Here is a 72089-nt window from a genome sequence, read left to right on the forward strand (position 1 = left end):
CATATGACCGTAGGAGAGAGAGGGGCCTTGGGGGTCTTGGAATGAAAGACAACGACAAACAATCTGAAACAACCTGGCTGACTGACAAGATGGAAAATAGGTCATTCTAGAATGGAAGTTGGCAGATATGATGTCATAGGGCAGAGCCATAGTGGGCAGTGGCTCCTAACTTTTATGAGTTTACAAGTTACTCTTTCGTCTTTTTATGTGAATAGGGTGTTGTGGGCTGCTGACATCCAGAGAGAGTAACCGGACATGTTGGTGTGAGGAGCTGAGGTGTGGACAGCGGGGGCCATGGCAGAAGTACTGAGCATTTTGTGTGGGGTCTCATGTGTCTTTTAGAACCAATGGACAAGGTGGAAAATGATACGGGAAAGGGAGGTTGGAGGCAGACAAAGGAAGGCCCTGCATGCCACACCAGCTTTGCAATGGTTCCCACGTTGTGGTGACACTTGTGTCAGGATCCCAGCAAGTTCATGTTAGGATTAACTGATGAGAGTTCAATAACCCGTTTGGGGTTAGTGCCATCCCCTTGGCTTAGTAAGAGAGGGCTTGGATGTCACCTGCGGGCCTGACAGAGAGAGGAGGGTGTGGTCGCCTTACCTAGAGATGGGTAGGGCTGCATGGTGACAGCACCTTTCAGAAGTGAAATAAAGGCTCTTTCTCATATGATTTCCTACCACTGCTGCCTGTGTTATTCAAGGCTCTCAGAGAAAAACAACAGGATGTATATATACGTGCATGCATATGCGCACACACATACACACACACACACACACACACACACACACTGCTTGAGAGCAGGAAAGTTTTTAAGGTATTGGTTGTCATGATTGTAGAGGTGTTGACAAGTCTAAGGTCTGTAGGGTAGGCCAGCAGGCTGGAGTCCCAGGGAAGAGTTGCAGTTTAAGTACAAAGGAAGTCTGCTGGCAGGATTCCTTCTCGCTTGGGGGATGTGAGTCTTTGTTCCATACAGGCCTTCAACTAATTGGATGAGGCCCACCCACGTTATTATTATTAGAGTAAACTACTTTACTCAGAGTCCGCCTATTTCAATGTTAGTCTCCTCCAAAAACGCCTTCACAGAACCATCTAGAATATTATTTGACCAAACATCTGGTACCATGGCCAGCCAAGTTGACAATAAAACTAGCCACCACACTGCTCACTGGTTGATCTCAATCAGAAGCCAGAGGGAGAGGGAGCCTCTCGATGCTCTGTGGGTGGGGTGGGCTCCTAGGCACAGAGTTTGGAGGAGGCTGGACGGAGGTGTGGGGCAGACCTTTTTTCCCCAGTGTGATATGGAAGATAATAAGGTCAGTATTTTGCTTTTATACCCTCACTACTCTGTCTAGAAGCTTAGATTGAGGTTGTAGGTCTTTCTGAACTTTAAGTGTTTCCAGAGACCCTGTATAATATAATACGTCCTCCTACCCCCCAGCAAATGGATACAAGCATCAAGTTGAAATAAAATCTCTTAAAATGTTGCTGGTTTTCCTTTATGCTTTTCTTTCTTTCTTTTTCTTTTTTTTTCTCTCTTAAACTGTAAGAATAGCAGTATAAGCCATGTGTGCTTTCAAAAAGCAAGCACCTGGGTAGTCTGGAGATTCAGAGAACTTTAATATTGAGATCTGTGTACCTATTTCACTATAGTACACCCCCCACCCCGCTTCCCCCCACACACCAGCTGTCTGCATTTCCAGAGGATGGCACAGAAGGGCTTAAGCTATCTCAAGAGAGATTTAAGTTAGCTCCAGTAAGGGGCTTCATTACTAAGTTTGTGAAATACCAGGAGGGGTTTCTCTGTTGGGTTTTGAATTTTGGACTTTATTGAAAAGTAAATACACCAGGGTCAAATTTACATCAAAGCAACACATGTAAAATGGAGACAATGAATTATTTAGCTATTCAAGTCAGAAATGGATTTTTAAAACCCAACCATTGCCTCAATTTTTCATTTTATACAATGCAATACATCTGTTGAGTTCTGAAATGGCATTGTGCAGGAAGTGACCAGGATTTGAAAACTGTTATCACAAACAAACAGAAGACAAAGTGCTGTACTGGAGATGCCATTAGGTCTCAGTTCAGGTGACCTAAGGGATGGCATCTAGCAGCAGAAAAGCTATAACCAACCACAGGTGCTGCCTGGGCAGGGTGATGCAGACAAGAGCAGTTCTGGTTGGGCGAGGAGTAACTGGCTGCTTTACCTGGGTGAGTCTCCTTCTCTTTCTGGAGTCTTTCTAAAAATGAGAGATCAGCCACGTTTCAGCACTGCAGTGGCAACTATGAGCACACACCACTTCCACCAGATATCATAGCACAGACCACTTCTTTCCTGCATCTCATATATGGCTCAAGCCATGGATCCTAGGGAAGCCAACTTTTATTCTGGCTATAGTAGATCAGACAGGCAGGCGTGCTGAGCCACAGGCAGCCATGTCTGGATGGGACACAAGGGATTGTGGGAGGACTCTGAGGTACCTGGTGAGGAGTCCGTTTAGTCAAGGTTTTCAGTTGACTGGTGGAAATCTGACCGAAACAAGTTGTCTTCTCTTCAAAGTGAATGCTAGGAAACCTGACACATCACTTGAGCTTGGTATCACCCAAAGATGTTGGTGACAGATCCGAGTCTCTATGATATTGCTGTATGTCTCAGACCTCAGATGCAAAGTTGATGTGGCAACTTCCTGTGATACCCCATTTTCCCATGTAGCCTTTCAATAAATCCCCATCGCACTAAGTGATCTGAGTGCCTCCTCCTTGTCTGATTAACTAGTTTGACTTACCTAACTGGTACAATCCCATATAGCTCTAACGGTGTCAGATTCTGCTTCTACCATGATGCCATATGTGTTGCCGGGGAGGCAGACTAAGCAAACAGGCTCTGGGCTCAGATGCCTGGATTCAGTTCAGGCTCTGCCACTGTTCGGTAGGGTATGGCTTCAGTTCTTGTAACACAGACGCAAAACAAGAGAGCCTTCAACAAGCAAGGTGGAAGTTGATTTCCCAGTCCCATCATAGTGTGGGTGGAAACGGTTCATGACTGGGGAGGCAACCCTGTAATTTCAGGGATCCAGACTCTTCTTATCGTGTTGCCCCCAGCCAATAGTAAGCAATACAGCTCTGACCTCTATGCTATGACTATGACTAGAGACGAATGAGAAAAAGATGTTGGGGTTAACTAGTGATCTCTTCCACAGGAACTTACTAACCATGCTATCTTGGTAAGTGATTTAATTTCTTGGTGCTTCAGCTTTTCCTGTAAAACAGGGGTAATGATAATACCTCACTCCTAGGGTGGTTGTGAGGCTTAAATTAGATGGCATGTAGGACAGTGCCCAGCACATATTAAAATGCTCGTTAATGGTTAGAAATTCTTTTTCTTATTATTAATACTCATTATTATTCAAAAACAGGGATGAAACACAGAAATAAAACATGGGAACAACTCAAGAGCTGTCGAAAATGTAGCCATATCTTTAATGACTAATGAGTACAAAAAGGGCTCGTTGCAGTCTTTTCAGTTTTGACCTGTTTCAGTAAATTGCTGGGATGAAGAGAAACCTGCAGAATATCCCCAGCAGCAGCTCAAGCTAACCCTGAAAAACGAATGGCATCATGGGGTACAGATGCCCCTAAGTAACATCACCTCCCACTGGGAGGAGCTGTGATGGCAAAACCTTGGAATCTGACATATGTTTTGCCAGGGGAACCGGAGTTGCATGATTTCTGTGAACTTGAAAGTTCATTGTGGCCAATATGGATATGAAGTATGTGCTTGCATATGTGTGTGGTGGCCCAGTGTATGAAATTGGCCATATATTGATGAAACTTTCCTCTCTGCTGAAGGGATGGGATGATTTTGAGAGCCACTGGAGGAAACAAAACAATAAACTTATCGTGTTGCTTGATTCAATGAGCTCTGGGATTTAGAAACTAACTCTGAGCCATTAGTGTGTGGCTTTACTTTTTTAAAAGGAAAATGTTCCACATGAGTCGAACAATGTTCGTGGTAGGGTGGTTTAACACTTTCATATGCTTCTGAGGTACCTAACATGGAGTGTTCTTTGAGCAACACACAATACAAACAATTATTTCAGACATTTCAAAAATGAACTGCTACCAGCTTCATTGTGTTCCTCTGCTCTGGCGAGTAATGAAAGACATATTCTTAATGTGAAACAAAAGAGGATTGTGAATATTAAAAAAGCAGCCCAGCCAGTTAGAGTTAAACCGTGGGGATAAGACATTAACTTAAACCACATGTGAAGTGCAGCTGTTTCTGTTGAAGCTTTCATCAGGCTCAAGTGGAAAGATTGGTGGGTTTTAATATGTGGTTTCCAGCCAGGCCAATAGGAATCTGGGGAAAATGTGTGTGAAATCAGGGCTCTGCCAGGGGGGTCCTGGGCTCTGGGTTGGCTTTTCTTTCTTTTAACGTAAACAGGGGTAACCCAACACTGAGGGCAGGCCTGCTCCATCCAAACGCTCGGCCTAAAGGCTCTGGGGTGACCAGACATCTGTGCAGTTTGGGGATTCTTCATACTCCCTTTCAAGAGCAATGTATAGGTTCCGTGATGTCAGGAGTAGGGATGAAGGAGTCACCTTCTGGTATCTGTCTACTGCTACTTCCTCTCAGAAACGTCTAGAATTCATTCAGTTCCTAATAACTTAGAGCACCGAGAGGTGTGACCTCTATGCAGACTTCCCAATATGCCCATTGGGTTCAACCTCTGACGTTCAAAGCTTGCCAAGGAAAGTGGTGATACATACGATGAGGGGCGTATTGGTTACACGAATGTGAAGACATTAGAAATTAATTAAAGAAGATCAAGTGTGTGAGATGAGTGCAAAAATGAGGATTAATTGCACAATTTTTCTTTACAGGACTGAATGAATTAACTGGCTTCAAGGTCGGTTGGGGTGCTGCTTGATTTTGTGCAGCCTGTTCTCGAGGTCTTAGATTATCGCAGAGATCTTAGATGATTGCTGCTGACTACTGGGTGACGTCGGCCTTCCACCATGTGCCTCGAATATCACAATATCGCTTTCAGTTTTAGAGGCCTGTAGCAGAAATAATCTTTATGGGCCCACAAATTCAGGAGCTGAGGGACAAACATGAAAATATCTAAATTGTACTCAGCGATCTTATTGGAAATACTACCGTTTATATGCATTGATTCATGTGTTCAACAAACATTTATTAGACAGCTACGAGATTCGAAATACTTTGCAAGATGCTCTGGGGGAAACAAAAGGAAAGAAATTGACATTTATTGAGCACATACTATGTGCCAGGCTTCATGTAGGCCCTTTAAGTACATTTTCTCATTTAATTCTCAAAACTTCGAAAGGGAGAAATTATAAGACATGATCTTTGCTCTCAAGAGTCTTCAAGTCTGGAGTTAAGTAGTAAATAAAATATATATCCAAATGCCCATGAAATAAGGTAATTATAATCATATGCTAAAAGAGAGGTTTCAATGAGAGCTAAGAGACTGGAGTAATTACTTAGGGAATGGAAGAAAGTTTGTTGGAGACCACATTTAAATTGAAAATTGAAGGTTGGGTAGGATTTCGATTCACAGAGAGGTGGGACAAGGGATGATCCAGGTAAAGATGAGGATGAGCAGGGGAAGGAAGAGGGGAAGCAAAACCTGCGTCACACACTGCTCAGGGGTTAAGCGAAAATCACTTAGGATCAAATTACGCTTATTATTCCCTCTGGGGTCCAGCATGAGGTGTGGAAGGCGGCTGGACTTTACGGCCATGTTTCATGGAGAACGCACATCTTTAGACACTAGATGCACATCCATTGTGGTGAGATGCTTGACTGTCAGAGGCCTGAGCAAATAGGGTCTGATGAGAAAAGTGCAGGTTCTTTCTAACCGCATGCCCGTGCGGAGTGGGATGGCTGGGAAGTGGCCAGCACTTCTAGCTTGTGGTCTTCTCTCTGCCTAGTTATGCTGGGGCTATGCCATTGAATTTCAGAGGTTAACTCCACATAGCATTTGAATCTAAAAACTGAGAGGGACCACAACAGAATCAAGTCCAATTTGATTATACTGTAGGAGACTGAGTACGTGCATGCGTGCATACATGCGTGTGTGTGCGTGCATGTGTGTGTGTGGTGGTGGAAGGTAAAGGTAGGGTTACATTAGCCTGGCAGGGACAGAGGGACAAGGGCAGAAGTTTGGACTGTGTTTGATGTAGGTTAGGTGACAGCAGGGTCTAAGGAAATGATTCGGGTAAGCATGTTTCACTAAGTTGGAGCTATTGAATTGCAAGGTTGTATTCTCTGAAAAATAGTCACCCAAATTCTACTTTGTCACCTTGCTAGCACTTATTGAATTGAGTAAAAAGCAAGTGCCCTTTCTAAAGCAGCCTGTTCTGATGGAGTGTTGAAAGTTGCCATACTTGAAGTCACTTCGGTCAAGCCTCAAGGCCCAAGGGCTGGAGAGACCATAAAGATGTTTGGGAGACACTTCCCATCCTTAGGCAGTTCACAGGCCAATGATGTCAGGAAAAGGTGACCAATAGTCTGTGGCAGGGGCCCAACCCCTGCACCACTGACCGGTACTGGTCCGTGGCCTGATAGGAAGGGGGCTGTTCCTATCACAGCAGGAGGTGAGTGGCGGGTGAGCGAGCGAAGCTTCATCTGCACTTGCAGCCGCTCCCCAGCACTGGCATCACCGCCTCAGCTCCACCTCAGATCATCAGGCATTGGATTCTCATAGGAGCACCGGACTCTGATACCTAAAAGGTTGGGGACCGCTGGTCTATGGTGAGCCAGGTTGGTACAAGCCCAATTATTAGCCCAAGATGTTGTATTACTTTCTTAAGGCTGATAACAAAGTACCACAGCTGAGTGGCTTAAAACAACAAAAATTAGTTTTTTCACAGTTCTGGAGGTTAGAAGTCCAAAATCAAGGTGTCAGCAGGGTCATGTTCCCACTGAAGACTCTAGGAAAGAATCCTTCCTTGCCCCTTCTGGCTTCCGGTGGTTCCTGGCCGTCCTTGTCATCCCTTGGTTTGTGTCAGCATAACTCCAGCCTCTGCCTCTGTGCTCACGTGGCCTTCCTCCATGTATCTCTTTGTCTTCAAATTCCTCTCCACATAAGGACACTTGTCATTGAATTTAGGGCCCACTCCAATCCAGTATAACCTCATCTTAACTTGCTTATACCTGCAGAGACCTTATTCCCCAATAAGGTCACATTCATAGACACTGGGTGTTAGGACTTTGGCATATCTTTCTGGGAGACACAATTCAACCCACAACAGATATCAATGTATGGGCTGGCAGGGGAAGGAGAGAAAGACTGTGGATTGGGACAGTCAGAGATGACATCTTGGCAGTGATGGGACTTGAGCTCCTTCTCAGGATATGTGGTATTTGGGTGGAGAAGTGGAGGGCTGGGCTTCAAGGCGGGTGGAGGGGAAATGGGGAAGAAGGATGTGGTTGGAGTCCCAGAGGTTGGCATGAGTGAGGCATATAAGAAGGTGATGAGGAGACCAGCCTGACAGGGTCGGAGGAGTCCCTGGGGGAGCGGTGGAGCTGGAAACTGGAGACGGAAACTGGGATCAGTTTGTGGAACGATCTATACATCACAGCAGAACTGCTGGCTGGGTTTGGCCATTTTCCCTTATTCTGAAAAACTGACCAACAGCTCCAGATACCTTGAAAAGAAAGAGATCATCCAACGGGAGGGATTTTATATCCCAATCTTCTTCTGAAGTGTATCTCATCTCAGAAAAGCTCATGGTCCACCCAGGAAGTGGGTGCTGTGGGTTTAGACTGAAGACGAACTTCCTACTCTGGCAAGGTCATGATGAACTTAGCCAGTAAGCTGTCAACAAGGCAGAGCAGCGAGCAGAAAGCCTTATTCTCTTTGGGTTGCAGTTTTCCCCTCTGTAAAGCAATGGCTTTCGCTGTGACACTCTGTAGCTCCTTGAGTCTATATGATACAGTGGTGTAACTTACATCTATAAATATTGCTTCATTTGATATAACATCTCCATTAGTTAGATACAGAAGAGGTATTTTTTACTCCATTTTGATAAATGAGGAAGTAGATGCAGAGAAAGTTCATTGATTTGGAGCAACACTCAGCTGGTCAGTATCAGAGCCAGACCTTGAACTAAGGTCTAGATCCCTAGTTCAGTGTTTTCTATTCCTCCTCAACGACTCCTGTGTAATCAGAATCTCTCTGTCTGTCTGTCCGTCCTTCTATCCATCCATTTCTCCTTCCAACAAGCAAGTATGTATTGAGGGACCACTATGTGTCAGGTACCCTGCAAGGCCCTGGAGATATGTGGATAATTTAGGCAGGGACCTTGACCTCAAGAAGTTCATGATCTGCTGGTAAAACTTGAGAATTTTTCATAATGGTGGGGCAGAGACTAGAATATAAGCTGAGTGTTCTCTTTCTACCAAGCCAAGCTCACCATGAGACCAAGGGTCTACCAGGTAATGCCCTTGGGCCGTTTTTTTTTTTTTTCACTTTATAAACATAAAGCTATTACTGAAGGCATGTCGGACTTTTTGTTTAGTCGGCATCTATTATCAGCAACACAGTATTAAATAAGGATAGTCAAAGGGAAGCTCTGATATTGAGTTAGCTATAGTACTGAAATAGTGGCTATTAAAAACAATAACGACAACAACAACAACAACAAAACAACCCAACCGCCAAATAAACAAAAAGCCCTCTCAGGCCATGACCCCTTGGATTGCATTGCACTGTATTACATTTCTCAGCTGATAAAACCCTTTATGTGATTGGCACTTTGCCAGGTGTCACAATCTGAGAAAGCACCTACTTTAGGTAAACCTTTGATCTTCATGTGAGTGACCTTCACTGTTGCTCAGCACAGCCGAACCACTGTTTCCTCATTTTCAAAATAAGGAACGGTGACGATGGCAGCAATCGATTAGGGTTTCTGTGTAAGAAGCTATGTATGAGGTGCCTGGAGCTCAGCAGGGCTTCAGGAAATGTGAACTCTTTCCCACACATCTCACTGAAGTAGCCTGGCGCCCTTGGCTGGCAGGCTTTACTTTGCGTGTGTTTTTGACTCAGTGCTGGTCTAAGAGAGAAGAAGACATGGATTTCCTGACTCTCATCTCTTCTAAGATTTTCACATCGTCTTCCATGTAGTAAGCATCAGGTGGACAAATTAGTGCAGTGTAACTTGGGAGACCTCTGATGGATTCTACTATTTTTAGTTGCTTTTAATTTGGTCAAATTAGTGTCTGAATGCTTAAAAGGATATGCCCGGGGTCATAGTCACTGATCTCGTGACTTCAAATCCAGGGGTCTTCCTATTAAGCTGCCGTTCCAAGATAAAGGCCCCAGAGGTGGGGACATCCTTAATTCATCTGAAAAAGTAGATCGTTGGGTACCCAGACTCAAAGATCAGTCTGGGAGCATGGAATGAAACACAGGGCTTTGTTTTACTGCCAATATTTTCACTTAATTTATTCTGTTTGGCTTGTCTGGATTTCGGGTTGCTGATCAATGAGGACTATTGATCACAGGTCACAGAATAAGGACCATCTACCAGTGATAAAAGTGACCCCAAAATATGTGGAAACCCTGGAAGCATTTAAATTCATTAAAATACGATTGACCATCAAATTGCATCACTAGGGTTGGAGTGCCATGAGCACAAAAATAAAATTTAGGGCGATGAACAGTTAAAGCCTAAGAAATTATAAGCAACAGAAGCAGAAATAATTTATCCTTACCACTCCTGGCACTGTGTCCAGTGTTTGCATGGCATCTTCTACATCTCTTCAGAAAAGAAACAGCTAGAATTTGCCACTGGGACACAGGCATTCTTGCCTGCACTGGAGCCAATGGAGCTGTTGGAAACAGTCTATAAATCTCGACTCTTATACGATGACCTTCGGCTCTTTGGGGACAGCATTCACTTTATGTTCATCCTGCAAAATGCTGTAGATGAAACTTGCAGCAAGACCCAAAGGCTCTGTATCCGGCATCCTTGCCAGGTGAACAAAGGGAATGGAGCTGCCCAGGGCCGAGCTGTTCTTAAGAATTGGGCTCGGTTTTCCCAGCCAGAAGTGAAGCTCCCATTCCAGCTACCAGAGAACAGCAAAGCTCTAACTGAGGTCACTGTGTTCAGAAGCGGGGAACAATTAAGTGCCTTTCTCTAGCAATTATTACTCTTGGTACTTTACAAGGACGTCTGTAGCATCCCTTTTGTCGGCCCTGTTTAGAAGCTTTGTCCATGACACAATAAAATTGGGTACAGAAAGAGGCTGAATCTGGAAGAGGGAGCCTCACGTTTTATTGGCTATAAGGTAAATACCTTTTGATTTTATTTTCAATTTAATACAAGGCGCGCCTTGAGAAATGCTTACGTTAACTTAAAACAGGAGGAAAACAGTGCCAGGCCCTTGTGTGGCAAGGCCCAGTGTGTCTGATTACCGCAGGCACCTGGTCTATAAACCTATGTCAGGCCTCAGACCTGACACCGGCTTCCAGGGCGATGCTGGGAGTAGTTTGGGTTCATGGGACCCGCCTCCCTTGCTCCCCCACCAGGCAGTCCCTGAAATGCTGGGACAGAAGATATGGAGGGGTACGTTGCAGAGAGATTTGTAGCAAAACAAGAGTTGTCAGCAGAAGAGGAACAGTGTTGAAAGAGCTCAGAGGGGGTTCTGTTTCAAATTTCAAATTGCATTGCGTAATTCTGGGTGCAGCTCAGTCCCCACCTTGTTCATGCTGTCTTCCCAGGGGCCACTGTGGGCTGCTTCTTGTCTCAGCAACTTTGACATGTTCAGAGTCACTCGTTTCGTCACTGGACCATCTTTAGCTATTGCCTGTTAGTTTTATTGTTTCCTCAGTGAGACTCCAGATTCCTTGTGGGTCCCTTGGAAGGTTCCTGCCCATCTCTGACTTTAAGCAGATCCAGACAGGACAGTTAGGTGGGTCCCCCACCCCTCTCCTCCGCAGCTGTTTATCCTGGCTCTGTGCTAATGTCTCCATGTTCTCAAGGTTAAGAGGACACCATCAAAGCGTGGTCCGAGGCACAGAGGGGGAAGCACATTCTTTCTGCACATTATGCCCTGTGGCAGGAGAGCGGAATGTCTGAAACAGAGCAGATTTGTGCCTCTGACTTCACAAGGGCCTGGCTGGGCTCCTTGGAGAGAGTAAGTCAGCAGTGGCTGCCCACGTCTCAATGGGTGTCTTTACATGGCCGCCAGCTCTACCCTTGCCTGCTGGGGGCCGCCTTCCTTCTACAGTGCACCTTTTTCAGGGGAGACCCAGGATGTAGTGCTAACCATGGCCAACCCACTCTCTGATCTTGAGCTTGACTCAGTGGCTTATCTCTCCAAATCAAGCGACAGCTCCTATCTTCCAAGCCTCTCATGGCTGATGAGAGAGTAGTGAGATAGGAAGACATGTGGGACAGATGGTGCATGGCACACCTGGGGGGTTGTATAGCATAATGGTTAGCATACCACACGTACAGGGTCAGGCCACCTAGTTGGGAATCCTGGATCTACCATTATTGACTGCGAACCCTCAGCAAATGAGTAGAATCTCTGAGTCTTGGTTTTCTCATCTGTCAAACCAGCCTAATACTGGTACTGTCCTCATAGGATTGTGGTGGAAATAAAGTGATGCATAGCCAGGAGTGCTTGATGTACTGTGAGCACACGGATGGCATGTCCTTCTTTGGGAAGGTGCTAGAGTCCTGGGACGGATCTTTGCTCCCTTTCCTAGGATTGCTGTGTAGCACATCTCACATTTTATCAAGGCCACCTGCCAAGTTCGCTCTTTCCTTTGCTAAGCCATGACTCCTTCTGGGGAAGAAACTGTGTTTTTTTCATCTTTGTGTCCCTCAGAGTCCTGAGAATGGTGCCTGGCATACAGAAGATGCTCAGTGTGAAAATGTTAGTGGGGAGGATGGATATCTGTGATGAGACTGATGTGGATGAAGCCTGGCAGGATGGCAGCCATATTTGTATCCTAGTTAGCAAGAACTCAGGCTCTGGAGCCAGACCGCCCGGCTCTGTTCTAGTCTTTGAGTCAGCTACTTAGCTTTCTTTCTCCTCAATCTCCTTATCTGTAAAAATGGGGGAAATAATGGAATCTAAGGCATGGAGCTGTTGTAAGGATTAAGTAAAGACGATACATGTAAAGAACTCAGTGTTGTAGCCTGGCTTGTCATAAGCTCTCAATAAATGTCAGCGATTCTTATTGCTGCTATGACGGTTCTGTCCTAAACACAATGTATTTTAACTCATCTAATTCTCATGACAGCCTCAGCGGTAGATATTGTTACCCCATTTCACAGATGAAGAAATTGATGGGGAAGTGGAATAAAGCTGTGCATCTAGTATGTGGCTGAGTCAAGATCCAGTGCCAGATTTTCTGGTTCTAAGGCCAAATTCTCTTGCTGCCCTGAGCGAGGAGGGGCTGAGAGTGCAGCTTTTAGCATCTGCTTCTCCTGGGGGCACAGAATAAGGATGGCAGGTGATACTCCTGAAACCAACTACAGACCCGCTCACTGGCTTATCCAGGCTGTCTTTGTCCTAGCTCACTGGTGAGCAGCATGACAGAAGCCAACACGAATGAGGACAGATGGACAGACCTTAGGGCTCACTTCTCCTTAGCTCCAGCAGCCAGGACCTGACCCAGCCTTTGAAGAGCCTCAGTTTGTTTCCGTAAGCCTTCACTGGGGACCATACTATTCTATTATGTGCTTTTGGGTATCTGCAGTGTTTGAGTGAAGGTTTGCCCAGCATTTTCCTAGGCATAGCAAGCAGGCTCACTTTCCTGCAATCTGTAGGGTTTGTGTGTGTGTTTGCACACGCACGCACACAAAAATTAAAAACAAACTCAGGCCCCATGCTGGCTGTTTCTCAGCTTTGCTTTTTTTTTATCACCACTGTCTTGATTCTTGAGAGCCAGTGGCTTTCAGTATTCTGGAAGCTTCTGAAACATCATAGAGCATAGAGTCCAATTTTAGCAGACATGGTATATCTGTCTAAGTTCTACTCCAGCTTGATTTCTCTCTTCTCTTATTCCTGCTGGCTGTTCTGATTTCTAATTTAATGATTTTGGGGTAGATTGAGGGGGGTCCAGGGACCAGTGAGTTTGTATGAAAACAATATTAAAATACTTGTCTCTGGGGTCATCTGATACTTACTTTCTCTCAGCATTCAATAAAAGAGCAACATTTTTGGGGGGTTAGTTTCCTGTGTCTGATGTGTTTGGTGAGAGAATGGTGGAAGGGATGGATTTTGGAGTCAGTCAGTGAGATTTAGGTTTGAATTTCTCCTCTGCTAGTTATGGGCAAGTTCTTCATGGTCTAAGCCTGCCTTTGTCATCTTAAGATGGGGGTGGCAGTGCCATTCTCTTGTGGTTATAGTAAGGATCAGAGGCCCTTTGGAGACATGCAGTTAATGTGAGTTCCTCTTCCTTTAAGATTTTAGCAAGTAAAGTAAGAATTTCCCTCTTAGCTCTTCTAAATTTATCAACATATCGCTTTTATCTTTCCGAATGTAACCTTCGCTTTCTGTGGATTTCTTAATAACTAGAGATTCTATAAGAGAGAAGAGGAACTCTTCATGACGAAGGGGCCTGTAGGACATTGTCAGCAGCCCTTAGGCCCGTTGAGTTCTCATTGTACTAAGGAGAATAGATTTATCATATATTGTTATTATTATTTTTCTAGCAATTCAGACAGAATAGTAATAAAACACCATTTAATACTTAATAGGTGCTTCAAACCATCTATTCATTGCTTTGATCTTCACAGACTGTGAAGGAGGTACTATTAGCTCCATTTTATAGACAAAGAAATTAAGGCTCAGAGAAGTTAAGTAAGTTGCTCAAGGTAACCCAGCCCATAATAATAGTTAAGCCAGGATTTGAATCCTGGTGGATTTACTTCTTATTTTAGGAGCCTTGCCTTTGAGCTCTTCTATTGTTTTAACTCTTCTCATATTAAGTTCTGCTTTTACCTGTGGAAAGGAAAATATTAACAAAAGAAGATTGAGTTAGAAAAAAAAATTAAATAAAACCAACGAAGTAGAAACCCACCATTCCCCGCTGTCCCTCAAGGAAAACAGCACACCATGGGTGCTTGTGGATTGGGTCTCGGCGGTGGCAGGAGAGGAATGGAGGACAAAGTTGGAGGGATCAGAGATTGTCCTCTGTGGCCACCTGTCAGGTTTCATCCAGGGCATTACAAGAAATTAAGGGACTCTTCTCAGTCTTAGGGCTTTGGCTTTGTGAGCTCTGCTTTGGGCCTGCTGGAGGTGAATTTGAGTTCTCCGTCTCTGTCATTCATCATGGAGACCAACTCAGACTTGGTGGAGCTCTTTCAGCTACTGGTCCAGAAAGACAGAACCAAAGTTGGCTCCCTGTTCAGTGGTTCGATAATAAGCACCTGAAGGGCTCGTTCCCAAATCATGGTGACAGTACCGTGTGAATGTTGATGGGGAATTTGTGTATGAAGCCTCTTTGTAAGCTCTTAATGAATAAGCAAATATAAAGGCTTATTATTTCAACTGGAGTGGGTGCCGGTGGTTGGAGTGTTTGGAGATTTAAAATGAAAGGGAACTGCTTATGTTCTCCGTTAGAAAGAAATATTGGGGAAATGGATAGAAAGCATTGCAAGTAAGCAGTGTTTAGAGGCATTGCTCCAAATTCGAAATCGTGCACCTATGAGGCCAACTCCGGGTGGATGTGATGCTGGGGAAAGACATAAAGGCCTGAATTATTGGAGGAATTTAGGAAAAGGAGGGGAGAAAAGCACCTGAACATTGTGTTAGAATAGAAATACAGTAAGAAAGCATGGGGCGCGATCAAGGAGAAGAGAGTTCTTGGCAGAGATTGCTTCTGTAATTTATCCCAGACCCTTTAATTCCTGACCACGACCCTGGGGAGGAGATTATCACCTTCCCTAGCCAGCACAATTGGCTGGTACAGGAGGCTGTTAACTTGGGAAAATCACCAAAGATAGTATTGGGCAACTTCAAAAGTCCACCGTCTTTTTCAATGAACTTGTTGTGAAAAGGCTTAAACAGAATACTAATAACGGCTAAAGATCTAGCTGCAGGTGGCTGTCTAATTCCAATCAAAATAATTCTCCCCCAGTCTTAGTGGATAAAGGAGGGCAGAATTAAAAAGAGAACTGAGAGTGATTTTTGGCACAGGCACCACGTCTGTCGTGGAGGAAGACTATTGGTGTTGGCAGTGTGCAGTCAGGTTTTTCCCCAGCAACGAATTTCCCTCTCTCCTTGATGGCTAGAAGGTCTGTACACAGATGCCTTTGTGTTAGTTGTACACAGCTGTCCTTGCCATGTGGTATTTGCTTTAGATAACGGTCTGGTGGAGGGAGGGTTGGCTGTTGATTTTTGAAAAATCAGAATTCTTATAAACAAATATGCCGCCCCCTTTCCTTGAAGCTTCCGTGCTGACTTGAAAACATTCTATTCAAAGATCAGACTTGAGGTCATCAGGACTTCTTTGTGGAAGTTTTTGTTCGATCAGTGTTCTATCAGAGTTTCTAAGAATGAGCTCCTTGATAATGAATGTTGCTTGCTTAGAATCAAATGCGAGGTTAAAGAAAATTTAACAGTATCTTGATTGCAGAACTTTCCAGAACCTTTTACATGTAAGTTTGTTTTGAATTACCTAGAAAGGGATGGACTTTTACTGACCCTTTGTTTCACAGATGCATCGTGGGAAATATGCCTTTTCTAAAAGGCCAGGGGTGGCCACTATTAGAAGCAGGTTGCGCAGGCATTTCTCTAGCTGTCCCTGGATAGGAGGATTGAGTCAGGTGTCATACACAGCAAACGGCAGCACATGGCATTTTGTGTGTGTGTGTGTATCTGTCTGTCTGTGTAGTGTTTGGAATGGGGACAGTAGAAAAAAAGATAGTAGAGAAGAGAGGGGAATCTTCCCTTTCTCTCTTGGAACGCGTAGGCTTATGAGTTTCCTCAAGAACTCTTTCTTCCTAAGTGCCAGAGTCTTGGGTGGAATTACAAAAGCTGTTCCCAGGGGCTCAGTATTTATAGCTTGCTATGAACGGAAGCAGATTTCTACGGCTGAAAATAGTGACATCCAGTCATTTGTGCAAATTTGTAAATTTTCCTCAGGGATTTGTGTTCAGGGAAGTAATTTTATGGCAAGGACAAAGTTGGTAGACATAGTTGTTTTCCTGAGAAGTTCTGTCCTCTTATATACCTTTAAAAAGGAGACGGGCCCTTTCAGATGGCTCCAGTCCAGGCACTTCTAATGCAGTGGGTGAATAATCCATTCTGGCTCGTGAATTCTGATGGGGTCCACCATTTTGTTAGTCCTCTTTTTTTGTGGTCTAAAATAGTTTGAACCCTGGAGGGTCTGGGGTCTGCGAAAACTTCCACATTTTCCATCTCCATCATTTTTGTCTCACTGGACTGCAGGGGAAAAACCACACCAAAAGGCCTCTCTATTCCTCTCAGATGGTACAGAGAATGTCAAGAATGGCAGAGCCAGAGAAGCAGTACAGATACACATTTTGAAAAACAATCTGGAAAAAGGGCTTAAAAAGTTTTTTCCAAGCTCTGATCATCCCAAGCGGATCCTTTTTTAGTCATTTAGAAATTAAAGAAGGCAACCTACTGCCAAAGAACTGAAGTCAGCAGCTCTATCAAGTCAAGGGACCTTGGGAAGACAACAGGCGTGTTTATTAATCTTCTAATATCTCTTTCCCGATAAAACCCTGATGGTCCGCGTTGTGCATGTTATCATTACCTTCAAACCAGGTCTGTTGGTTATTTATTTATTTAAGATGTTTGGCTTGTTTGGAAATTGAACACTTACTTGGATTTCATTTCCTTGGGCCAATGGCAGACCTGCTGGGGGTGATCCTAAGACGGTATATTGATAAAAGCCTTAATAGGGTAGCGCAACAGGAAAAAGCCAGAATGAATTAGCTCGCTGTGACATGGCTAACATCACCGCGTTTATATATGTTTCATTAAGCAGGGGCTTGACAGCTTTATGAGGAAACAGTGGGGTTTGCAATGGAGGAAGGCCCTGTAACCCTGCCAAAGCTGATCGCGGCCTGTGCCATGCATGCTCTTTAATAGAATAATATTTGTGCAGTGAAAATGTCATTTTAAATGACTGGTTTGATAATCCCTTAAGCTTTTAAATGATCTGCAAAATCTGGAAACTCTACCCCAGTGTTTAAAATTGACGGGAACATTAATGAATGCAAACAGTAAAGGATGGTCCCCAGATTTGTTTCCTGAGTCAGACGTAGTTTACTGGGGTTTCTTTCCTTTTGTCTCTCACGCTCCTTCAGCAACGTGAGTGTGTTCACCGAGCAGCTGCAGCAGGCCTTCGCTGCGGAATGTTTTTTGGGGAGGAGTCGTTCAGCCTGTAGTGGGAACTGGAGTTACCAGGGTTGGTGCTAACAGAAGTTCCTTCATGCAGAGAAGAAAAGGCACCCCCTCTGAGAGGGAGCTTGTAGAAAGGGCCCCTCTGGGCAGAGCAATTAGCAAAGGGCTTGCTTCTCGCCAGCTGGTGCATCTGAGCCTGGCTCTTAGTGTGGTAAGCAGAGAGTAGGAGGGATTTAGGCCCCTGGAGCCTGCTCAGGCCACGTCCTATACAACCATATGCAGCATCCCTGGTGAAGTTTAGGTGGTTCTGTTCAAATCCCCTTTGGACCAGGATTAAGTTCCTTCTCTCAGACAAATATCTATATGCTATATAACATTCTAGGAGGGGGCTTTCCTGGGACAAGAAAGCCCCACTCACTCCTTCCTCCCTTCAGTGAGTGACTTGGGAATAGCATGGGAAGGCCAATGGAGAGATTGCCTTCTCATGGACTGCAGAATGGGATGCAAAGCTCGGAAAAGTACAGCCCGGGGTGCCAAATCTGGCCTGTAGCCTGTTTTTATAAATAAAGTTTTCTTAGAACACAGTCATGCCCTTTCATGTATTATCTATGGGTGCTTTCCTGATACAATGGTAGCATTATATAGTGGTGATGGAGACTGTATTGTTCACAAAGCTTAAAAATATTTGCTACCTGGCCCTTTACAAAAAAAGTCTATGGACCCCTGCTCCAGAGCACTGGGCCAAATGAGGTAACATCCCTGCCTTGGATCCTGGCTCTGCCAAGTCCTGTGTGTCCTTGGGCAAGTTACTCCGTATCCCTGTTCCTCAGTTTCCACATAAATAAAATGAGGGTGATAGTTTTGGTCTGCCCTCTTCATGTAGCTCTTGTGAAGATTAAACGATTGAGCATAAGGAGAAATGTAGTCTATGTGTGAGATGTTATCCATCTGAGGTCTCCCAGGGACTAGCTGTGGTACCTTGAGGAAGCCTCCTTGATCTCTTTCTGTTTTCTTATCTGTAAAACGAGAGGGGAGCTCTAGATCAGCACTTTTCAAATTTTAATGTGCATAAGGTCACCTGGGGGAGTCTGGTAAAATGCAGGTTCTGATTCCATAGGTCTGGGATGGGGCCTGGGAGCCCGCATTTCTAACTCGCTGCCAGGTGCTGCTGCTGCTCCTGCCCTGGAGAACACACACTGAGTAGCAAGGGCCTTGCTAGTTTTGCTGACTTTCCCTGGTGGTGCGATCGATGAGCTGTCTTGCAAATGCTGTTGTAACCATACCAAGGAGTCACTTTCCAGACACCTCCCTCCCCCACCCCACCCCACTCCCCCTACCATATGCCTTGGCGGAGGTGTCCTTCACTGGCTTCACTTTGTGGCCTAACTCTGCATCTGTTGCTGGGCACTGATGAGATGAGATGGGTATTCTTCCACTTCTTGAGGGCTCTGGCCAAACCCTTCTCCTGGCAGCCAGGTGGCTTGACAGAAGCAGCCTGTGGCAGGTCAGTCACTCCTGGCTGGCCTCAGGTCGGCCTGAGTGCAGCGGAACCCTGGAAGGGCAGAGTGGCTGGAGGGTGCCCCGCCTCCCTGCTTTCTGCCCCAGACGACAAAACTATAGTCGTCCCCCATCATCTGTGATTTTGTTTATTGTAGTCTCAGTTACTCGTGGTCAGCCATGGTCTGAAAATATTAAATGGAAAATTCTAGATGTAAACAATTCATAAGTTTTAAATTTGAGCCGTTCTGATAAAACCTCACTCAGTCCTGGCCCTGGATGTGAATCATCCATAGTCCAGTGTCCCCACACTGTATATGCTCCCTGACCATGAGTCCTTTAGCAGCCGTCTTGGTTAGCGGATCCACTGTCGCAGTATGGCAGTACTTCTGTTCAAGTAATCCTTACTTTACTTAATAATGGCCCCAAGGAACAAGAGTAGTGATGTTGGTAATTTGGATATGCCAAAGAGAGGCTGCTGTAAAGTGCTTCCTTTAGGCAAAAAAGTGAAAGTTCTCAACTTAACTAATGAGAGAAAAAAAAATATATGTTCACATTGCTAAAAGAACGAATGTTCTATCCATGAAATTGTGAAGGAAGAAAAAGAAATTTGTGCTAGTTTCGCTGTTACATGTCAAACTGCTAAAGTTATGGCCACAGTGTGTTGTAAATGCTCCATTAGGGTAGGAAAGAAACATTAAATTTGTGGGTGGAAGACATGAGCAGAAGACATATTCCGACTGACAGCATGTGTTGATCCAGAAAGCATTGAGCCTATAAGAAAACTTCAGCAAGGGATCCTCTGAACTGAGAGACACCAAGCCATTTACTGCAAGTAAAGAATGGTTGCACAGATTCAGGAATAGGTTTGGACAAAGAAATACAAAAACTGCCAGGGAGGCTGCTACGTCTGCTGATGAAGAGGCGGCCGCCCCATTTCCAACAGAGTTGAAGAAATTGATTAAAGTTCGGTACTATCCGTGGTTGCGGGCATCCTCTGGGCCCTGCGGGTAAGAGGGAACTGCGGTAGTCAGTTATGCCTTGGAGGATGGATGTTGCAGGAAGTGAAATGCCTCCTGCCTCCTGCGGCTCAACAGGTTGCCAGAGCTGCAGAGGAATTCTCTCGGGTGTTTGTTCCTGACCACATTTTCCACAGGCCTGTTTATCCCAGTTGCCACCTGAAGCCACCTTTTGGCCTTTTTAGGAAGGGGTTGTCCTGCAGCTGGAGCCAGAGGCAGGGGTCCCACTCTTATCGGGTGGGGCAGGTGGGAGAGGAGGGAGCGGTCAGTATGCAACTTAACATCAAAGGAATTGTCCATGGACAATTGCTTATCGGGTTAAGATCCTTAGTTAGCAGCAGGGTTATGATATAAAAGCACATGTTTTTAGATTCAGACAAGTCTGGATTCAAATCCCACCTCTCTGAACTTGTTTCCTTACAGACTCGTTGTAACAATGAAATGAAATTATACGCGTTGCCCTGTTTCGATCCCTGGGGACTACTCCCTGTTAGCAGCTCGCCAGCTCCGAACGCCCTCTGATTGGGTTTTGGATCCTAATTAGCACAGTCTCTGACACTAATAGAAATTCAGTAAAAATTCAGTCAATAAAAATCGGTCCATGAAGACTCTACACACAATATATGTTTACAAAGGAAAATAAAGGCACTAAGACATTGGTTTGACCAATTCACAACAAGTTAGTCCTTCTACTCATAAGATGTGGACCGTCCGGTGAGTTCCTTAACTTCTCTGTGTCTCAGTTTCCTCATCCGTGATAGGAGGGTAACGGTTGGGTTTGTGTGGTGGGATCGCTTGGAGGTTGAGATACCAGAGCCGAAGTTTTAGTACCGCCCTGGCACCCAGTCAACACTCACCAGCTCTTAGCCCTTCCTGCAGTTATTATTTCAAAAAACGCAGGCGTGTGCGATTGTGATTAAAAATGCTACGAAGCAGTGGTTGTGGATTCCCTGTACAAAATGGCCTTTAAGGTGCTTTAAAAACTAGCTGGGGGATCAGGATGAATGCTCTGGAGTGTGCTGCTCTCCAAAACTGTGGCAGAGAGAGGCTCACAGCAGACCTGACCCATGCTGTACAACTCTGACGGGCTCTGGACCCTTCTTCTTAACTCTTCCCTTTTTGTACAGCACATTCTCCGCCATGGCAGCTCGAGGCGATGGCTTGTGTCTTGAAGTCATCTTTGATGCCCTCTTTTTTACCCCATGTATGTGGTCACTCATCAAGTCCTCCACCATGGACCTCAGGTCCAGCTCGTCCTCCCTGTTTCTGTCTATCCCAGCTTGCCTTGGCCTTCTCTCCCCACCAGCCCCAAAGACGCATCTGGCCTGCTGCAAAGCTTGAGGCCAGCAGCTTTCAACCTGACCATACCAAAATCACCTGGTGAAGCTTTAAAAAGAAAATATGATCCTAAAGCCTTAAGCCCCAGGATTCTGCTTCAGCTAGTCAGGGATGGAACTTCAGACATCTGTGTTTTAAAATCTCCCCAGGTGATTCCAGTTTGCAGTCTGGGTTAAGAACCCTGTCAGAGGATTTCCTGCATCCAGCTGCAAAATCAGGAGCTCAGCAGCTTTTATAACTTCGCTTTGCTCACCTGCAGAGAGGAAAGCCCTTCCATGCAGCCAGGCCCAGTGCAGTTGGTCAGATAATTCAACTCCAGCCCAAATGCCTTTACCTCCGTTAAAAAATAAACCAACAACTATTTCTTTCTATGATCATATGTTGTCTTTCATAGTATTTATTTGAGCACTTACTTATCTGATATTCTTCATCCGACAGGAAACTTCTTGGGAAAGGATCAACAGCTTGTTTGGCTTTGTACTTTCCATAATATTTAGTGCAGGGCTTCTCACATAGTAAATATTCAATATATAATCACTGGATTGCTTTATAGTTGTTTTGTGTGCCTCACAGGATCTAAAATAGTTCTGAGAGCACAGTAAACACTCAATAAACATTTGTTGATTGATTAATGAATGTATCTACTCAAAACCTATAGAGGAAAGGAAGGTCACAGAGTAGTTCCTGACTGAATGGCCATAGGTGAGTAATTTACTCTGAGTGCCTTTGCCTTTGTTGTGGGTGTATGCAAGAGCCCGTGGAGCCAGCCAGCCAGCCAGCCAGACAGACAGACAGACAGACTCACTCACTCACCCACCCACCCAGTTCTTGGCAACGCAGAAACTGATCTTCTGCTTTGATGATCCTATCACTGACACTGATGCCTGGTAAAAACTGAAATGCTGAATGAGAACAATGCTAGGTTTAGTTTCATCATGCTCGATGTAGTCATTTCATATAAAATTACTTTGAAAAATACCACCCACATGCAAGTTAAAACAGATGGGTTGGGAGTGACGATCCTTGGTTGCCCCTGGCCTGTCAGACGGCATTGGCCACGTCCCTCTATTGCCCCGAATTTCAGTTTCCTCCTCTGGAAAACCAAGTTTTGGATTATTAATCAGCAATTCTTATTACTGAAAGGAGAACCTTTCAGAGTACCAAGTTAACAAAGTGGAATGTAGACTTAATGGTTGGAATGTCAGCAGCCATCCTGGACCATGAGGTGACTTTGGGAGTGGAAACTATAGAAGATGCGTGGGTCCCTGCCACTGTGGAACACCATTTAAGTTTTGGATTATTTCTTATCTTTTTGAAAGTGAAAAATAAACTTTTATTACATTTAAGCCAATGTTTTTTCTATTATTCACATCTGAAAATCGTAATTCATAGTTTGAGTCACATTTTCCATTCTCTTTGTTTCTTTTCTCTTTAAACAGAGTCCTATCTAACACCTTCTTCTACCTCCATAGTACGATTATTTTATGGACTGAATTGTATACCCCCCATTTATATGTTGACATCTAACCCCTAGCACCTAAGAATATAACCGTATTTAGACATAAGAGTTTTAAATTAAAATAGGTCTTTAGCGTGGGCCCTAACCCAATATGAGTAATATCCTTAAGAGGAAATTTAGACACAGATGTGAGTGTGCACAGAAGAAAGACCATATGGAAATGGGGAAAAGATGGCCACTTATGAGCCAAGGAGAGAGGCCACAGAATAAAACCAACTGCCAACTCCTTGATCTTGGACTTCTAGCCTCCAGAACTGGGAGGAGATACATTTCCGTTGTGTAAGCCACCTAGTTCATAGTACTTTCTTATGGTAGATCCAGCAAACGAATACAGAGTAACTGAAATAATAATGTATATAGGGCATCTGGCACAATATTTGTACCTGGGAGGCCCTCGACAATATTACATCCTTTTCCCCATCAACTAACTCGTACTGTCAGGAAACCCTGTAGGAGGCAATGTGCTCCATTTTCCTGACGAGATCCTTGAAGCCTCCACAGCACCTGACTCAGGATCGTTATGCATATTGGAACACTCAGTAAATGCTTATTGATTAATTAGGACTCCCTAGGCCATGCTCAGCAGACAGAGATGGATTAAGTTGTTTGATAAAGCCTGTCCTAATGCACCAAAATCCTCTGGCAGGCTTTTCCTTTAAAGGGAGAAAAGAAGAAGTCGGATTTTACAGCTGGTTGAAATATACTGGAAGAAGCTGTCAGGGGAAATAGTCCTGGAGATGAAATTGACAGAGTGATGGCCAGGCAGAACCTTAGCTATTAGTTTCAAACTACCAGTTATGTCTGTTTTAATCTGGAGGATGCTGTGATAATGAAGTGATTGTGTGAATCTCAATAATGTAAAGTTACTGTTGTTTTTAGCATTTGTGGCCATCATGACTTCATTTTCGTCTAACAGGGAGGTTTTTTTTTCTTTTTCTTCTTTTTTTAATCCTTCTTCAGAGCTGTAATAGGATGGAAATATTCTTGCTCATTGTTATTTATTGAGAACTGTAATTGAATGTTGGCCCTTCTGCCCCTTAAATCCATAGCAACAAACCTATTCCTTTAAAAACCTAATTTCAAAAAGGTGGCTACACCTAGAAATCTATCCTTTTAAGCTCATATGTGGCATGGCAGAGGCTTCACTCCTGTAATTTTCCTCTGGGGAACGACTAGACCTTCACTAACAAAGTATTGGTTAAATTTCACCTACAGGGAAAAAGAGAACTGACAAAAATGTGTCATATTGCCTGGGTACAAGGCTGCAGAATATTTTTTTCCCCAGCAGCTGGTAAAGCCGTGAAGATGTAACTTGATCCTTTGCCCTTCCCTGAATAAAGGGGTGGGTATTATATTTATCTGGATAACTTAAGTAAATATGAAAAACAAAAGCAAAAACAAACAAACATCTTTTTTTTTCAGGGTTCTGTGAAGCTTTTCTTGAGATAAGAAGGAGAAAAGGCGAGATGGAATTATTCAGGTAATTGCCCAGTTCTCTAGTTCACTTTGTGCAGGGGGTCGGTCTCAGCTCAGGAGGTCCAGCCTTTCTCTGCGGTTGGCTCTTTCCACACTCTTATCAGAAGAAACTTTTTGAGAGCATCACCTGTAAAACCATGCAGTCGCGATGCCACGGAGGGCCCATTAGATAAGTAAGTCCTAGTAAGTACAGGAATAAGCTTGCATCATCGGGGCTCCTTGCTGACCTGCTTGCTACTTCTCATTAAAAAAAAAAAAAAAAAAAAAAAAAAATCCTTGCATCTGATTCTGTCAAAAGACAGAAACATTCTTTTAAAAAATATGTTGATTATAAGCATTCCATTAAATGTTTTATGGCTGAATGATTTTTTTTTCTTACCAATTAGCATCAGATGGCATTGAATATAAAGGTCCTATTTCAAAAGAAACTCTTGGAAAAACTTCCTGTTATTTCTATATTTTGACCTTGAATACTGTGAGGAGAATCTCACAGTTAAATGCTGGTTTTCAGATGTTTAGCTTATTTATTTTTTGTCTGTAGTGTATAAAAAGAGTCTGCATACAGATATGAGTGTGTGTATGTGTGCACATATATGTGTAGAAATAGAAGAGGACAAGTCCGGTTTTGACTCTTAAGAGATACCTGTCGGGCCATTAGTTTACTTGTGGTCAGTGAACCCTGATGGTCAGAGAGAGATAAGACACCTGTCCCCTCTGCCCAGGAAGCTTTACCTTCAGGCCACCCTTGGGGCTGATAGGCAGGCCTGCTGTTCTGGACCGCTCGCAGGCTCAGATCTGCCCTAGTGCCTTCTTCAGTAAAATTCCCCTCTCGGCTCACATCACCAGTGGCTGCAAGTCAGATTGGGCAGTGGGGGTGTGGAGGGAGTTAGCATGGAGGCAGCAACCAAGGGTGGGTGGTGAGAGTCTCTTCCAAGGGAGATGATGGGTATCACCATACTGAGTAGATAAGTATGTGTGATATAAATAGGCCAAAGAAGACCTCTCTGTATCAATCCCTAGGTTGCTTATTTGTTCACTGCAGATTGAGACACATTCACTTGAAAGCCTGCCTGTTCCAAATTCAAAAATTTACATAGTTGATTATTTTAAAAATAGCCCAAACATAGTTTTAGTCATGTAGGGTCTGCCTGCTTTACATACCATGTGAAAGCTCACCCGGCAGCTGCTAGCCATCGAGAAGATAGAACACAAACTGCCAGGCTCCTTGGAGTTTTCTGACATAGAGACGCCCTGCCATCCTGTGAATCCTGACATCACTGAGACATAGAAGCCCCCTGTCTCCCAGGAGTCCGTGCGTTCTCATCACTTTCTGAGTAGCAGCCCCCTTTGGACAGTCTTATGCTGTGAGGGCATCTCTCATGCAACCCTGTCCAAGTGCCTACTAATAAAGTTATTACTGCCTCTCGTGATCACACCTTTTTCCTTGATCAGCCCCTGAATTTCTTGAATCTTCTACAAAATTTACCTGTAGCTCTTGGCTATCTATCCATACTCTGTCTCTGAACCAAAGTGCTGCCTACAGAAAGCATATGTTTGCACTGTTTTTTAATTTTTTTTTTTACCTCTTTTTTCTCTGATTGGAAGGATGCTCTGTTTTTGCAAAACTTGTCCATCTGAAATATTCACAGAAATAAATAATCCTATCTACCAAGAGGCAACCATTGACTGGTATATGTTTTTATTGCTTAAGTAGAATGGAAAATATATAGATGCTTATTTTATTATTGTTATATAGTTATAGTTTCAGCCTTTGCGGATGATGTACATAATAATAAAATGTTAAAAAAAGAATCAACTTTTTTTTTTTTTGGTAACAGAAGAGACAAGAGAAAGAGTTAGATTGTGGTGGAGAAATATGAGAAGTAGAAATGAAATTAGTATCGGATCGTTTTATGTCTTTTGCCAGTCTTGTTTCTATAACTAGATTACAAACATTTGGAGAGCATGGATAAATGCTTAATTCTTTTTATCATTAGTGTCCTAGTACAATATTGGATTAATATTTGTTCCCAACGAATATCGTTGATGAATAAAAAGATAGAGAGGAGCAAGATGACTGGGAGAGAAGGGAGAGAGGGAGGTAAGAGGACAAGGGCTTAGATAGGAAGAGAGAAAACTATAAGACGAAGCATAGCCGTGTGACCTTAGGCAAGTCTTTGACCTTCAAATTTTTAACCTAGATGGTAGTTGTGACAGGACGTGGAAAGCCTTGTGGAAATGGGAGGACTTATACCGAAGCAGAGGTACATTCGTGTATCTTATCTTTTCTCAAAAAACCCTGACGGTAGGCCTCAGAAGAGTGAGCGGTACACTGACACCTGGAATCCCTTGGAAAGTCTCAGAGATTTAGGAGTAAGGTCCCTGGACCTTACTTTAGAGGATAAAAGAGCAGCCTCGGCTTTTGGGCGAGATGTTGTCTAGTTAGATTCTTTGCTTTTCTAGGGTTCAGAAGGCAAAGTCCAGATTTCTGGGCATGGATCCTAGGGGAAGCAAGGGGTCCCAGGACTCTGTATTAGCAGATCATGGTCCTACCTTCACCTGCTCTCTGGGCCCAACTGGTACCTGGATGTGAGCACATTAAGTGAAGCAAAGCATTGAGAGCTAAATGCTTTGGGGACCCAACATGAATGCTCCCTCAGAGCAACCTAGCACTGAAGGACTTGGGAGATGCTCCTAGGAAGGGCTGTGCTTACCTGTGTAGGAATCTCCATCTTGAAGACATTAGACTTCCTGCTAATGAAGCATGTGGAGATTCGAGGGATTGGTTAGAAAAACAAGACAATGGAATTTGCACTTGGTACTTATAGAGCAGTTCTGACCCATGCTATTATAATTAAACATGCCTCCCATGGATGATGAACCAACTATGTATTCTAGGGCAAGACAAGAACAACTATAAAAAGATCCAGGGAAACACTAAGGTTATTGGTTAGAAACAGTCATTGTTCTGAATTATGTGGCATTGCTTGGGTGTTTTCCCCTGGTGAAATCACATTACAGACTGTCATTTTGATACTGGTTTCTGCTGCATGTGGGCAAAACCAGAGGGTTGAAACAGTCTTTAGAGTTACAAATCTTGCATGGAACCCCACGCAACTGGTTTCAAAAAGTCAAGAAAGAAATGATAACTTGAAAACTTCTTACAACTGTTCTAGATTTCAGTGTTCTCCACCATTTGCTGCACATTAGAAGATGCAGAAGTTTCTGAAATGTTGTGGGGACTCTTTCAAGGTAATTATGTCACCTTGGCCTGGATAGAGGGTACATCTACTTATGGAGCCCATCCTCTTTAGCCTTATTAAATCAGAACTCTTTACCCCAGGCACCAATGTACATGGTATCTTTTTCTAAGTCTCTTTCCATAAAAAAATTCTCTTCTAATATTGGTATGAGAAGCCTGGGCAAACTACTTTTCGTTTTTTTAAGCAAAAATTCTCTCCTGCCCATTATAGAAAATTGAAAAAAGTGGTCAAAAGTAGAAAGAATCAAAAAGCCTCTCATAATTCTACCATTCTGAGACAATCAAGTTACATTTGGCATGCATGCATACATACACATATGTATATGCACGTGTAATATATTTGTATTTGTTAAATTGTTTACACAATTGAGATCATGTGGAACTGAAATAGATGAATACTTTTTGGCTTTTTGGCTTAATATTTGACATAAGCATTTCTCATATTACCAAAACGTCTTCATAAACATTTAACATGAGTGAATAACATTTTCTTTTGGATGCGCCATAATTTGCTTATCCAGTCTCCCAATATGAAGCATTTCAGTTGCTTCCAACATCTTTGTTATTATGAATAGTACTGCATTTAGTATCTTCATGCATGATTCTTTTTTTCCTGTTTTTGGGCTGGATGGCTTGACTGATAATGAATATTTTTGAGCTCTTCATACGCAAGGCCAAAACACTTTTCAAAAAGATTAGAGCGCTTACAGTCTACCAGCACTGAGTCCCCTTTTCGCTCTACCTCATCAACACTGGGTAATCCTGTTTTTAAGAAAATGACTCATTTTAGAGCTAAAAAGCTGTATCTTATTACTTAAATCGTTGCCTATTTTTCTTCGCTTGCCATTCCATTTTTGTCTGTGACTTTTCCATGCACTCTTCTCCATTTATCTTACTCCATTTACAAAAGCCACACACACAAGCGCGCGCACACACACACACACACACACACACGATATTCATCATTTTTGTGTATTTATTGTATTTGTGTTTTTTTGTTCTGTTTATTTTTAAATGCATAAATTGTAAATTTATTGATTTTTTTAAACTTTTTTTTCACTCATTTCAGGTACTTAGAGATTAGATACTATTCACTTATATGTTCTCATAGTTTTGTTTTAATCATGTAACTCCTTATATTTAACTTTTTAATCTGTCTGGAATTTACTCCTTTGAAATATTTCTCAGATGAAGTTTTAAAATGGACTTTACCCCTTTTAAATGGCTGATTGTCACAACTTTACTCATTGAACAGGTCTTCATTTCTCTAGTGATTTGACATAACTCTTCGATTAGGTCCTGAAACTTTACATATATTAGTGTTTGGCTTAAGGCTAAATATGTGGATTATTTTATTAATTACTTTGAAAGATGGCAGACCTAGACCCTCTCATTATTTTTGTTTTTCGAAAATGGTTTGAATTATTCTCAGATGTTTATCATTAAAGATGAGCTTTAGAATTATTTTGCCAAAGTTAAAATAAAAAGCCTCGTTGGAATTTTGATAGATGTAATTGTGGAAGTAAACAAAAACACCCTAATGAGAGCATGTAAAGGCTATTTATTCAGAGTTCGGTATAGCAGGGGCGCAAAGGCAGGCAGCGTCATGGGGAAGCTTTTAGTGGGAAAAAGGGACAGCTTCAGGTTTGTCCTGTTTGGAGGTTGTTGGCCTGGGGAAGCTGAGGGTGGGCAGCTAGAAATGGAGTATCTTATGTGATTGGGTAAGGGTGCATATTTGGCTTTCTCTGTTTGGCCCTAAGTTGTAAGTGGGGACAAAAATTAGGGATGCTGCCAGTTACTAATGAGGTCCTGCCATTTTGGACTGATTGTCAGAGAAGGTATTGTTTAAGTCTCTGGATTGTTAATAATAGTTAATAATAGTTAATAATTGTTAATAATAGTCTGACTTCCTACAAGTCTGATTTACAGCCGGCTGGCTTCCTGTGCTGTTTATGGTAGATAAGGAGTGGGTTTCCTGGGCAGGTGGCTGTAGGGTGTGGGTCGGACTTCTGTCAAGTTCCCAGACACCAGCCCTGGGCCAATCTTGTAAGTAGAGCTTTCTAAGAGTCAGCAGTCATGCCTGGTATGTTAACGCTTCTCTGCGCATCCATATTTGCGTGTTTGGTATCACAGTTAAGATGATTTTATGAAATAAATTGGGCAGGGTCCTTTTTTAGTATAGTGAAAAAGTTTATACAGAATGAGAATTTTCTTCTCTTTGACAATTTATAAGAGTTCGCCTATAAGATTACATGGCTCCAGAATTTTTGTGGGGGATAACTAAAAATTAACTTATTATTTTTTGAGTCAATTTATTATTTCTCACCCATTCCTGCCCCTGCCAGGTTATTCATTTCACTGAGATTTGCTAATCTGCATGTACACCTGGTGAATTTTTCACTTATATTTTAAAAATCTCTGCATCCATTCCTCTATCATTTTTCATTCCTAAATGTATTTATTTATGATTTTACTTTCTGTTTTTATTGATTAGCTTATCCAGAGATTTGTTTGTTTTATTGAATTTTCAAAGAACCAGTTCTTGGGATCATCTATCAATTTTGTTTTTCTATTTTTTAATTCATTTATATATTTATCTTCATTATCTTTTTTTCTCTTGCTTGAGTTACATTTGTCATTTTTTCCCTTAGTTTCTTGAGTTGAAAAAACTTCATCTTACCTTCTTTTAGAATAGTACCAAATATTTGAAGCTACATATTACAAGAAAAGTACAACTTTAGCCATATCCTATACATTCATATGAATATGTATATTGCTATCTGCTGCTGCACTTTTAATTAGGAGAGACATTTTTCTTTTTAAATCCAAAGCGTTTGGAAAGGTTTATTTTTAGTTTGTTTACTTAAGCATTTGTTATTAACTTCTAGTTTTATCGTGTTGTGTTCAGAGAATGTGGCCTAAATAATATCTACTTTTTAGAATGTTATTAAGGATTTTTCAGTACAATGCTTAAAAAGATGTGTTCTCTGTAGAGTACATGTACATACTCACTTATGTATATGCCAATTTAACCTCATAAATTCAAAAAATCCTTTTTCTGTCTTTTGTTTTTTGATTACTTGGTCTGTCATAGATTGATAATGGTGTGATGAATTCTTCCACTCCAAGTGTGTTTCAGAGGTAGCGTGATATATTAAGAATTTGGAATTGTAAAGATCCGTTTTCACATCTCCGATCTATAATTCACTAGCAATGTAACTGTCTTAGATTGAGTTTCCCAGGAGCACAGCCTGAGACAAGGATTTGAATACAAGTGGGTTATTTGGGAGGTGTTGGGAATACTGTTAAGGGAGTAAATAAATGAATTAGGGAAGAGAAGACAGCAATAATTTAGTACAAACAGGTTTCTGTAGTATTTGCTAACTATCTTTTTGTTTATTTATTTCCTCCATTTCAAATTGAGGTATATGTACTATGAAAGCCATAGATCTTAAATGTACAGTTCGATGAATTTTTAGAAATGTAATTTGCACCCCTATTAAGGTATAGAACACTTCTGTCATCCCAGAAAACCTCTTCCCAGTCAATCCCACCCTCCTCCAGAGGCAATCGTTGTTCCGAGTTCCATTCCCATTCACCCATTCTACAGCTTTATTATATATAGGGGATTCTACAGGGTGTGCCCTTTTATGTCCAACTCCTTTTACTCAACATGTGAGTGAGATTCATTCATAACTTTATATGTGTCACCAGTTCCTTTTAATTGCTTAATAGTATTCTGTTGTATGAATATACTACCATTGTTTTTTACCCATCCTTCTGTTGATGGCGATTTGAGTTGTTTCCTGGAGTATATGAATAAAGCTATTGTGAATATTCTTGCATACTTTTTTTGGACACATATCTTTATTCGTCTTGGAGGAAACATCTGGGGATGAAATTGCTGGGTCATAGAGCAGATGTATGTTTCACTGTATGAGAAACTGCCAAATAGTTTTCCAAAATGGCTGTACGTTCCTACTAGCAATGTGTGAAAGTTCCAGTTGCTCCACATTTTTGCCAACATTTGGTAATGTTAGTGTTTTTAATTCCAACTATCTGAGTGGATGTTAAATAGTATCTCATTGTGATTTTCAATTTGCATGTCCTTCATGACTAATGAAATCGTCCAGTGTTCATGGACTAATTGGCCATTTTTACATCTTCCTTTGTAGAGTGTTAATTCAAGTCTTGGGTTATAAACTTTTTTATTATTAAGTTATAGGCATTCTTCATATACTTTGTGTACGATATAACTTTGAGATTGGCAGCAATATTTGTTAAAATATATATTCATTTACCTTAGACCTCCTGTGTGAGATCCTTGGTTAGGGTGGGCTCTCTAAATTGGCATTTAATGCCAATTCTTGATGATCTGGATGCACGGTCAGGTTTAGAAACCACCGGAGTAGAAGGAGCACTGGATTGGATTTTGATGGACTCAGGGATGACCCTAGTTCATTCACTCATTTACCTTCTCTTTCTGGTTCTCAGTGGCCACATATGTACAATGAGGAAGTCTACCAGGTGGCAGTTGAAGCCCCTTTTGGCTTTGAGATACTATATTCGATATTATAATTTGTACTAAGATTCTCCAACTTGGCAAGTTGAAGTCAGGTTGGCACGTATGGCACCAGCCAGGCCACACATGTTGCCCCATGCCTCATATCTGGCAGTCATGTCGAGGCAAAAGAGCTGAAAACAGACACTGCAGCTCCAGCATGGGAGCAGTCTCTAAAGGACTCAATGGAACAGACGTTGGCTGGAAGTTGTCGAGTAGCAGCTGGTGGGGTCTATGAGCTTCTTGCAGCTGTTTGCGATATGTCAAATGAATTTTTGTTTTTATGTGTTAATGTACTCTGAGCTATTTTACAGTGTGTTTGACATTTTACAGTATAGTAAAGTGTGTACATGCCTAATTAAAACAGATGTGCATTTTATAAAATAATTACTGGATACACTGAAGAAAAATGGCTAATTATATATACAGCATAAACACCTAAACACACGCTATAAATATGTACTTGAAAAGTACTGGAAAGTAGGTATAATTGGCTGGCTTCTCTTGTTGTGTCCAGACTGAGTCATTTCATAGATTTTCCTGGATCTGGGATCCACTGGCATTAGAATTTTCAGCTTAAATTTTTATTTCCCCTTCCTCTCACCTGCCATTCTCCATCTCATCCATCTTTCCGAAAATGAGGAGAAACTCTCTTCACTGAAATGAGGTGGAGTTAATATAACAAGAACAAAAAACGACAATTGTATTACTATGTGCTAAGCACTTACGATATATTACCTAATTTAATCTTCACACTAGTTCTATGAGGCAGTTGCTATTGTTCTTTCCCTTATACAAATGGGGAAGCTGAGACTCACAAAGGCTAGCAACTGGCCAGAGATCTCTAAGCTTGGAAATGCAAGATCCAACATTCAAACTTAGGTCTGATTACAGAGCCCACCATCTTGAACAACTGCCCTCTACTGCCTCCATGAGAATGTCTTTCTGCCCAGCCACTTCTGTGCTCCCTTGTGGATAATATTGCTGGTATGGGGACCTCATCTTCAGTACCTCTGCCACCACTTTATACATTTCAGAACAGCCCATACTGGACGTCTTCAACAAAGTCTTTATGCCGTCTTTTCTAGGCGCATGGGATAGGGTTGATGTGTGAGTGAGTCGTAAGTCTGATTTGAGTCCTCATGGACCCTGGGCGTTGCTGGCATGTGTGGGCCAGGCTGGAGGATGCTGTCAGCTGGGTAAATATGTTGGTGTCAGGCCTTCAAAGGCAGAGTTAGATGTCCGTGGGTGGCAGGGTAAAACGTGTTTCGGAGGCGAAGTAAATGTACACAGAAAACATTGAGAAGTCTTTTAAATATCAATTCTAGGTGTGGAGAGAATCTGAACTATATCAGTAAAGTAGGTAGAAGTGAGCGATTGTGAATGTGTAATGCTCATGGAGAAGCAGGCTTTATTTTGTTAAGTTATTCACTAGGGAACCGACCTTAGTTCTTTCTAATCCTCTTTATTTAATTAATAAGTAAACTATCTCCCAGTTATACTTAGGAATGTTTGGTTTTAATGAGTGAGTTTTTAAAAATCATTGTTTCAACCTTGCAAACCAACATGAATGCACAACTGATCAATGTCATTTATTTACCCTGAGGTGTCCCATTGTGTCTTCACATGCTTCCTTTTCTGCAGCTATCAGCCAAGCAGGTTTGAAGAAAGGGTTGTTTTCTCAAGGTTATGGCACGTGGACTTGGCCTTTCTGTAAGCAATCCAGCTTGCTTGGAGTACAGAGAAGACAGAAGCACTTAGTCCATCAGATCCTATTCACGGGAAGGCAGCTACAGTTTGTTTTATGATATTTTGGAGAAATGGATTATCCCGGTTCTCTGTGACCACATATGATGCATGAGGATCCTGAAAGTTATTTATATAGTGGTGATTCAGGAAGTGTCCAGGGTCACAACAAGAGTCTCACATGTCAGTAAGTATGGAATGTAGGGCTAAAGGCATGGGGTCTTCCATCCGCTTGTAATGTGACCTCCAGCCAGTGGTTTAAACATGTTTCAGATTTTTTATCTCTAATGTGGGAATAATAAGAGTATGTACCTCATAGGATTGTTGAGATTTAAGTCAAATAATCTCTGAAAGGCAGCACAGTGCCTGGCAACAGTAAACCCAGATCAAATGTTACATTGTTATTATTATTATTAGTTTGGTAATTTATAGCTATTTATTTTGGAAGGTAAAAGGGTGCATTAAATCACTTTTAGACCACCAGGTTATAATTTTAGGTAAGCCACACCTACCCTGTCTTGATCATTGTGTTTTCATGTGTAAAATAAAATGGTTGGATTAGAGGACCTTTTAGGTCACTCTGGCTCTAAGAATCTGTGACTCATGGTTACATATCCCTTAACCTCCTGTGCTTTCTCACTTCATTTCTAAGCTTATGGGAGCCATGTGTACTTAGACAAAGCCTAAATGGAGGGAAAGACTCATTTTTGGGGCAATAGCGAATGCTGTGAAGAACTACAATAGAGCAGCCTTACTGGAAATGTCATATTTTAAGCTGTTTTTCTTTCTCTCTTTAAATTATTTCTACTTGATGGTTGTACTTGGCAGTCAGGGAGAGTGAAGGTGGATGACCCCAGAAATTCCCCCTGGGCTCCTTGGTGAGCAAAGTCTGGCCAAGTAGGAGAAGGATTGGGCTTTGTGAGCTGCCAGGATCTGGACCGCTTTGCAGGTTCAGTCGACAGGCTCGTTGGCAAGTGTTTATTGGCAGCAACGTGATGGAAGAGCTGTTCTAAAGGGGCATGGTCACAGCCCCCTGCTCTAGTGTTGGAGGGAGGAGGTAAGGGGAAGGCAGCTGTTGGCACATGCGGGCTGGAGAGTTCTAAGGCTCCGGCCTGCCCCCAGAGCGCCCAGACTGTGGCCCTTCTGGTTCTGCATCTACAGCTCTCCAGGATGGTGTGAGCCTTGGTGCATGGAGATGAGCTGGAGCAGAGCTTCTCCTCACCACCTTATACTCACAGGTGGATTTACTGTTCAAAGGAATAACCATGCTTTGGACCTATTTAAAAAAAACATATTGAGAAAATATTACTAATATCATGGTTTAAATAATTACCATGTGTGCTTTTTTTTTTTTTTTTAAAGGCAAAATCAGTGACTCTGCTTATTAAGGTGGTACTATAAGATGCTGGAATGCGGTTTTCAGATTCCTTCACTCCCTCTGCTGCCCATCGTAGTGTGAATTTGCCTTCAATCAGACCAAGCCTTTTAGTCACAACAGGGCACACCTTCAGAAATGGAATGGACTATATTTTCCTTCTTCCTTTGACTGCAGAGATAAAGGAAGAAAAGGTAGACTGACAAATGGTGTGGGGGCTGGGGTCTTAGAGTGTATTGGGAGTGACCATGGGGACAACTATTTGAGAGTTAAAAGATCTTGGAGCTGATTGTAGACAGAGATTATGGCAAATGACTTCCATGAGAAAATAGAGGAGAGGAGAAGCCATAATGTGTTTATCACTCTTTCTGAGTTTTGCAACTGATCAGATGACTTTGATTTCCACGAAAGGACTAATTGATAGATGTCAGGCAGAATGTCTTTGGGGGATCAATTCCAGTTGGAGTAATTAACACATAAGTGTGTGAAATACCACGATGTTCTCGTTTGGTACCCAGTCTGTTTCTTGGCCAAATCTCAGGCATTTAAATTTATATTTGGATTTAAAGTGGCATATTTTACATTGAAAAATATGCTTGTCAAAGATATAAGTCAAGTATTGAATATCTGTGAAAATGGAATATTCTCCTTATCCTAGAGATGGAAACTAAAATCTAGTTTGATGTAGTTGTAATTTCCACCACCCAGGAATCCATCCAATGTCCCTAAAAGAAAGACTCATTCATTTTGTCATAGTCAGACCTCTATACCCAGAGTCAAAATATGGGGTGGCCACCTGAATTCCTAATCTCCAACCAGATACAATTACAGATTAAGATTATAGAAGGATGATGCAAATTAATGGATCTCAACTGTAAATGGACTTTTGCCCATGTCTTTTTTCTTTTGTTCTTTTCTGATGACAAAATTAGGCTATTATGTAAATTACTTCTGAAGAGACTTTCTACTTTTGAAAAAAAAATCTAGTTTATTGGGCTTGAGTCTCTAACTTAAGGGCTGGAAAGCAGATGTCTGAGTATACAGTTGGAATGAAAGTGGAAAATGGGGAGCAGAGACTCTTGGGGTTTACTCCAATTTCCGGCAAGAGTATTTGTAAGGATTATAGAAAGAAGTTCCAGGACTTTTTTCAGGACTGTTAGTGATGGAGAAGATAATACTGTAGACTGATTTTATTCTTTTCCTGACTAAAGGGTTGACATTTTTTGATGTCCTAAATACAAGTAATTTACTGTATTTTAAGTAGATGGAAAGCTACATCTCATATATATATATATAAAAAAAAAATCTTGACAAATGATTAGGAGTTGAACACATTTTCTACCAAAACAACGTTCTCTCTCATAAAAAAATTTAGCCCTGGTGGGTGTTTTGAATCCCACCTAAAAATAATAAGATGAAGAGAAAATTGAATGCTGTAAGAGACTGAGACATGTGTGATGTAGTTTAACATTTGGTTCTTTTGAGAGGCAAATTTAGTGTTCTGAAGCCTTCAGATCTTACATGGCCATCTGATAGCTAGTGAGATGCTGTGTGGGGGTGTCTGTTAGAGAAGGGACTGCTGTATCATTTCCAGATCTCTCTGTTTGTGAAATGAGTTTTTCTTTTTTCTCCCTTCCTTCTTCTAAGAAAGAAAAGGCAGATAATTAATCTGGCCTTTAACTATTCAACTTTAGTTTTGAAAGTTTTTTTCTAAAGTGTGGACCTTTATAAGGTGTAATTTTACCTTTCTAGGTGTGGTCTTATCTTGAGACAGTCATTCCAGAATCTGCATAGCTCTGGACTTATGAATGTCTATGTCCGGGGTAAAGATGTTTGATCCTTTTGGTTCTATTATTAGAGGTATACCTACACAAAACCGAGCGATCAGAATTGATTTGTCCAGCATGTGAAGAGATGCTCAATGACATCAGCCATTAGAGAAACACAAATTAAAACTTCGTCGTGATATACCACTATACACCCACCAGAGTGACTGAAATTAAAAAGACTGACCATACCAAGTATTAATGAGGATGTGGAGCAACTGGAATTCTCATACACTGCTAGTGGGAATGCAAAATATAATAGCTACATTGGAAGAAAAGTTTGGTAATTTATTATAAAGTCAAATATACATTTATCATATGACCCAATAATTCCACTCTTAAGAATTTACCCACAAGAACAGTAAACATATGTCTATACAAAGATTTGTGCTTGCATATCCATAGCTGCTTTATTCATTCTGATCAAAACCAAAGACAACATCAAAGACAACATCAAAACCAAATACACATCAACTGTGGTACATCCATAAAATGGCATACTACTCAAAAATAAAAATTAATGAATGATACACACAACAACATGGATAAACCTCAAATGCATTATGATAAGTGAAAGATGCCAGATGCAAAAGAGTACCTATTATACGACTCAATTTATATGAAATTCTAGAAAAAATAAAACAATAGTAATTAATAGACAGTGGTTTTCTGGGGCCAAGGAGTAGGGAGATGGAGTGACTTCAAAGAAGGGAGAAACTTTTAGATGATGGCAATTTCTATATCATGATGGTGATGGTGGTTACAATGATTATAAACATTTGTTAAAATTTATTTAATTGTAGTTTTAAAATTGGTGAATTTGATGTAAATTATAGCTCCCTAAAGCCAATTTAATGAAAAGTGACTCAATGTGTCACATTTGTTAGGTGCAATGGGGTGAAGCTTGGGTCCTTGTCAGGAAAGAAGGAGTTGTGTGTGGTCTTATTGAGGGAAAAAGACTTTCCCTCACTTTCCATTGCAGAGCGAGACCATGTCTTAACAAGTAACTTCACACATTTATAAATTTATTTATCCGAAACATATATGGAGACCCTACTAAAGCCAAGTGCTAACCAAAACATAAAGCGATTGCTGAAGATATAACCGATGCTCAAAAATATTGAATTGTATTGAAAATTTGGGTGTTTCCTGGAAATAATTCATGAGATTTTGTAGAGCAGATCCTTCTTGAACTCAATGGTTCTGTTTGGTTAAAACCACCAGGTTTCAGGTGTTTGAGATAATGAGAAAGCATTGGCACTGGTCGAACTCTTGATTTCAGTTCCCCTCTTGAATTCTCCCCTGACTGCATTTCTCTCCTTGGCCTTGGAAGGCTGTGGGCCCTCCCTGATGGAGAGCCGCTCTGGTTAGCGAGAGGATGAGGTAGAGGTGCTTTCGCTCTGTGTATATTCTTAGAACTTTATGGTTAGTTTTATATAATCTCCATGTAAGTGCCATCTGCTATGTTTGGCATTTAAGATAAAATATTTGAGATATTTTATTCATTTTGCCTGAACAACAGATTTTGAGAAATCAGGTCTCTCCCTTTCTGAGAACACAGCTCTGCAGAAACTGCGTATGAGTTCTTCCGTACATGACTCTGATTTCTATTTTTATCCATGGCTTGGGCTTTAAACCTGGTTTCAATTTTTTGTTGAAGGTTTTGTTTGCCATTTTGACAACATAACATTTAAAGTCAACTTTAAGGTTTGCCTGCCTTTTGCTTTCTATTTGGTATGAATTTTTACTGCTCTTTTCAAAGGCAGTTTACACTTTTAGAATGATGCAATGAAGACTGGCTTCCAGATTTGGGTGATCAAAATCTTAAAAACAAAAACAAAAACCAAGATCAAAACCTATCTGGTTAAAGAGGAACCTGCTTCTCTCAAACACAGTGGGTCCCTGATTTACAAGCACTGAACTTAAAAACAACAGATAAATAGATCCAATTGTACAAACAGTTGCTGCCCATTCTGAAGGAGAAGAACAATAAGCAATAACAACAATCCTTGAATATTCTGGAGGACCTGTGGATTCACAAGTAGAGGAAGAAATGAACAAGTTTAACATGTTATGGATCCAGGAGAGCTACCAGCCAGGCTTGACTCTCGATGTGGTGGATTCTTTAAATAAAAATACTGATTTTATCTACATTTTCCAGAAAATTTTACTTTACCCCCTCCCACTTATTGTAATTTTGCTAATCAGGACAATTATGAATTCTCATTAGAGAATCAAGGTTCTATTTAAAACTTTTAAATAACTTTGAAAGGGTTGGGAGATTGTTAACCAATCAGATATTAGTGTAAAATAGTTCAGTTAGTTTGCCTTTTTTCTAATTCCTACCCTTGGCCAATGGGAGTTTTGTTTGTTTGTTTGTTTGTTTGTTTGTTTGTTTTTTAATTTTAACATTTTGTCATGAAAATTTCTAAATATACAGAAAAGTTGAAAAAATTGTTCAGTGAACAGCTATGTATCTATGTATGAGTTTCTTATTGCTGCTGTAACAAATGACCATAAACATAGCTTAAAAGAACAGAAATGTATCATCTAACAGTTCTGGAGGTCAGAGATCTGAAGTGAGTCTTCTAATGCTAAAATAAAGGTGGCAGCAGAATGTGTTCCTTTGGGAAGTTTTAAGGGAGAATTTATTTCTTGCTTTTCTCAGCTTCTGGGGGATTCACATGTTTCTTGGCTTGTGGCCACATTGCGCTGACCTCTGTTTCTGTGGTCACATCCCTTTCTGACTCCGGCCTTTCTGCCTCCCTCTGTAAGGACTCCATGATTATGTTGGACCCACTTGGATAATCCGGGATAATTTTCCCCTCTCAAAATTCTTAATCACACCTGCAAAGTCCCTTTTGCCATATAACATCACATAGTCACATAGCATCCTGGAATTAGGGCATGGACAATTTTGGAGGGGCCATTATTTAGGCTACCACAAACTACCACCTATATTCTAAAATTAGCATTTTGCTTTATCATACACATCGATCCACCCATAGCATCCTTGATACATTCACCTGGGCTACTTCCTATTTTTGGCGATCATGAATAAAGCTGCCGTGAATATTTTTATGAAATTCCTTTTGCGGACTTAAGCTTTCATTTCTTTTTATTTTTTGAATAAAAATGGATACCACTGTGTGTGTGTGTGTGCACGTGCATGTAGCTGTTCTTAGGATTATAATGTATATCCTTAACTTTTCACAACCTATTTGTATGGAGTTTAAATTGTACTATTTTGGAGAATCTGTAAGAACCTTGCAGATTTTAGGTCTATTTACCTTCACCTTCCAGTCTTTACATTATAGTTGTCATATGTATTACATCTATATGTTATAAACCCCACAATAAATAAGATGCTATCATTTTTGCTTTAGTCATGCATTTTAAATAAAATAAGAAGGAAGTATAGTTTTTTTGCCCATATATTTATGACTTAAGGTACTATTAATTCCTTCCTGAAGATTTAAGTTTTAATTTGATATTTCCTTTCAGTCTGAATAATTTCTTTTAATATTATTGTAGTACAGATGTGATAGCAATGGAATCTCTTAGTTTTCATATATCTGAAAATGTTTTTATTTTATCTTCATTTTTGCAGGATGTTTTAGTTATACAACTTCTGAGTAGACATATTTTTCCTTTTCTGCACTTTAAAGATGTTGTTTCACAGTCTCTTGGCATCCATTAGTTTTTATCAGAAGTCAACAGTAATTCATACTATTGTTTCCCTGTATGTAATATGTTCTTTTTTGGTTGCACTTATGATTTTTTCTTTATCTTTGGTTTCAGCAGTTTAACTATAATGTGCCCGGGTGTGTTTTTCTTTCTATATATTTTGCTTGAGTTCACTGGGCTTCTTGAATCTGAAAATTTATGTTTTTCCTTAAATTTGTGAAATTTTTGGTTATTATAGTTTCAGATATTTTTTCTACCCCATTTTCTCTCTCCTTTCCTTCTAGAACTCCAATTACGTGTGTGCTAGACCTTTAGATTCTGGCCATATTTTTCAATCAGATTTTCCCCTCTGTTTCTCATATTGGATTATTTCTATTGATTTATCTTCAAGTTCACTGGCCCTTTATTCTGTTACCTCCAGTCTTCTGTCAAACTTATCTAGTGAATTTTTTATTTCATATGTTGTATTTTTCAATACTAGAATTTCAATTTAAAAAGTTTCTATTCCTCTACTGAAATTACCTATTTTTTCATTTATTATAAACCATTTTTACTTTCCATGATTGAGCACAGTTATAGAAACTGCTTTAAAGCCTTTACTAATTCTAATATTTGGGTCTTCTGGGAGTCTGTAACAATTGATTGCCTTTTCTTTTCAGTACAGGTCACATTTTCATATATCATGATATGATTAGTAATTTTGCATTGTGTTCTGGAAACATTTTGTAAGTCATGTGTTGGAGAGGTTCTGAATTCTGTTATGTTCCTTTGAAGAGTATTGATTTTATTGTATGTGTGTTAGCAGCACTAGCAGTATTCAAACTCCAAACTCTCTGTTCAGTTCTTCTTGCCTTACCTGGGCTCCTTGAAGCCTGCTCTACACACATATAATTCAGCGGTGAGTCAGAGATTTGGGCAAAGCATATAAAACTCCAGGCTTCCTCTTTGGCTTTCTCCTTTCCAGGATCTCCCCCTCTCACTACCCAGCTGCCGTGGTCACCCCAACTCTGTCTACTCATTCTTTAAGCCAATAGACTACCAGTTTTCCATCTCAGTTCCAGCAGCTTGGCTTAGCTCTGGTTGGGTCCTGAGGCAAAAATCTATCAAAGCACTCAGGCCTCTTCTAAGTGAGAGTCTTCCAACCCTTCTCCATTTCTTCACTGCTTTGTCGGTCTCCAAGGCCTCATGGCTAGTCATTACATATTGTCAAGAGTTTATTGTTGTTATCCGTGGGAGGTTTAGTCTGATAGGAAATTCTATCTCTATTCCCAATGGAGCTCTGATTTAAGCAGATGAAGGTGAGTTTTTAGCCGTTGGTGGAGAGGGAGTAGGCATGAGAGTTAAGTTGGGGAGGTATTGGTAATATAGTTCAGAATGTGAGGTGTAGAAATGTCAAACATAAATGTTTATTCATTCAGGGTGTTGTTTTAAGGCAACACTTCTCTGTCGTCGCTTCTACCTCCTACTCCTTCTCTGTGTCCATCTTCTTCACTTCCTCCTTTTCCAGCCCCAATATCACATGCCACCTCCGTCATCCTAGGACCCAGACCTTAGCAAAGCTAGTACCTGTACTACTCGTCAAGGACAATAAGGATTAATTAAATAAACACATGTAGTCTGTGTAGGGAACGTAACCGTCACCTGTGAAGTTTTGAGTTCTGAACATTTAGAAGTCAGTCCCTGAAGGAAAACTGCCCATACTTAAAAATGCAACTTCTCATAAGTTTTGGCACAGGGGCAGGGGTTGATTCTGTTTTCTATTTCCTTCTTTTACCAGTAGGTCCTGAGAGGTTAACTCTGTTAGGGCCCAAGGCTATCATAGCTGTAGTTGGTTGCTAACTTGTAGAATAAATTACTTTTCGATTCTCTTTTTAAAGGAACATTCTATTCTAAAGTTCTGTGCCTCTATTTCTTTGCCTATGGTACAACCAACTAGACCATTTTCAACTCAATTAGGTTTTTCTTGTGTTATTAATAGTGGAGCACAGAACAATCAGTTGAGTTCAGGATGGTCCATGCTGTTACTTCAGCCGACCAGATACCCCCAAGCTTCTCAGCAGACATTCAGCCCATCTGCCATGATGACAGAAAATTGATTATAGTCAATTAGGTAGGTAGGGTGGAGAGATGTGGTCTTGCATTCTATTAGATTCAGACATTCCTCTGAGAGGAAGAAGTGACTCAAATTTTGCAACTGGAAAATTGGGAAAAGAAAGAAACTTAAAATTTCTTTATCATCATTATTATTGTGTTAGAGTTTGGAAGTTCATTGCTTCTACTCAGAACACTTATTTTCTTAAACTTTCTCTAATTTACACACACGTTCTTTGCAATATGCATTGGAATCAGATTCAGTATATGGTAAGAAAACCAGCTCTGCAATCGCAACACCGAACTCACAAAACGGCTGCATGAAGAGCTTCGTGTTCAAGGCACTGAAGGGTTATTTGTTTTACAAAAAGCATCTCTGAAGTGTTCCCTAAAAATACCCAATTCCCTTAGTGCCTTTAAAATGAGAATCACATTACAAAAATCCTATTGAACGGAGCATTTTGGGAACATACAAAGTGTGATTGCAAAAGATTATGGCTGATTTTAAGAAAAATTCCAGACCTTACAAATTCAAAAAGTGGTTGTTCTCTTCAAGGTAATCACTGACTAGGTCTTTACACTTACCTCGTGCGAAGTGGGAATGACAGTGTTGCTGGGAGGATTCAATAAGACAACTAGGGAAAGTGCATGGGGGTTACCGTAGGTGCTCAAGAAATAGTTTTTGTCTCTGTTCTACAGAGGAATTACTCAGGTCATTCATCACTAAACTCCCATGTGAACACTGTTCTCCAGGCCTCAGTGATGGTTTATCTTTGCTCTATGGGATGAATTTGGCATCTGATGGTGTGTGTGTGCATGTGTGTGTGTGTGTGTGTGTGTGTATAATGTGATTTGTTTACACACTCTTATGAACCTCTTAAATACCAATCTCACAAAACTCATATGTATATGTGTATATACGTATGTAAATGTATACATATAATATATGTACAACAGATAATAATAACATATGTATTTTTTGTGTTTCTAATCTGGCAGGGTAGAGGGGTACAAGTAAGCAAGTGCTGTGTTTTCTATAGCTGGGGATGTAAACTTAAACGCCTACAGCAGTGGTTCTTAATTTTCGCTGTATATTCAATGACTCAGTGAATGTTTAAAAAATGCTGCTTTTCAGCCACATCCCATGACAATCAAGTCAGAACTAGTAGGAAAAGATATCAGTAGTTTTTAAGGCCCCTCAGGTGACACTATTTGTAGCCAAGCCTGCAAACCGGAAGCCTGGGCTGGTGATCCTCAGTTCTGGGTGCACATTAAAGTCACCTGGGGAGCTCTCCAAATTGACCAGTGCCTACACCCTACCCGCCAGAGATTCTGACTCAGTTACCTGGGGTGGATCCTGGACATAGGGTATTTTTTGAAAGTTCTGCAGTTGATTCCAGTGTATGGTCAAGTGTGAGAACCAACAGCTTCGGGAACCCCGCTGAGAGGAAGATGGGTTGACTGGGAGAGGAGGTGACCATGCAAAACTGGAAAATGTCTGCTTTGTCTGAAGGGGCAACTGCTGTGCAGATTTCCAGTGTTACCAGATCTTCAGTGTTTAAAAGACACTGGAAGTCTGGATGTTGGTGTGGGAAATTAAAATAATTTTCAATTGGGCAAAATATACATAACAACATTTACCATTTTAACCATCTTTAGTATATGGTTCAGTGGCATTAAGTATATTCACATGGTTGTGCAACCATCACCACTATCCATCACAGAACTTTTTTTCATCTTCCCAAACTGAAACTCTGTACCCATTAGACGATAACATCCCATCTCCCTCTTTTCCCAGCCCCGGTGACCATCATTCTACTTTCTGTCTCTATGAACTTGACTACTCATGTAAGTGGAATCATACACTGTTCGTCTTTTTGTAACTATCTTATTTTATTATGTCTTCAAGATTTATCCAGTATGTGTCAGAATTTCCTTCCTTTTTAAGGCTGAATAATATTCTATTGTATGTACTGTTGGCCCTCCATATCCATGGATTCCGCATCTGTGGATTCAACCAACCACAGACCAAAAATATTTGAAAAAAGTATTGCTTTGTTGATGATGTGTATTTTGCAGTTGGTTGCATCTGTATTGAACATGTACAGACATGTTTTTCTTGTCATTATTTCCTAAACAATGAAGTATAACAATAATTTACCTAGCATTTGCATTGCATTAGGTATAATAAGTAACCTAGATGATTTCAAGTATAGGAGAGGAAGTGCATAGGTTATATGTAAATACTAGGCCATTTTATATAAGAGACTTGAACATTCACAAATTTTGTTATCTATGAGGGTCCTGGAACCAATTTCCCTGAAGATACCAAGGGCTGACTATATAGAGCATATTTTGTTTACCCATTCGTCTGTTGAGGGACACTTGACTTGCTTCCACATTTTGGCTGTGAATAATGGTTCTATGAAGATGGTGCACAAATATCTGTTTGAGTGACCTTTCAATTCTTTTAGGTATCATCTAGGAAGAATGCACTGGTGTTCTCCTCTACTACCCCATGCACACAATACTTAACTTCACTTCTGACATCAGCTGTCTGAGGTTTATCCCCTCATGCCAAGCAATTCTGTGTGACACCTGCTAGGTGTCCTACAATTCAATTAAACTTTGACATTAAGTAGAGTTAGCACAGACCCTGAAGGTTAAGGACTCAGTCCCACAAGACTGCCCCCCTGCCACATCTCAGAAGCAGTTACAAGACCCACTTTATCTTCAGTACTTCTGGCTGACCAACTATATATCAGAGGTTCTCATGAACATTTCCTTGGGTTCAGTCATTTGCTAGAATAGCCCACGGAACTCAGGAAAAAAACCCAAAAAACCACTTGTGTTTACCAGTTTGTTATATGATAAAAGACATGAATAAGGATACAGATGAGTAGCTAAGTGAAGAGGTACATAGGGTGAGGTCTAGAAGGATCTGAAACACAGGAGCTTCTGTCCCCACGGAGTTGGAGTGTGCCACCTTTCTGGCATGTGTATATGTTCACCAACCAGAATCTCATACTTTGGGGATTTTTGGAGGCTTCATCATGTAGTCACGAATGATCATTAACTCAACTTCCAGCTCCTCTCCCCTTCCCAGAGGATGGGGTGAAGTAGGGCTGAAAGTTCCAAGTTTCTAATCATAGCTTGGTCTTTCTAGTGACCAACTGCCATCCTGTAGCTATCGAGAAGCCCACCAAGAGTCACCTCATTCAAACAAAGGACACTCCAGTCATCCAGGGAATTCTAAGGGATTTAGGTAGCTCTGTGTCAGGAACCTGGACCAAAGGCCAAATATTAGAACAAAAAAAGCACCTAGTGTTCTGATCACTTAGGAAATTATAAGAGTTTTAGGTGCTCGGAGCCAGGAACCAGGGACAGAGGCCATATGTATATTTTGTATTTCTCAGATATATACCCAGAAGTGGAATTGGTGGGCCATATGGTAATTCTGTGTTCAGGAACTGCCATACTGAACCTCTTAATTTTTAAATGTTTGCCACTAATTCCAATTTAAAACAATAGCAACAATAACAAACCACATAGCACTTTGCTGAACTGGTACCTTGCGAGTTCAAGACTCGGGGATCATGTAACCCCTTTTCCTGAATGGCTTGTAAGGCCCCAAATCACTTCTCTCTGGGCCTCAGTTTCCTCATCTCCAAAATGAGATCGGGCTGAAACTTCCCCCCAACTTCTGTTTGGCTGACGCAATCCGTAATGTTGGGGTCAGCATGATTCCAGTTTGGTTGTAGTTCTTTTTCTTGCTCGTGGATCTGGAACCTCAAAACCAGCATGTGGCGTCCTGGTGCTCAAATCACAAAGGTCCACATGATCTGGCTGTTTAGATAAGATGGGGGAATCAGAGCAGACGCGTTGTTTGCTCCAGCACGACACAAGCAGAATCTGAATCAGCCAAGATAAAACCTGCTTTCACTAGCCACAAAGCACTGTGCCCTTTTAAGGAAAGAATAATCTATTTTCCAGTCCCAACAAATTTCAACCACATTTGAACAGAAAAGATCACATTTCCAAGCTGTAGGTAAAAGATTCCTGTGGTAGTAACATGATTCTTTGTATGTTCGTGACAACCTCTTAGCAGGAGCTCCTTGTTGGCTTTTGAGAGGAAGATGTAGGTCCAGCCTTTTGAAAGTTTGTTTACTTCTTTTTATATAAGAGCTTTTTAAATGACTAAGGCACATAGCAGACAACTGCTCCGAGAATCTTTTGAGTCCTGCCAACTGAGAGGCAGTGTTCACTTCTCCCTGTTCGTGTCCCTGAAGGACTTCAGCATGCACCTTACTACTATATGAACAGGTGTATGGGGTCTTCAAACTCCCGTTTCTCTCTCCCTTCCTTCTTTTAACTTGATTCTGATTTTTTTTTCTTCAAAAAATTCTCACCAAAAGGAAAACAGATTTTCAAAATTAAAAAAAAAAAAATTGCATCAGCAACTTGTTTAGTCATGTCAAGATCTCGTGCCATTCAGGATTCATGCAGGCAAATGCGTTTGGTTTCTGTGATGAGTGGGGTGGCGACTCTGGGTGGGCCAGACCAGTCTAGGTCCACTGACCAGCTCTGCCAGTTCCTCGCTCTATGACTTGGGATGATTTGGCATTTGTAAAATGGGGACTATCTACCTTCTAGGGTTGTACCAAATATTAAATTAACAATGTGTGCATAGGGATTTAGGTAGCTCTGTGTTAGGTAGAAGAAACATACCTAACATGATACATAACAAGTCCTTGATACATGGAAGCCACTTTTAGTTATGTTTGCACCCCCTTTTGAGGCATGGAGAAGGAAAATGGGGCCAGGAACTAAGAGACTTGAATTGATTGAGTAACTAATTAGCTGTGTGATCTTGGACATCCTGGGTGTCAGGTTCTACATCATTTATTTAATAAACACATATTAGTTGTTTACAAGTAGGCAGATCTTGTAGTAGGAGGTGAAACTAGAAAGATGAATGGGACATGGCCAGCTCTTGGGAGCTCACCAGCTAGTTGAGGAAAATAGATACCGCAAGGTTGTGGGTATAAGTTAGAAGGACTCCATGAACCTTTACATAGACTAGTGGGGACCAGCAACCAAAGGCGCATTACCATTTGCCTCCAGTTACAACGATTCCAGATAGAGGCTCTGATGAGCTTTAGGGCATTCGGTTACCTTTTTTAACTGACATGACCGTCTGTGTGTGGGGAATGTTCTCCTAACCCCTGTCGTGAAGCAGAGGCCCCTCTGCAGGCATCAAGGCAGAAAATAAAGTTTTATGCAAATGCTATATGTAAACTTCTTGTTCGCTGGCTCTGATAGGAAAACCGTAGTCAGCCCCCAATGCTTTGTTATTTGCTTTGCACCAACTTTGCCACCAAGAGTGACTGGCAGGGTGTCTGTGTTTCATTTCTATTCCCAGTTGAAAGAAAATAATTCTTTGTTAATTGTTGTATTGTAATTGTGAAACACGGTGTTTGAAGAAGAATTTCAAGGCAGAACTGGCCTTGAGGTCTAGTTCTCTTGTTTTTTTAATTTGAAACAAGGAAACCCTCTCACAAATTCCCCTGTAGCATCAGGCATTGGCATTCTAAACAGCTTGCACAGAAGAAAACAGATCACATTTAAAAAGGGTCTTCTTTCTCTCACTCCATTTACCCTTCTACCATTCAAGGGATGTGAAAAAATGGAAATCTACTTTTTGCACTGCCTCTAAAAAAATAACATCAAAACATCAGTCTGTGCCATTTCCCACTGCTTGGGGAATTGGCACATGTCTTCAATGCTAAAAGAATGTTCTCTTCAGGTTGCTTTGCATTGCAAATGAGCTTCATTCCTGGAATACCTAGCAGAGCAGGCGTAGCACCTTCTCCATGTGGTTTCTTGCTGCCCGGAAGGACGGGGCGATTCACTGAGTCCAGAATGGCTGCTTCACAGGATGCCTGGGGCAGAAAGTGGTGGCCGTGGCCCCCTGGTCAGTCCTGATACACCCAAGACTACTGCACTCAGAACTTCTGCAGGAAACAAGGATCCAGGACTAGTTGTGGGACAGGGACCCCATTTCTGTAGGCATAGAAACTAAAAGGCAGGCAAATTTCACGAGAGAGAGACAGAGAGAGAGAGAGAGAGAGAGAGAAAGAGAAAGAGAGAGAGAGAGAAAGAGATTGAATTTGAAGTCATCTGTAACAATTGAAACAGCAAAGAAATCTTGAATTATTTTAATGTTATTTAGTTTCCAAATGCCACTCCTCCGGTCTCTTCTGACTTTTCACTGCCCATTTTTCTTCACTCTCTTGGAAGAACATCCTCCCTTCAAATTCTACAACACTTGTGCTTCCTTTGAGGGACTGACCTTCACCTTGAGAGTGATGCAGGACAAGGCAAATTTCCCTGAGTGGCGGAGAAAACCAAGCCCTGCACCGAGAGAAGACGAGGGTCCTTTGGCAGAGAGTGTAGAAAGAATTCAACACACACGCCAAGGTTGGAGTCAACAGGAAAGTTTATTAGAAAAGGGGTGACACTCCACAGACAGCACGTGGCCTCCTCTCAGAGGCAGAGTGAGAGGGATAGTAAGAGAGACAGTGAGAGACAGAGTTAAGGCACTGAGAGGGACCCTGAGCGTTCAGGGAATTCAGTTTCTGTGTCATTCTTTAGTTCCCATTTCCCTCGATATGGACATACAGTGAGGAAGGGGAAGAGTGTGTAGCGTGAAAAGGTAAGAATGTGGAGTGTGAAAGGCCTGCTGGCAGTTCCCAGCCTTTAATCCATAGGTCCCCCATGGTTTTCGCCAGAGGGAGTGACTCTCGGTTCCTGTTCCCCCTTCACAGGCGTGGGGAATGGGCTGTTAGCAATCCCAGCAGAAACCTTCCTTTGTTCTGAAGGTGTCCTCCTGGCCTGGGTGCAGGGCTGATCAGCACATTGCAGTCTCTGATTGCGGCTTGATTAACATTTTAATTCTCTTGCCTCCTCCCTGCATTAGGAGGAGTAGTCAGGCCCTAGGGTGCTTGTGGGGAGCTGGGCAGAGACCGAGGATGGCTCTGTGGGCGAGTTAGTGAACCCAGTGGGCAGCCTCCAGCCTTTTGCTGCCTACACACATCCCCAGGTCTTGCTTTCACATTATTTTCTTTAACATCCACCCCCCCACACCTCCTGCCCCTTAGAGTGTTAGCAACTGTCACGTCGACATATTAACTTAAGAAAAATGTTGAAAAGGCACCGCTCCTGGAGGCAGTGCACCAGCTCCCCTGCTTCCTCCCAGTCCTGCTTCTGCTTCCTCTGCCTTATGTTACAGTCATTAGTGGCTTGTCTGGTTCCCCACCGGGCTGGCTCAGCTGCCTCTCGGCATGCCCCCAACCCCATCTTTCACTGTCCTGCGTTCTGTGGTCCTGTCTGTCTCCCCCATTAGATTGTAAGCATCTTGAGCAAAGGGGCTGCACCTCCCAGTTATGTAGTCTTGGCAACCGCCAACGTAGTAAAGTGCACCTAGTAGGCATTCAGCAAACGCTTGCTGCATTGGGTTGCACATATGGTTCACATTTTCTAGGAATGTCTGTTTGTTCTGATTATCTGCCAGCCAAGTGTACTCTTGGGTAGAGAAAGGAAAATGGACTAAGAGATGTGGTTCAAGGAGTAGTCAATAGACTGCTCATAATTACTGGTGGGAAGGGAATAAGCATAAACTTTCTTGCATAACTAATCAATATCTTAATATATCTTCATTAGTGAGGGTGAATTTTATGTTATTGATATTAAATATCTACCTATTGTGTTAGAAAGGTTTCAGGGTAATTGTTATTGATGATTAAAATCTTGTCGACCGTTGAACATAGATTTTTTGTTTTAATGGATGGTGATTGGCTGAGATTTATTTTTCCTGTATTGCTATAAGCCAGATTCTCCATTAAGCTATAAAATATTATGATACACTTGAAGCAATGTAATGTGATCCAAACACACAGTTATAACTCATTTTGTTATTAGTCATATGTGCCAAGACGTTAGCATAGCAGTTAACTAGTACTGGGATGAGTGTGGTGTGCAGGAATATTTTTAACAACACAATTGCATTAGTGCTGGTTATAGTTTAATTATCCAATGGTTATAATCATAGGCTTAATGATAATTGAGCAATGGAATGACTGTGGACATGGAGTTTCGAGGCAGAATCTCTTTCAATTCTGAACACAAAAATCTAATTTAGAGAACAGTGTGATATATGCCATCATTTGGTAGATTTCAGTTTGCTTGATGAGGCTTCAGTTTACTTAACCGTCACTCCGTGGTTGGTAGTACCTGAGTTGTAGCTATTTAGAGATGGATTTCTGAGCAGTCCAAATCTTCTGTGCTGCTCTCATATTTCCCTGAACTGCCTCAGGTATGAAACCACGGCACCCAGGCTGCCATTCATACTCAAATGTAGTTCAGTAATCCAGTTCATCCGATCCATCTGTTGTCTGGATTTTTGCTTCAGGCACTTATTACTTCTTCCATGAAATGCTACTGTGGTAGATTGTCCCCACTCTTCACCCTCTCAATGGCCACATTCTTTATAATGTGACTTTGCAGGTCCTGCCACTAAAGAGGAGCGATGTTTCCCTGTTTTTTACTTTGGGTTTTGCCTTGTGACTTGCTTTGGTGGTTGAGATGTCAGAAGGTGTCAAACGACTGCCTTTTGTTTCCCCGACCTTCTCCATCCTGTGTTGCTAAATTCTGTGAGTTCCCAGAATGCATCACACACTCTTGCATTACATCTTTCCTAGTTCTAAAATGTTCTCTCTTTTGTACACCCTCCCGCCGGCCCCCACCACATTGCCAGGGCTCCTTTTCTTTCTGGGCAATGCCGACTCATTCTTTAATCGACCATCGGTCAAGAATCATCTTCCCCTACGAGTTCTCTGCCGCCTCACCTCCCATGGTTCCCAGTGTTCTTCAGGGCAACACTCTCTTCCTGCACTTGTTATCTGGTCTCCTTTTGCTTCCCTGTGAGTTCCTGGAGCACAAAGACACATCCTCTCTATATTCCCAGTGCCCAGCACAGTTCCTGGCACATAGGAGTCAAGCCAACTACTTTCATCCTTATTCCCTTTGCCCGTCACCTGCCCCATCCCAAAATCAAATTTGAGTAATGCTGAAGAAATTGAGAAACACCGGATAAAAAGTTAAGTAGGTCAAGAAACTGGGAGAGGAAGTAGGGAAAAAACAAATGATGAAACCAAGATTCCGTTTGGAGCCCCAAGTGTCAGGCAGTCTGGCAGAGCTGTTATAGTTTGGCTTCTCATTGAGCCCTAAGCTTCCAAGTAGCCAAAGCAAATAGGAAAATAAGAATAGTTACTAATATTCAGTTTTAGATATTTCACAAAAGAAAATATACGAATGGCTAATAAGCACATTGAAAGAGGCTGAACATCATTAGTCATGAAAAAAAATGCAAATCAACGCAACAGTAAGATACTATTACTGGTTTGGTTTAAATTAAAAAGACTGGCAATACCAAATGCAAGTGGAGATGTAATGAAATCGGAACTCTGATATATTGTTGCTAAGAGAATCAAAAAGTTTGTCAGTTTCTCAAGAAGTTTAGCATGCACCAATCTTGTGACCCAGCAATTCTACTAAGCATTTAACTAAGAGACTTGTCCCTGATTTGTACGCAAAAGACATGCTATATGAATGGTAGCAACAGTTTTATTCATAAGAGCTAAGAATGGGAAACAACTTAATTGTCTGTCAGTGGGCGAATGGGTACACAAACTGTGGTATATTCACATACTGAAAATAAGCAAATTGCTGGCACATGCCACAGCATGGGTGCATTTCACGGACTTACACTGAGAGAGAGAGAGATTCCAGACAAAAAGGATAGATTTACTACATGATTCCATTTGCACGAAGTTCTAGAACAGGTAAATTTAGTCTGTAATGATAGAAATCAGATCAGTGGTTGCCTGGAATGAGTTTAGGGTGTAGAGAATTACTGAAAAGGGGCACGAGAGAATTTTCTGGTGTGGTGGTAATGTTCCCTGAGGTCAGCAAATTTGAGGTCAGCAAACTTCTGCTGAGGATCAGATAGTAAGTGTTTTAGGCTTTTGCTGTTATCTGACTGCCATAGTAGCACAAAAGCAGCCATAGAAAATCTGTAAGTAAATGAATGAGCATGGCTGCCTTCCAATAAAATTTTATTTGTGGACACTGAAATTTAAATTTTGTATATATTTAACATGTCAAAAACTATTATTCTTAAAAAATTTTTTTTTCAATCATACGAAAATATAAAAACCATTCTTAGCTTGCCAGCTGTACAAAAATAGAGAGCAGGCCAGATGTGGTCCCCTGGCCAACTCTTCTAAATCCCAATAGGGTGGTGGTTACACAGGTATAGCCAACTGTAAAACTCATCAAGTATACTCTTTCAATCTTTGCATTTATTTTTTTACTTAATTTTAAATATAATGTAAATTATATTCAAGAAAAGATTCACAGTTTCCATAACATAATGTTATGTATCTGTTAATTAGTTGAAACTCAGCTTTTTAGCAGAGAAATTTCTCCTCTGTGTTCTAAATAAGGTGACACAGTTAGGTGGTTACTATGTGACTGCTGGTAGGCTGGCTCTTGCGTGCAGATAAGTTCTGTTTGACCTACAGAGTATTAAAAGTATATATTTGATTTTGACCAGCCCTTGCCAGGTGACCCTCTCCATTTCCATAAATCCCATCCTCTCTCATTGTCTTGATTGGCCCCTTTTTCATTCTTTTACTTTCAACCTCTTACTTTTCTTATATTTAAGTTGTTTCCCCCATTAGCAGTATATATTTAGAACTCTCAGTTGTATTCATTTGTATTATTACATGTATTTTAAATATTTTTATACCTCTTGCAGAATAAAATGGGAGGATATGGACCTTGTCTGTTTTACTCACCACTGTATGCCCAGAGCCTGGCATAGGGTCTCTACATAGTAGGAGCTGAGGGTATAGTCTTGGATATATGAGAGAGTCTGTAGATAAATAAGTATCCTTCAGACAATCTTCATGATGCTCATTCCTTACAAGGGAGTTTTGGTAAAAACTGAGAAGGGATGAGTCTGAGACTATATTGTCTGGCAGGAAATTAGATGATAAAACAAATAGTCACACCCTTCCTCTGTGTGGATGATGGAAAACACAAACAACGGCACATGCTCTAGACCTGCACTGTCCAATATGGTAATAAAATTTTAAAAATCTACTTTCTATTTGCACTAGCCACATATTAAGTTCTCAATACCACACATGGCTAGTGGATGTCATATGAGATGGCACAGAGGACATTTCCATCATCACAGAAACTTCTATTGGGCGGTACTGATCTAGACACATGCCATTTGTCCTAAATAATTACAGAAAACAAACAAAAAATGGTACACTTAAATAACTTCGAAGTCTTCAGGGTCTGATATCGGTATATAATAAGGATTGGGAAACTATAGGCCCCCAATCCAGCCTGTTTTTGTAAATAAAGTTTTATTGGGACATAGCCATGATCATTTGTTTCCATATCCTGGCTTATTTTGTAATACAATATCAGAGTTCAGTTGTGACAGAGACTGTATGACCTGCAAAGCCTAAAATATTTACTATTTGGCCCTTTACAGAAAAAACTTGATGACCTATGGTATATAGCATGAGTTTGATTTATATATATGGTGTTTATATTTGTGTTAAGTATCTTTTGGCATAAACTCTACCTGTATACAGAGAAGCAAATGGAAGAAAATAAAATCTTATTTTCAACTCAGAGATAATCACTATTAACCCAGTGGTGTATACTCTTTTGATCTTTTTCCTTATTCTTATATTTTTTATGTTCTAAAATATATAATGTGTAAAGTATCATGTTTTTCAAAATTGGGATTACAGGACACAAACTTTTTGAAATTTCTCCTCTACTTCCAGTACTCTCTGCATTTTCTTTTCCAAGACAAAATATTCTATGATGTGATTTTTTTAAATGGTTGTATTTTATACCCTTAAACGGTTCTATAATAATTATTTAATCAACATCCCATGAATAGATATTTGGATTGCTTACCATAATTGCTGAATGCTAAGTTTTCATTGTTTTATCTTTTCCAGGTATGTATCATCTTTCCCATTCTTTTAGTGAGTAATTTTAAGATGTTCGAAAACATTCTTTAACCCATACTTCTCTAATTGTAAAAATCCAGCCAAACCAGTATCTTTGATTCACTTCTAAATAAGATTAGAAATTTAGCACAATTTTACATTCTTTTCCCTCGTCTCCAACTTCATTGATAGGATCTGGGTTTTAAATCCCAATAATTGTAATCCATTTTTTTTTACATTATAAAACTTTTCATTCAAGAATTAATTTTGAGATTTGTATTTGGCTTATAACCAGATTTACAATTAGATTTATCTCTATGGTTAACTTGTTTTAGCATGTATCATCATTTCTTTTGTACCTCGACTTCATTTTTAAAATCTTAATTTTGTTTAATCTCTTGGTTGATTGAATTACATGATGTAACTTTTTTTTTAAAGGAAAGATAGATGGATTATGTGTATATGTGTATATATTTAGACTGTGTATCTGAGGATAATTTTATGTTGCATTTACACATAAAAGACAAATGGGTTTTTCCCTTTAGAACTTTGTAGATCCTACTTAATTATTTTTGATAATTAGTGTTATAGAAGGTTGAGGCTGCCTTATTTTTTCTTTCATAGATAACCTATTGTTTCCTATATGAAAGTTTGAAGGACGTTTTCTTTATATGCTTTTTAAAAATTGCAAAAATTAATCTAGGTGAAAGGTCTCTTTGAATTGATTTTTTTTTCTTTTTCTTTTTTTTTGTTCATGATGAATCCTTTCAGATGGAATCCAGCGTATCTATATTTCTTCAGCCTGAGATAGTTTCCCTTTATCTTTTGTTATTGCTTTTGTTTTACTTATTCTAATATTTTCTTCAGAAACACCTTTCTTAACTTTATTTTTTATTCTTCATTTCTCTTTCATTTTTTCTTTTATATTAACTCTCATTGTTTTAATCTCTGTCCCACTGCATTCTAAGAAAGCATCTTAAGTAAATCCTCCGATTCATTGACTTGACTTTTTATATTTAATTTTTTTCTGCTTTTATCACCATCGCCGTGACTATTATTGTTTTTGGTTTCCTGCAATCTTTCCTTATTTTACCTGTTTTTCATATTCTATTGTCTTTGCATGTTGTCATTCTTACAGAGACCTTGTCTTGTATCCTTTTGAGTTTCATCTTTTCTTTTCTTCTACATCCCTAGGCAAAGTATTTTCAGAAGGACATACTATCTCTTAGTCCTCGAGATGCTATCCCCTTTTTCTCGTCTGGCTGCGTCTTCCTATAGACCGTATGATATTTGTCGTGTTTCCTCTTTGAATGGGGGAATGCCTGTATAGACTCAGAGTTCACCATTTGACAGCGTTAGTGGTTGGCCCTTTACTCTGTCCATCTGTCAGGTAGTTAAAGCCCCTCATTCTTCAGAGTGGAAGCATGCTGAAGGGCACAACTGTAGCCCAAATTTATTTATCTAGCAGGTAACTCAGGTCCAAAGAGTCTCTGAGTTCACACTGCTCAGTTCACTGGTACTTTTAAACAGTAACGCAAACAAGGAAAACTACAATTCCCAGAATGCTTCACACGAGGCTTCTCTTGTCTCTGCTCTTCCTTCCCACAAAGCACTGCATTACCCGTGGAGATTTTACTTCCCAGGTTGCAACGCTCTACAGGTACCTCTTATGTGTTCTTTTGAGGAGGATATAGAAAGTCGCTGTTTTTGAAGGGAATATAGAAAGTTGTGGGAAGGCCGCAACTTTGAAGGTGCAGCATCTACACAGTTTTCTGGTTAGCATACACCCTTGATTTCTGGATGGGGGCCGGAGGAAAGTCCAAAGTATAGTCCTAAACCTTCCGGCAGCCCCTTCCTTCTAACCTCTAAAGTCTCTTGTTTCATGGAGGTGGATCATGTGTAAGGGACAAAGTGAAATTTGAGTGCCTAGTTTAGTCTAATACGTAGTGGAGCTTCCTTCTGGATTCTGGGATTAGATTGACGTCCACGTTGGTTTCTGCTGCTGGGAATTTTGGCGTTTCTCAGTCGTGCCCTTACAGTCTTTAAGTGGGAAGTTAGAGGAGGCCGACCCTGTTGGTAATTACTAGCTCAGTATTTTCAGCTGAATGCTTAAAGTTGTTGTTGTTGTTGTTGTTGTTGTTATTATTATTATTATTATTATTTTAAATTAGGATTTCTCAGGCAGTTACTTGTTTATGACTTGATCACTCCTCCTTCTAAGGCCAGCAATGGTATTGCTACGATGCTTCATGATTTCAGTTTCCTCTTAATGGGCTTCTACCAAAGTTTGCCTCTAAAGGGACCACCCCTTTCCGCTCTGAACAGTTCAAACCACATTTGAAAAGAACATTTAAAAACAGAGTTATGTAGTGATTTCCTAAAATCTACAGTCCTTGGTGAGGAAGCATAAAAGAAACCTCTGTTAGTAAGTAAAAAAGTGAATCCTTTCCTTGTATGCTTTGACTTGACAAAGGATTACAAAGCTATTTTTGGTCCCATGGACAACTCAAAACTAAGAATTTTCTGTTTGTCCTGTTGGAGTTTTGAAGGATTTTTTTTGTATCAAAAGGTCACTTTTTCATCAAATCCTTGCTATTTACTTTAGAATTTAATTACACAGTGTACTGTTGTCTTGGCTCTAGAGGTCTGGGTAGTTATCAACCAATTTTGAACAAAACGGAAGATCAGCAAAGGAGAAAAAAAAGTGCTATGAAAGCTGAATTTAAGCTGCAGCCTCTACTGTGTCACTGTAGAGCACTAACTAGGAGATAATTTTCTTATCAAAGAATTAATGGTGGGAGATGTTAACATATGAATGCCAAGGGATTTCAGTGAGGCTTGGTACTTATGGGAACGTTATTAATGAGAAATTTGACGTTACAGATATATACACACAGCATCACTTACTGAAAAGCCTGAATGGTGACATGATACTTTACTTCAAATTCGGCAATAAAGGTCCACTAAGTGGATGTGCTCTCTGTTTCCACTTTACCCACAGATCTTTATCTTGTGGTTATGACAGAAACTGTGACGGATTAAGTCTGCATCTAACCCCAACTCTTGTTATCTCTCTGGGCCTTCTTTTCTATAGAAAAAGGATGTCTTGAAGGCTCTTTCCAGCTTACATCATCTGATTCCTTGTTAAATGCACTTTGCACACATATGTGGCTTTTTCAGGAGGTGGAAATGTTTGCTGTTGTGTAGTCAGTCCACGTGAGCTAGCCCACGAGCAGCAGGAATCTAGAATTATTTGTCAGTCTGGTTCTCTAGGGCATCCTAATGAGCTATGGCAAATTGGAGCTGTTGAATCTTTTAAGCAAGTCCTGTTCTCCCAGTCATATGTTCTGAGATAGCACATTACAGAAATGAAGATGTGTTTTCATAGACTCTGTCGTATAAAATATTTATGCCCTGCCTTTGGTCGTATAAAGTATTGTGCAGTGTAGGTCATCTTCTCAGCTAAATGTTCCACTATGAGGACAGCTTCCTAAAGCCCTAGTGGATCCTTAGGGCAGGTGATAAGATGGCCCCACAGAACAAGACACTGTCAGGGCTAATGCCTGAATATAAATGGATCATGCATGACTTAACCCTAAAAGAAGATTTGGCATGAATAGAATTTCCAAAATGTATAATTAACTCTTTTACATTAATGAGAAATATAACCTCCAAAGATGTTAGCTGTCTCAAGATATAATACACTAAAGTTTAACTCTTTCCTTCCTCCATATGGAGGATTGTCCCACTGTTCAAATTTGTCTAGGTACACAGGAGAAGGAACAGTTAGACTTGCTGCTCCCTTTGTATTGTCCTCCTTCTCCCTCTTCAAGGTACTTCTTTTGGGACAATTCGATGTCATAACTATTTATTGGATCTCTACGCTCTGCTTTCCAATGTTATAGCCACACTTTGGGAGGTCTGCAGAAATGTCTAACATTTCTGCCTGCAAGAGGCTGACCATTTAGTTGGGGAGTTAAGACAAGTCCTAAAGAAACAAGTTAAAACAGCGTACCATGAGGTATAATGTATTATATGCAATATGGTTGGATTCTAATTTATATGATGTTGATAGTACAATCATGATTACAAAGAGTAGGATTAATAACTGGAAGAGTTAAAGAAGGCTTTTGGAGCAGGTGGGAAACCTGGGTTTTGAAAGATAGCATGGTTTGGGGCAAGTAGGAAAAAGGGAACTTGTGTGGCTTGCTGGGCAAGGAGATTTACTGGCATCTAGAAGTAGAGGAAAGGCGCTTGAGAGCTGTGTCAGCCACAGCTGCAGGTTGTGTTACAATAACGAGCCCGAATCTTAGTGGCTTAAACGAGCCAAAGCTTGCTTTTCACTCAAGTTACAGGTCCATTGCGGAGTGGCTGAGGACTGTTCCAAGGTGCTTTTTTCAGGGATGCAGGCTGACAGAGCCACTACCACCTAGAATATCTCAGGTCACCTTGGTGGGGAGAGAGAAGGGCAAATCACATACTGTCTCTTAACAGGCTTCCAACTGGAAGTGACACATGTCACTTCTTATATTTCATTGGCCAAAACAAATCACAAGTGCATGCTTAACTTCAAGGGGAAGTGCATTTCTCCCTATGTGCCTCAAAGGAAGAGAACAGGAAGTATCAATGAATGGCTCTAAGAATACCAACCACATGTTGAGGGCGAGAGAGTTGTGTGAAGTAGTGGATAGCACAAGGACATTGCAGACAGATCACCTAGATTTGAAACTTCTGTCACTTAGCAACTGGGTGACCTTTGGCAAGAGACTGCATCTATAGAACAGCGTTAATTATTCTGATCTAGCAAGGCTGTTGAGGACTACACGTGCGAGTGAATATCGATTTATTTAGTTATTACGTCCCTCTCCTGACAGCTTTCTATTTTTTGTTCTAATCTCACATGATAACTACTGTACCTCTTGCTCTTGGGTGTCAAGAAATATACCTATAATCTTGCAATAATTTTTTGATTTTGCTTAAGCTAGCCCAAGTGACTATGTGCCAAGGCCTCCGCTGGTCCATGGGGTACCTTTGCAAAGTAGAAAAAGGCATCCCTCTTAAGTGGAGCTGCATGGGTTCTTGGGCATGCAGGCACTTTATTTGAATTAAGGAAAGATTTCTCATCTTTTTGATAGGGTGTATGGTTTGGTAGCAAAGCATAGGCCAGATTTCAGCCCCACTCCTCTTTGGTGGATGCCCTTGTGCAATGAACAACCTGTGCAACCATATGTGGTGGCCCTGACTTTAGCTTCTTTTAACAGATTCCTGAGAAAAGTAATAGTCCATTTATTGCCCAGCTTCCCTTCACCAGAGAAGAGAGAAGTTTTAAATGGTGTGTCATATATTTTTGGGAAAGTATGCTACACGTAGATTCCTAAGATATGAATTCCCAAGAAAATAACTAAGAAGCATTATGCTCTCACACTCAGAACATCTCACTTATCTGCTATGTTTCGAATCAATGGTATAGTTATTTATAAGCAATTCCCACTGATCTTAATGAGTTTAATGAATAAAGAATGAGCATAATAAGTGAGCTTAACTTCACCAAGAAATAATTTCTTATACAAAAGAAGTTTGATATTAAACTACCACCAAATATAATATAATTAAATCACATTAATTCTTATAGGTATTATGCAATTGTCTGTGCTGTGCACAGATAAGAAGCTGAAAGAAAATTTCTGGTATGCCTTTGAGAAGAATTTGTGTAATTTTAAAAATAACTCAGAGGAAAACAGGGCCAGTATTGAGAGGTTTTTCTAAGATACAGGTTTTTGTTTTGTTTTGTTTTTCATTTACATTACTTACTCGATCAGGGTCTGACTTAATGGTCATGATTCATAGGATGAGGCGAGAGGGGTGAAGTTGGGAAAATACTGACCTCAGCTTTCTCTTCTTTGCTCTGTAGTGGGGAGGAGAGGGAAGGGGCATTATATTCTTCATGTGGACACAAGGTCTAAGCAGTGGTACCTTATGCACTGACACTATGAAAGCCTGAAAGAGAGTGTGGCAGGCTGCATATGAGCCCCCCTGCCCCAAGATGTCTATATCCTAATCCCAAAAATCCGTAAATGTGTTACTTTAAATGGCAAAAGGGAATTTCCAGATGTGATTAAGTTATAGATTTTGAGCTGGAGGGATTATCTTGGATTATCCAGTGGGCCCAATGTTATCCCAAGGATCTTTATAAGAGGGAAGGAGGCAGGAGAGTCAAGTCAGAGGAGGCTATGTGACAATAGAAGCAGAAACTAGAGTGACGTGGCCACAAATGCCAGCAGCCTTTGGATATCAGAAGAATCAAGGAAGAAATTTTTTCTTAGATCCTCCAGAAGGAACCATACGTACTGACACCTTGAGGTTAGCCCAGTGAGACTCACATTGGACTTCTGACTGTCAGAACTATAAGAGGATAAATTTGCATTGTTTTCAGCCACAAGGTTCGGGTAATTTGTTCAGCAGCCAAGAAAACTGTTTCAAGGAGCTAGGGTGGGGCTTTCTGAGGATCCTACTAGGGAGGGTGAGTATTCAGACGGTGATCTTGGGTCAGTTTACTAGTTCAAGAGTCATCACACTATGGCCTGTGGGTCAAATCCAGCCCACCACCTGTTTTTGTACATAATGGCTTTAATATTCTTAAATGGTTGAAAAAAAAAATCACAAGAATAATATTTTGTAACATGTAAAAATATTAAATTCAAAACATTTAAAAAGGTTTGCTGATCCCTGTTTTAGACTCGGGACATCAGCTTTGATCTTGATGTCTTAATGCTTTTCTGTGTCTTTCATAAGACTGAATTTATCCTCACCTCACATTGCCCACCACGTTAACTTGATCAAGTCCTACATATCACTTAATGCTTCTTTGATTGAAACGCTACCTTCTCTATGAGGCTTGCTTGCCATGCTGAGAGTTTACCGTGTTCTGTACGCTATAATAAATGCCAGAAATACAAAAATAAGGTACGATTTGTTTCTTCAAGACTGCACAACCACACACCAAATAAACCCTAGTATATATCAAATACATTCAATCTCTGTGAATACTCCTAAGAGCCACCTGAGGTAAATATTATTCGATCGGTTTTTCAGATGACTAAACTGAGGCACAGAGATGCTAAATAACTTACCCATAGTCAGTTAAACAATTCTGTTTAGTCCCTAAACCCAGTCTCTTTCTGTAATATCACATGATGTTCCCAGAGCCATCTGGTCCTGCCCTCATTGCTCCGATCTCCCCTATAAGCTGGTGGCTTTGTGACCTCTGCCCTCAACCATAACTCAAAATCTATATGTCTTTATAGAATTAATAGTTTTTAGGCATCTAGTAGAGTTTGGAAAGGCCCCCCCCCGCCCCCAGAGTTTTGTTCTTGAAATGTCAAATAAGAGCCAATAAATTAGGATGTTGAAAGGAAATATTAGATTGAAGCAAAATTGTAGGCTGACTGGCTGCAAAACTCTTCTGGGTGAGCTGATGAGCTATGAGGCAGATTCATTTTAGCCAGCTTGTCTCAGGTCCTGTAAGGCAGAAGTGTGCCTGTAATTTTGACTTTTTTCTTATGTGTTCTTTGGTATTAGACAATTGTGTGGCCATCTGTGTGCTTACTGTAGAGAGGACAGTGAACTACATATTGGTCATTTTGGTTCCATCTCCAGAGGTAGGTAGTAACAAAAAATGCCTGCCACCTGCTAGTGCCCAAGTGTGGAGCAAGGGAAGAATAAAGGGCTGAGGGTCATTTTAGGTACCGTGAAAGCAAATGAGTTTTTTAATTGTTTTTGATCCAAGTGTTTTGCTGACTCTTCTGCATAGGGTTGAGGTGAACATCTAATGAAAATGTATATGTGAACTATTTTATAAATCAGAATGTGCTATACCAATACAAGACTTGATAGACTTGGTATTAAATATATCAAATAGGGTATGTTCTCATTTTCAAAAAAATTTATTTTGTACTTTCTGTGTTCTTACCTCTGCTCTGTATTTCCTAGAGGGCTATTAAGAAGCATTGGCAGGCACTACAAATTCTCTTTCTTATTATTAGTGTTTTGTTTTTCTTCTATGGCAGAGAAATTATATTTTATGTCGCTTTGACCTGACTTCACTGCTGTTGACTGTGGCTTATACATTTATGAAATGTAACCTGGTAAAGGGAAAAGCAGACATTTTTCTTCCTAGAAAGTCCTATAGGTTTGCCACATTACTCTGAGCTTAGTGGTGGAATTTCCAAATTCCTATCAGTGACGGAATAGCTTATTTTTTGGTGAAAGAAGGGAGACTAGGGGGAGGAAATCTTGGTCAAGAATATGTAAGAAAAGAGACTGAAAAAGAATACCAATTCTGGAGGACTTTCACTACAATCCTGCTGATTTGTGCCTGAGTGAACTATTAGAAAGATTGTGTGCAGGAGATTGCTTTAGTAACCCAGCTTCGAATCCCAACAAATAAGATCATTCACCCAAAGCAGCAGTGTCTGGCTTTACCCAGGAATCGAGGCATGTAAAAATAGTCGGGAAAGTTTTAAAGAAGAAAACAGATGTTTTAAAATTGGGATGGGATCTGTTTGGTCAATGACTATTTATGGGTATGGTCAAATCAGACATGTTTGAAAGATTTGCTTTTTACAGTTTACCACAGCTTATTACAAATGGCAGGATAGAGCCAGTATGCAATATGGGTATGGCTTACTTTAAGAAAATCCAATATTATGACCCCCCCAAATTTACAAACAGATGAACTAGGGGATGGATATTTCCCTCATTAAAAAAATTCACTTAGGGGGATCTCTTCCAGGATGTTTAAAATATGACTTGATCTGCAAATGTGGTTTGCCCATGAGTTTTCAGAAACGCATATGATAAAAGTATGAATATACACACATGCTGTACTGGGTTTAGACTCTCATTAAGGTAGGTAGATGTCACATGTCTCAGGATGACTATACCTGCTACAGGCTTGTCCTTACTGCAATAGAGAACTCACTTAACAAATCAAGAACTACCTATTGTTGGGAGAGGCTATCTACCATGGGCTGTGAGTGTCCCTGTACTTTTTTGTTGGGTATACCTAGAATGCAAAGTTCTGATCATTCTTCACCTACATCATCTCTCATGGTTGCGTTTACTGTGAGCAGACTTGAGGGGTACAGTAATGTCTCTCTTTGGGATAACAAACAGGTTTGCTTACAGCTTACTAGAAAAAAAGCATAGTCCTTAACTTCAGTGTCCCTCATCTGTGTTGCAAGCCCACTGCATGCACAGCATCCATCTGGGTTCACAGCTTTACTCCAATGGGACTTGAGGGCAAGGAGAAATGACATAAATGCTGATGCTCATGTTTCTTGCTGTGCCATACATAATAAAGTCCTTTGTCTCTGACTCAGGAGTCTCATTTCTTCTGCCAGTGCCATGAAATAGCAACCAGCTAACTTATTAGCTTGTATATAAGGTAAAATCAAATGCTAGATTTGATAGTTACTTCAATTTGATTGTGTTGGGTCTAGATCTGTGAATTTGGGGTTATCTGGACACTTTGTTGACTTGACATAAGAGGTACATATGACTTTATTTTCTTATCTTTTTTGCTTAGGGCAGCAGGTTAAAATAGTACTTACTATTTTATTGTCACAGGTGTAAGCTATAGCAGCTGGTGTTTGGCGTAGATTTTTGTTGTTTTCTTTTATATTTATTAAGGGAAAATCTTTGGTACTATTGAATTGTGATCATTTTCTCCAGGTGCAAGTCTCGATTATACATGCAAGGGAGAAACCAATGATTATTAAGGAAACGGCATGTTGGGACCGAACTCGTATGTGGGGATTTATGAATGGATTGCCTATGCAGGATACGTATTTTAAAGATATATTTGAAATGTCGGTTAAGGAACACTGAGGTTAAGGACTATGTTACCTATGTGTATGGAGTATGCTATTAGGATGTATCTACCGGTACCACATGACAGATAGTGCTTTGTGTTCTGAGAATTAGAATTCAGGCTCTAGGAGTAGGTTTCTCTTTTCCTCCCCTGAGTTGAGGTCAAGTGCCTCATCTCTTAGATGGACTTCTCTTCCACCAGAACATTTGGGAAGCAAGATAAACGACCTTTGGGGTAGAATAAATGTATGGGCATATGCATGGGTAGATCTGAATTTGTAGATCTGATTTGTTGCATATTTTTGTGATTCAACACCACAGTGGGCTGGGTTTGTTTTCAGTGAGCATATAGAAATTATCCAAATGAATGTCATTTCTTTCAAATTATCACCTTGGGAATCTATATGTTATTCTCAAGTTATTGCCAGTATTTTGGCACACATTTCTGTAACTCTTTTTATGAGGGTGTATTCAGAGTCTGAGGTCTAGTGATGATCAACCTTCATGCTCTTTTTCAGTTGTCAAAAATCATATAGAGCCAATTCTATGATTAAAATGTGTGATCAAATGGGATAAAAGGACATATAAAGTAATAAAATTGATTTTCTTGAATTATTTGCAAATGGAACCCAAATGCTATTGCCAAATGAACTTCCAGAGATTTTTCAGGTGATGGAGATCTCTCAGAGCTAAGTGCATGTGAAATTTTCAAAGCGTCAACTACAAAGGGTCCAATAAATATGTTTGTATTAGTCACCTGGGGCTGCTCTAACAAAATACCATAGACTGGGTGGCTTAAATGATACACATGTATTTCTCACAGTTATGGAAGCTATTAAGACCAAGATCAAGGTGTCAACTGATCTGGTTGCTAGTGAGGGCCCTCTTCCTGGCTTGTAGATGGTTTATCTTGCTGTATGCTAACATGGCAGAGAGAGAGGGGGCTCTGGCACTTCTTTTGCTCCTTATACGGGTACTAATCCCATTTATGGGGCTTTGCTCTTGTGACTTCATCTAAACCTAATTACCTCCCAAATGCCCCACCTCCTAATACCATCTCAGTGGGGGTAGTGCTTCAAAGTATGAATTTCGGGGAGATGCAGACATTCAGTCGATAACAGTGTTTATCCCAATACACTTCGCTTCATGGCTGAACAGTACTGGCATGTCAGTACCGCCACGGGTCTTTGTGGGTTGGTGGGGAAGTACGTACTTTGTGGCCAACTGTACAACCTGATTAGAATTAATCCCAGCCACTTGATCTTTACTATTCAATTCATTGCTGCAAGCTCTGTGAAAAGCTAAGTTCTTTAATACCAGCGAGGCTATTTTAGTGACTGGTGACATATTGGTCTCAAAATCCTGCCATGTTTCTGGAGACGTGGCCCTTCCCCACAACTTCCGTGATTGTGGAACAGGCGCAGGGAACTTGAACATTACCTGGTCCAGAGTTTCCCAAATTTCAGTTACTTCATATAATGATTTTGTGATATATGTGCCAACTGTTATTATTTACTTATTTTCTTAAAAATAACTTACTTAGAAAAGTCATAAATTTATTTAAAAAGGAGACACTGTATTACTACTATAAATGAAAATCCACGGACATGAATACAGGATAATGGTAAAATAAATACGCCGAAAATAGCATAATGTTATTAAATTCTAACCATTCTGATACTGATTCGCAGAAACTGAGTTCTAGGTTTTGTTTGCTAACAAGTGAGATTAGCAAGAATTGGAGAGATATTAAAGACCTCTTAATCAAGACATGCAATGGATTATTGCACCTGAATTTGTTTATGCTTCCCTGTATCTGCACCCTTGCATGGTCTCCTGCCACACTGAGTCTGTTTTTGGTCATGTGATTTGCTTTGGCCATTGGACAGTAGCAAATGTCATGCTACCAGTGACTTGAAAAGTGCTTACACGTTGGGGCTTTCCCTCTCTTGCTGTTCTTAGAACCTTTGACCAGTACATGAACAAGCCCAGTTTAGCCTGTTGGATGTTAAGAGTCACATGATCCAGTCACCCTATCACCCCAATCAACAGCGCCAACCAAGGACCAGACATGTGACCAGTTAACCCTAGTTAATCTGCTTAATCTCCAGCAGCAATGGCGAGCTCAGCCAAGATCAGCTGAGCCCACGTCAGTGAAACCACTAGACCCATAGATGTGAGAGCATTAACAAATGATTGTTATCTTGTGCCATTGAAACATTTCAGGGTGGTTTGTTATTCAGCAGAAGTTAACTTAGACTGCAAACTAGATTTGTGCTATGTAATTCACAGCACGCAAATTTTCCAGTACGATTTCTTTCAGTGTTGAATTTGAGCATGACCACCTGATCTACAGCTAATAACACACATTGCATACTTCAGTACATTCAGGACAATCCAAGTCCCACCTTTAGGTTTAACAACCAAAAGCCCACAGAGGTAAAGTGACTTTATCCAGACTTCATAGTTAGCTAGAGACAAAGATGGCACTAGACTTCAGGTCTCACCTGAGCAATCTACTTCCAGAGCATTTTGCCGCTTTCTTCAGGATTGGTGTGTTTAATCATAAAAAAGTGATGAGCAGTGTTTTAGGGAGGTATTGTAGCATCAGCTTATATTATCTGTATCTTCTTGTGAAAGGAGTAGAATTCAAATTAACCTACAGAATTGAAAAAATTATTATGTTTTTTGTATAATCTTGTGCTCTAGATTGAATCGTACCCCCCAAAATATTTTGAAGTCTTAACCTCCAGTGCTTGTGAATGGCCTTATTTGGAAAAAGAGTCAGATGTAATCAAGTTAAGACGAGGTCATACTGGATTAGGGTGGGCCTTAAATCCGATGGTTAGTGTCTTTATAGGAGAGAGAGATTTTGACACAGAGACACACACAGAGGGAAGATGGCCTGTGACGATGGAGGCAGAGATTAGAATTCTATTGCTACAAGCCAAGGAATGCCAAAGATTGCTGGCAACTATCAGAAACCAGGAAGAGGCAAGAAGATTCTTTCCTAGAGCCTTCAAAGAGAATTCTGGCCCTGCCTTGATTTCCAACTTCAAGTCTTTGTAACTGTGAGAAAATAAGTTTCTGTTCTTTTAAGATACCCAGTTTGTGGAACTTTGTTATAGTTGCCCCAGGAAGCCAAAGCATCTGGCTTATTCACTTCTGTTGGGAATAATATTCTGCCTATGTTGCACCCTAAAGAAGATGGGATGTAGGGAAACTCACAGACAGCATAGGAAGGTCAGGGATTCAAAAACGACCTTGACTATCTGCTAAAATAAACCACCACCCAGAAATGCCTGCGTGGCTGAGGACTGAGAGTGTGTAGATGATGTCAGGGCAGCCTGGTCTTGGGTTCCTTTCAATCAACAAAGGAGGCAGTAGGGCTACCATGTAGCCTTTGGGCGTTCTGGCTCAGACCAGGTGCAGCAGAGCAAGTCTGTCAGGCAGGATCTTTTCTAGAGTTCATAAAAAAGGTAGAAATTCAGTCTTGATGGGGAAGTTAACATTCACCAAAGAGTCTCTGTAAGTTCATTTAATTTGGGATGTGACAAACATCTGTACCTTCTGGAGGTGAAACTATTTTCTAGGAGTGAAGACAGATATACTCAGAATTGACATTCCCTCCCTTCTTCCTCAATGAGGTTGTAATCCTAGTGCTGGTTTTCCCACACACAGTGAGTGATGTTGGTGCTCGGTGGATTATTGCCTCTGCCTTTTGAGCAGTCAGAGCAGCATTTCTTTTCTTGGTTGCATTAGTCATTATCCATTTACAGTCATTTGCATTTTGAAATCTTTATCCTGCTGCATCCAAATATTAATGGTGGGTACAGCCTGCACCAAAGCAATTTAATTGGCTTCTGAAAACCTCCTCTAGATAATCCAAAAAAATCTGTCACTAAGGGGACCCCAATTTGACTGATCACCTTTTTCCATCAGATGCTAGGGTCATATCCTTAAACCTTCGTGCTTGTTACTTTCGTTTGGTTAATTCTATTAGTGGCTGACTCAGACATGAAAGTCTTTGCTATTAAAAACAAATGTCATCTCAAAAGGAAAATCCCGAGGCTGCCTTTCCTTCTGATCTCTCCATCAACAGAGGCTGGATGCTCAAATCCAAAGTGCTGCTTTGCATTAATTGTCTGCTATCCGCAGTACCTCTTTAATGTCAGGGAAATAATTCCTAAGAGTGAAGAAGAAAAAGAGGTCATAATTAGCATTGGACATTGGATGAATTCGAAGTTGTCCCTTGGACTGGATCTGAGTGGCACAACCCAGTCTGATGCGAACCCTGAAAATGTGTTTGGTGAGTTTATCACTGACTCCCAGCTGCCTTAGCATAACCTTTAACCCCTTTTTCTTCAGGCGCTGATTTGTTGAGGCCACCAGTGTGCAAAGTCACATTTCCCAGCTTCCTTGCAGCTAGGTGGCACAGTTCTCACCAATAACATGTAAGTAGAAGCCTGCTGGAGATTTCTGGAAAAATTTTGCTTTCTTAATATAGGCATTGTTCTTCCCTCCTTCTGGCCTCATTTTTTCCCATTCTGTCTGGAATACCTATGAAATAGCTTGAGCTAAAGCAGCCATCTTGTGACCATGTGGGAAAGGCCAAGGATTGCAGAGACATTGCCCTGATGCACTTAGCTACCAAACCAATGCCAGGAACCTTCTACCTCTGGACTTCTTTCATGAGGAAAGATAATCCCCATTTGATCTGCATCACTGTTAAGTGGACCTTCAGTTATGTGCAGCTAAATTTGATTCTTAGGTGATACAATGGGATTTCTAAGAGCCCAAATGTTCTGCTGTGTCCTACGTTTAAGAGTTATCTGGAGCTAGAAGGAAATTTGGCAGGTAAAGCGAGGGCCCAGCAGAGCAGAGAGTCCTGGTGTTCCCCATGTGTGTGTCAGACTGGGCCTCGTTCTCTCCGTGGCTTAGGGCTTTCTGGGTGTTCTAGATGAACTCGTCAGAGGGATTCCTTCGGTTTCTGTGTCCTTTTGGGAGATTATATTTAATGAACAACTGCTTTGTTCATTTCCTTACTAATTTCCATTTCTTGAGAAAGAAAGGAAGCTCCAACTGAGATAATTATGTCCTGGTGCCCCTCTAAGTGAATGGGGGAGAGGGAAGGATACATTTTTGTGAATTGAAAATGTCATTTTGTACAAAAGGAGTCATTCTGAGTGAGGACTAACACATTCACAAAAACCAGAAACATGGCTGGACTAGATCATCTCTTTTCTTGACATACTTTTAAAAAATTTGTCTCAATGTTCAAATCATTATTTACAACTTCCACACAAAGATTGGGAGTCTACTGGGGTTTCTCGAAATAGTCCTGCCTGGGTGAGGGGAGGGGGAATCAGACTGTCATTTGGGGAGTTAGTTGTACTAATGCATGGTGGGAGCTCTGAGCTTGCCCTGGCTTTGCGGGGGCGGCGGGAGTGGGGGGGCTCTGTGGAGTCCCCTCCTGGCCTCGAGCCCAGACTTAGAGAAAGACAGCTGATGTGGGTGGAACTCTGGGGTATAGACGGACAAGTCTTTTCCTCGGGAGAGCAGGGCACACCTCTCTGGATTCGCTGTGGTCATCTCTCCAGCTAGGCCCAGAGACTTCTTGTTTACTTCTTGTTCCTTTGGCTAGTCTCTTCTCACGACTTGACACCAAATGTGTCTCCTCATAGAACAAGTAGGAGGCAAGATAATGTCATGATCCAGAACCTGGTCTTGATTTGTCTGGAAGATCTGGGTTCTGCCTTAGTTCTGCCATTTATATGCTGGCTGACCTCAGGTAAATTACTTAGCTTCTCTGAGCCTTGGCTTTCTCATCTATAAAATTTATTATTCATCGTATCTATTATTGCTACATAGTAAATGACCTCAAAATCTCCGTGGCAGCCAATAATAAGCATTTATTTCCCACTCACATATTGCTGGTCCACTGGGGCAGTGTGTCTTCAGATTGCTGAAGAGTGAGCCTTGGACCCAGGTTCTGGGTCTGCTCCACGTGAGTTATTCTGCATTTCAGGATGGAGGACAGTGGCTACGTGGAGCATTTTCTTCTCATGATAGAGTTCTAAAGCTTCCAGATGGGTGAGTAGGAACCCGTAATTCTCTTTAGGCTTGCATCTCGTGCACTGTCTCTTCTGCCTTCATTCCATTGGCCAAAGTAAGTTATATGACCAAGTCCCATGTTCAAAGAGTGGGAAATATATTCCTTCTATGGAGGGAGGTGGGAAGTGAATATTTACTGAACAATGTTCTAATTACCATTCCCAGCTTAAACAGATGTTTTGAAGACTTAATGAGATCGTGATGCGAGGCATTTAGCATTGAGACGTACACATAGTAGTGCTCATTAAACGTTAGCTGCTCTTTTTGCTGCTTTGTTGCTGCTGTGTCTGCTAAAACTACGCGCCTGTTCTCAGCGTGGAGAGGTGGGGCTCTGGAGAGGAATGCATTGAATGGGTTGTATACTGTTCAAGACTTCGATGGCCTGAGAATCAGACTTCATCTCTTCCACCCCAGCCTGTAGTATTCTCCCCTTTCACATCAAACGGGCCTGTGGAAGCTTCTGAAAACTTTGGGACATCGTGATGCTCTATTATACTTTAGTGCATCCTATTCTACTTAAAGCATGTCCGTGCCTGTTCTCAGTTTGATCTTCTTAAGTTATCCCGTGAAGTAAACTGAGAAGCCATCGCTACTGTCATTTTATGGTGAAGAGAACAGATTGGGTTGATCCTAGGTGACATCTGTCCCTTTGGCCTTCTAGAGCTTGGATGGAAAAGTGTTGTTTTCATGACAAGTGCATTGGTTGAGGTTTGTAGGAATAAACCATAAATATTTGGAACGTTCACATTTATTTCTTCATTCATTGATTCATTAACTCATTCACTCATTTAATAGGCAGAAATTTATGGTGCCTCCGTCATGTACTCTCTGAGCGCTGTGGTGCGTGAAAGGAGTGGAGAGCTCAGCAGACTTTGGGGTCATTCCAGGCCCATCTGGGGTTTCGACATTGGCGGGGAGTTGATGGTGAGGGCCAGAGTCAGGACGCCTGAGCTTGCTTTTCACTCCTGTGTTACTCACCACTGTGTATCCTTCATGAGCCACACGCAGTCTCCTCCACATCTCCTCACTCACTAGGTCCAACTAAATTACTCTTTCAGGTTACACTGGAGCATCTCAGGGTCCGCAGAGGTTCTCAGAGATGTCTCCTGGTCCCCTGGACCACACACTGACCTACTTGGAGGTGTGCACAGGCTGTCACCCTAATTAGCACCCTGTGATGATGGGACAGCAAGGTCCAATGCCTCGAGTTGGAGGTTATGAGTCTGGGTTGCC

At 41.0% G+C, this 72089-nt stretch overlaps 2 long non-coding RNA genes across 2 annotated transcripts in view; both read left to right on the forward strand.

The window, feature by feature from the left end:
- Positions 1 to 33667: 33667 nt before the first annotated feature.
- LOC120587427 (uncharacterized) lies at positions 33668 to 37424 on the forward strand. The gene is made up of 3 exons (XR_005648961.1): positions 33668 to 33976; positions 35152 to 35358; positions 36917 to 37424. It is a non-coding gene; the product is annotated as an uncharacterized LOC120587427 (long non-coding RNA).
- A 19073-nt stretch (positions 37425 to 56497) lies between these two features.
- LOC120587701 (uncharacterized) overlaps positions 56498 to 72089 on the forward strand; it is a 20915-nt gene continuing 5323 nt past the window's right edge. Inside the window, exons 1-3 of the long non-coding RNA XR_005649064.1 lie at positions 56498 to 56532; positions 69111 to 69196; positions 70771 to 70835. This is a non-coding gene — a long non-coding RNA (uncharacterized LOC120587701). The remainder of the gene's footprint in view (positions 56533 to 69110; positions 69197 to 70770; positions 70836 to 72089) is intronic.

This window comes from Pteropus medius, unplaced genomic scaffold, assembly GCF_902729225.1.
Source record: "Pteropus medius unplaced genomic scaffold, Ma_sr-lr_union100, whole genome shotgun sequence".
NCBI lineage: Eukaryota > Metazoa > Chordata > Mammalia > Chiroptera > Pteropodidae > Pteropus > Pteropus medius.